The sequence below is a fragment of the Jaculus jaculus genome, chromosome 13, assembly GCF_020740685.1.
Source record: "Jaculus jaculus isolate mJacJac1 chromosome 13, mJacJac1.mat.Y.cur, whole genome shotgun sequence".
NCBI classification, from domain to species: Eukaryota; Metazoa; Chordata; class Mammalia; order Rodentia; family Dipodidae; genus Jaculus; species Jaculus jaculus.
The window spans coordinates 63,924,567-63,996,655 of record NC_059114.1 but is presented as its reverse complement, the minus strand read 5'-3'; the positions used below and the strand labels follow the sequence as shown (position 1 = coordinate 63,996,655).

General features: G+C 37.7%; 1 long non-coding RNA gene and 1 other non-coding gene across 2 annotated transcripts; both read right to left on the bottom strand.

Moving 5' to 3' along the window:
- Nucleotides 1-14,292: 14,292 nt before the first annotated feature.
- Nucleotides 14,293-14,504, bottom strand: LOC123454434. The gene has a single exon (XR_006633389.1). It is a non-coding gene; the product is annotated as a small nucleolar RNA U3 (small nucleolar RNA).
- Nucleotides 14,505-30,831: 16,327 nt separating this feature from the next.
- LOC123454223 lies at nt 30,832-50,957 on the bottom strand. Its single transcript, XR_006633220.1, has 3 exons — nt 50,892-50,957; nt 35,961-36,007; nt 30,832-30,966 (listed from the first exon to the last, which is right to left on the bottom strand). It is a non-coding gene; the product is annotated as an uncharacterized LOC123454223 (long non-coding RNA).
- Nucleotides 50,958-72,089: the final 21,132 nt, after the last annotated feature.

Genomic DNA, 72,089 nt, shown 5'->3' with positions numbered 1-72,089 from the left:
AAATTCCATTCTCCACTATATCCCCTCCCCATCTCAATAAGTCTCTCTTTTGTTTTGATGTCATGATCTTTCTCTCCTCTTATGATGGTCTTGTGTAGGTAGTGTCAGGCACTATGAGGTCATGGATATCAAGGCCATTTTATGTCTGGAGGGAGCACATTGTAAGGAGTCCAACCCTTCCTTTGGCTCTTACATTCTTTCCACCACCTCTTCCGCATTAGACCTTGAGCCTTGGAAGATGTGATCGAGCTGTTACTCGGTACTCTAATCACTTCTTTCCAGCACCATGATACTTTATGAGTCGTCCCAAGGTCACTGCCATGTGAAAAGAGAAGATTCTCTACCCAAAGAGAAAAGAGAGAGTAGTATTAATATAAGGGTATGAATATTAAGAGAAGTGCTTACTGGGCAGTTTGATAATCATAGTATATACACTTATCCAGACATCAGCAGATGTTATACCCCTAGGGATCATGACTACCCCTGTTTTAAGTTTTCAGTATCAGGGATGTATTCCTCCCTTGGAACAGGCCTCCAGTCCATTTGGGGGAAGTTGGTTTCCACCATGACAGATGTGCCACTCTTGTACCTGTTGGATCATCTGGCATGGCTGGCGAATTATAAGGGTTGCAGTGGCCACTGTTGAGTATCTTCACTGGTGGTATCTCTTTCTCCTATTGAAGGGCATGTAGAATGGATTCTTCCAGCTTTCTGTCGCCAGCTGGCTTTTTTAAGTCCTCTTTTTTTAAGCTTTACTTTACATTCTTTAACTGTGTTTGGACCCCTTATATTTTCTTATCTATTACATATAGTCTAGTGAGGGCAGCATCCACATGATTATCAGTCCATTGTTGCTTTTGGGCAAGTTCTACCAATAGGTTGGTCAGGGTTGCATTGCTCATAACTTCATTTTGGGTTTCTGATCCTATTGTCTCTTCTATGTTTTTTTTTTTTTTAAATTTAATTTATTCGTTTTCTTTTCAGCAAATGCAGGCAGTTTGGTACCATTGTTTAGGTTCATCCATGATCTACCCGCTCCCAATGGACCCTCCTTATTGACGTAAATTGGTTGTGCATTGTGGAGTTAGTCCACAGTTTTTGGTATGATAAATGCCTCTGCATATCATGACCCAACATGTGACTCTGACATTCCTTCGGCCCCCTCTTCCCCAAAATTTCCCTGAGCCATGTTGGGTTCATTTTTGGTCTGCTTCAGTGCTGAGGTATTGGGGGCCTCTGAGGCCCTGGCTCTCTGATTTGGTAGGAGTTGATTTTTCTCTGTGTTAGTCTCCTTCCCCTTTGTGCTGGTATCCGGTTCACAGGAAAACAGTACCCTTACTTGTTTCGCCAATTTTCTTTAGTTTCAGTGGGCCCCTTTTGAGGTATGTTGGGGCAGTTCTCTCCTTAGGATCTGCATCTATCTGAAAAAGAGAAGCAGATTCCCCAACAGTGAGTAAGTTAGCACCCGTAAAATTGGGATAACACTTTTTTGATAGAGAGTTTAACAGGTGTAGGCCCTCTTGTACCCCAAGATTAATGGTAGCTTGATACTGGAGAGTGGGCTTATGTTTCCATATGGTCTGACTTGTTTCCTAGCTCCAGCTATGGGTCTTGTACCTCTGAAGGGATCAGTTAGCCAAATCAAGAGCAGTTGGTTCCCCACCATGGCTGTGTGCCACTATTGCACTTGTGTGGGCATCACACCAGGTTATTTGTTGCTAATTAGGTTAGACCATGAGTCGCTTGGACAGATATTGGTCATTTCCCCCAGTCTTCTATATTTTGATTAGAGACTTCCATGGTAGGACTGGGAGATCTTATTGGATTTCTTGCATTTGACTTTTTACCTTATTTCTTTTGCGCTGTGGTCTGCCATCACAGTGTGGGAGCAGGGAGAATGGGACTGTGGTCCAGATGGGGGGTGCAGATTTGTGGGGGGCAAAAATGTACACAAAGGTGGGGGTGGAGCTGCAAGGTGGGTCACATGGGGTCTAGTAAGATCGACAAGGGTCAAGATTCATTTGGGGGCAGGTCAGAGTAGAGCAGAGGACGTCTGAATCCGCAGTGTCCAGGGGCAGGGCCAAGCAGAGCAGAATGGGTCAGGTCTTAAGTCCAGCAAGCTAGGCTGGAGCAGAGTGGAGTGGGGTCAGAATTAGCATGGGGAAGCAGCCGCCCAGTTGGAACTGACTTCAAGCAGGGGGCAGGGCTCTGGAAGTATAGGAGTTGGCTGGGAAGAGTGGAGCAAGCTGTGGAGGGGGCCAGAGGTGGATTGCAGGGGTGTGTAGCATCAGGACAGGGTGAGGAAATGGGAGACTCGTCTGGGGCAGGGTGGGGTGGAGCAGAGCAGGTCTGAATTCACAGAGGGCAGGAGCAGGGTGGGGGGCCAAGCAAAACTGAGCAGAGCAGGTCTGAAATCGTACACTCAGGGGCAGAGCAGAGCAGAGGGGATTCAGGATCCATGTCGGAGTGGAGCCAAGCGGGTCAGATCTGATGTCCTGAGTTGGGGCCAAGCTGAGTGGGTAGGAAGTCCAGGGGTGGATGGGGCAGAGAGGAGCGTTACAAAATCAGGAGGGGCAGGGGCAGGGTGGGGAGGGACCCGGTTGGGAGTGTTGAGAGGGGTCTGAAAACATGGGGGGTTGGGGGGGGAAAATCTGTGAGTTCATGGGGTTGGGGTGGATCCCAGTAATTGCCTGTGTCTGGGAGTGCAAGTGGAATTACTGGCAGCATCAGGATACTGCGAGAGTAGCCTGAGGCTGGGACTCTGGTTAGGATGGCCACGTGGGGTAATTGGCCGACTGGTGGATTATCCGAGAGCGCGTTGGAATCAGCCAATTCCCGTTTCTGACCCTCTGCACCCTCACGTTAGTGATGTATTTGAGATTGCTCTCCCCTAAAAGTCCCAGTGACGCCCTGATTGCTTGCCTCTCCTTCCCAGGAATTGTGGTGTGCTTAGACTGGAAGCCCTTAATAGTGTAAGGTTATCACCATGTCTTGATCTTAGATATAATAGCTATTTTTTGAAGTTCCACCCACCAGTTAATTTTGACTTTCTGACTACATCATAGATTTATAGAAGTTGAGAGCTCACAGGCAGCTTCAGGATTCTTTTGGATGCTACTCTTTTTCCTATATGAGAACACTGAGGCAAGAGATTAATCTGTGCAGATCTGTGCAGAAGAAGTGGCAAAACTGGAGTCAGTCTCAAACTGAAGTTTCAGTCTCTACTCTCTGAATCACACTCAATTGTCTCATTATTGGAATATAATTGTATGGTAAAACACCACTAGAAGAACCTCGTTTTATCTGTTTTAATGCAAAACACATTTCTTTTTAGGTTTTTCGAAGAATTCACTATGTAGTCTCAGGATGGCCTCGGACTCATGGTGATCCTCTTACCTCTGCCTCCCGCGTGCTGGGATAAAAAGCATGCACCACCACACCCAGCTAAAACACTTTTTTTTTTTTTTTTTTGCCTTTAAATGAGAAAAATCTGAATATGCGCCCAAGACATACAAAGAACAATCTGAATGTTAACAAAGAAGATTATTGATTGAAAGATCCCAGCAACCTTTGGCGTGATTGACAATAAACAAAGGAAAAGTGAGATTTTTCCTAAATTGATCCATGCAAGGATTTGTAAGGGTTTTAAAATTGTTTTACAGAATTTGACTAGACTGTGGCAATAGAAGAGGTAAGAAAAATAATGTGTTATCTTTACCTAGTGTTTCAGAAAATTTGAGATACTCACTGTTGCTAGGCTTTGCATGGGACAGAGATAATGAAATTAAGGAGTTACAAAGGACTATCATCTGGTAAAGTGAAATCAAGTGGCTTAATTCTTATGAAGCACATGAAGACACTCATCATATCCTTAAATGGCAGTGAGTTTTGCACTGCCACAACTGAAATGCATAATAAGAAATGAATGTGAAATATGTCAGTATGTACTGGGAATAGAGTTAAGTGTTATAGGATTTAAGTGGTTGACATTTGTGAGGCCCTGAGTTCAAACCAATCCATATGAAGTGTTTAGTTTTTCCCAATTCAGGAAAAAAAAATTAACCAAGAAAAAGTATTGTCAATTATGATTTATAACCATTAAAATAATGAAGGAGTGTTTCCCAAGCCCATTAAACAAGGTATTGCTGACAAAGCATTCTTCTGATAGCAATTTGGTAGCTAATCAACTGGATCAAGGTTTAGGGATCACTGGGGCTTAGGAGTAAAGTTTTCAGTGAGATTCAGCTACTTGGGGCTGTTGTAGTCAGCTTCAGACTTCTAGGAAGAACATATAAACCAGACACAATTTTATGGGAAAAGTTTATGGGAGGATCCTGCTCACAGATCCAGGGGAAGTTCCATCAGTGGCAGAGAAAACTACTTCCATACATACAGACAGAGAGAAACCATCACCAGCCAGAAAACACAAAATCATTGAGCAAAAGCCAGCAGAAACAGAACCCCAGAGCTAACACTTCTGGTTTAGAACTTTAGGCTGGAAATCAGATCCATCTCCAAACACACCTGAGGGCTGGACTGCAGGATCCACCCTGTAGAAGACAGCTTCAGGTTCACTGAGATGAACGTCCAGACCAGGCACAGTTATGGAGGAAGGTATATTTATTGAAGCCTACAAATCCAGGGGAAGTTCCATAAATGGCAGAAGAAGCTGGCCTGCCTTCACAGGCCCAAGCAGAGAAAGAGATAGAAGCACAAGCCTAAAACCAAAAGACAAAGCACACTTCAGGAAGTCCAGCTAGGCACACTTTAAATATCTTTCGATTGAAACCTGAAACCCACCACCACACTTTAAGATCCACTCAGTGACACTGCCTCCAGCCAGGTGGCTGCAGATGCAAAGTACAAACAATAAAGAACTGAATATATTGGGGGCCATCCTTTGGTTCCACACTCTATCCCACAAAGGCCTAATCAGTCTCTCTATAGGGACACCATGCCCTGCCTCATTAGCTGTATCATCTCAATGGAACCTCATGTACTTCATGACCTTTACCATCCATTTTATGTGCTTCTGAAATCAGTATAAAGTGTGTAACAACACAGACAATAGTAATCCGGGGTAAAAATAAATCACAACCTTCAAGAGAAGGTTCTTTTTTATCAAGTCACCTCCTTTCAAAACAGTTTGTATTTCTACTGCGCAGTTTTTCCTGGATGGAATCACATCGGGCATCTTTCCACTGTTTCTATGTAAGTAGTTGTCAATCCTGAACAATTGCAACTTCAGTAACCTAAAACCTGTCTCGGTGCCAGTAATTTTAGACTTATTTGAATTTTTTCAACCTTAAAGCTCACATCTCTGTTATGCATCTTCTATTAAACACATTAAATTCAAGTTCAACCTTGATCAGACTCTCTGGACATGGGCAGTGGAATGCAGCCAAGCTTTATGTCAGTAACCCAGTTCCAACAAAGTTCTCTGTTGTTCCTTCTTTGAAAGTTTATAAGAAAAACCTCTCAATGCAATTTTCTCTTCATTTAACAATTTCAAATTCTCACCAGAATAACCTATGGAATTTGGCTTACCACATTGAGAGGTATCTTCATTCATAATTTCCAAGTTCACACATATTTCTCCTCAATCATGGAAGTTCCAAAAGACCAAAATCTACATGTTCACATTTATTGAGCATCAACCCCACTTCAGGCACCAAATTTCTGTTGTTTCATGTTTCTGGGATGTACATTCAAACAAGAAACAGCTTATGGGAGGGACAAATTCATTTCAAGATTACAGATCTAGGGGGAATTTTCCCAGTGTCAGACAAAACTGTTTCCATACATACATGCAGAGAGAAACCATCATCAGCCAGGCCAGGAAACACCAAAAGCAAAAAGCACAAACTATTTCATTACCCTCATTTGTATAACTCTTATTGGAAAAAAAAAAAAAAAAACAGCAACAGCTATAAAAAAGAAAAGAAAAAGAGAGGGAGACAGAGAATTAATCTTTATTAAAAGGGCTTCAATTGTTCTTAGTGGATTAATATATTTATTTCTTAAAATAACCCCTGTGAGATAGATGTTACTGTTATTTGGCCCTCCCATTTGAATAGCCATTTCTAAAGCACTATCTTAATAATATCTGCCAAGGCACGAAATGCTTTCATCCTTGATTTCCAAGTTGTGCTTGCTTATCTTTTTTTCTAGTTAAAAACACCTGGAGAACAGGAACCATTTATCAAAATAACTCTGCTTCTCTACTTAAGTTAGAAGTAAACATTTGCTAGGTTGAGCTCAATTAATTTTAGCTGAAATGTACATTGTAAATATGTAAAGAAACTCCTGGTTAACTGTGAGTTAATTAGCCAGTTATTAGTTAAATTCTTCCTCAATATGCTACTAAATTTAAGGCATTTCATTTCTTCTACATTATGTTATGCCATAGTTTGAATGTTTGAAATATTTTTACCTATTTCTATCCTAATTAATGGAAGATGTCTTAAAATAGGAGATTATGACTAAGAGATGGTACACAAACACCCAAACACATAACTTCTAAGTATATACATACTGATATGCAAGTTTTCAAACACAGCATGTTGGTTGTTATCTTGAGGAAATCATGAAACTATTACAAAATCACCTTTTCTTTCATGCTAAGTTAATAGTGTCATTCCATAGCTAATTTTCTGCATTGAGCTTTCATTGGTTTTATGCCTTATAGCATTGTATTATTTTTTGGAGTGGAAAGCTGGACAGATTATTTGACAAAGAAATATAATGTCCAGAGGTATCTTCCAGGGGCTGGATTTAATAATGTTGTTTAGCAATGCTAGTAGGTATGTCATAGTGTCCATAATCCTAGTCATTTTCTGTTATATCCTGCAACAACATTTGGAAAACATATGTTCCATTTTTTCTTGTATTTTTCTAAAGTTACCTACACAGTAAGGTTTTATATTGCTATTCCAAAGTCAATAATTGAACCTTTTTGAAACTGGTGCTAAAACATTATTTTTATTGTTTTTATAAGTACAGGTTACACAACAATTTAGAGTAATGTAAACTCGCCTCTTGCTGTTTCCATTTGCCATTACATACATTTTGTAATTTGGAAGAAAAAATAAATTCACCAGTAAATTATCCTGAAACTTAAAAAAAAAATTAACTTTGGTATTCATATCTCTGGCTCTCAATAGGTTTTTACATGGATCATGTGACCCATCATAAAAGGTAACCTTACGCTGCAGCCCAAGCATACACAATCAAACATGTCACTGTAATAACAATGTTCTAAAACAGTGTTCACCTTTACTAGGCACAATGATTCTTTATCTTGTCAATTAAATACTATTCTATTTCTTGTTTCAACCATGCTTGTCACTGGCTACAGAGATGGCTTAGAGGATTAAGTGCTTGTCTGTGAAGCCTAAGGACACAGGTTTGATTCCCCCGTACCCACAGAAGCCAGATACACAAGGTGGCAAATGCATCTGGAGTTCATTTGCAGTGGCTAGAGGCTTTGATGCACCCATTCTCTCCCCCCAACACTCTTTGTATTAAATCAATAAATAAATAAACAATCACTAAAATAAAGAAAAAATCCTGTCATAACACTGAATTTCTTTACTAACCATTTATAAGTCATTATCTTTAGGATTTTTTTCTTCATAAGTTAACATACACACTCAGTGGTAAACATCCATGTTAATGCCATCATTAGCCTCCTCTCTGTCCTTCCCCCTTTCTGAAGGGACCCTCCTCATTAGGGATTGTGGATCATGCATTGTAGAGGTAGCCATCAGTTTTGGGGAAGAGACAATGTCTCTGTGAATAATGTCCCAACTTGTGGCTCTAACAGTCTTTCTGCCCCCTCTTCTGTGAATTTCCATGAGCCATGTTGGGTTCATTTTAGGTCTACTTAGTGATGAGGTCTTGGAAGCCTCTGTGTCTCTGGATATCTGATTTTGTAGGAGTTGAGTGTTCTATGTGTCTATCTCCTTCACCCTTGTGCTGATATAAGGTTCAGTAAGAAAGTAGTATTTTTGCTCATTTTTACTACGGTTTCAGCTGGGGCCCTGATGAAGTGCAATGAGATGAATCTCTCCTCACATTCTGCTTCCATCTAAAAAAGAGAAATAGATTCTCCAATGAATATTGAAGTCAGCACCTGGGATAACCTTTATCATTTTAGAGGGAATTTAGGCGGTATAGAGCCTCTTATAGCTCAAGATTGGTGGGAGCTTGATATTGGAGAACAAACTCAATTTTTGGATGTGGTTCTGACAAGTTTTCTAGTTCTAGCTATGGGATCCATTCCACTGAGAGGACCATTAACCAATTCAAAAGCAGTTGGTTACCCACCATGGCTGTGTGCCACTATTGCCCTTGGGTGGGTGAGCATCATGTCAGGTTATTTGCTGCTGAGTAGCTTAGAGCATGAGTTGCTTGGACAGAATTTCAGGCAAGTACCAAGGGAAAAGGAAGAAAAAGAAAGGTAATATAAAAGAGAAAGAGAGAAGAGAGAGAGAGAGACATAGAAACAGGAAAAGATTAAAGTTAGTATTCATCATACCCTCTCCAGGGCCCTTTGATTCAGGTGTTCTTTCTTAGGACCCAGGAAGATTAAACCTTTTGGTCTGTCTTTCAGGATATAGGATTTTACGGTACTATTTTTATTTGGGCCCATTTTGTGCCCCCCCCCCCCACTTATGCTTCCTTTGTGCCCCACACTCCATATTGTCCAGTCCTTGAGATGCCTGTTAGGTATGTCAGCATCTCAGGCAGATTCAGGTTAGGAGCCACAGATGAGTGAGACCATGAAATGAATTTTTCTGTGATTGGGTGAGTTATCTGAGAAATATCTGTTCAACGTTCAACCATTTTTCTTCAAATTTCATTGTCATTTTTCCTTATTGCTGTGTAGAATTCCATCAAGTATATTTACCACATCTTGGTTATCCATTCATCTAATTATGGACATCAGGGTTGATTCTAGCTCTTAGCTATTATGAATTGATGAACTGTAAACAGGGTTGAGCACATCTCTCTGAACTGAGGCATGGAGCTTTTAGGGTAAATGCCCAGTAGGGGAATAACTGGGTTAGTTAGTAACTCTATAATCAGTTTTTTAGGAGTCTCCATATTGTTTTCCAAAGTGGTTGTACCATATTACATTCTCACCAAAAGTGAATGAGGGTTACTATTTCTCCACATCCTCACCATCATTTGTTTTTATTTGATTTTTAATGTTTGCTGTCCTTACTGGGGTGAGGTGGAATTTCATAGCTGTTTTAATTTGCATTCCCCTGATGATTAGGGATGTTGAACATTTTCTTAAGTGTGTATTTGCCATTTGTATTTCTTTCTCTGAGAACTACCTGTTCAGTTCTCTGCCTCATTTGGTGAATGGATTGTTTGACTTTTTATTGTTTAGGTTTTTGAGTTCTTTGTAGATTCTACAAATTAGGCCTCTGTCAGCTGTATAGCCAGGAAAGTTTTTCTCCCATCCTGTGGGAAATCTATTGGCTCTGCTTATTGTATGTTTGTCTGTGAAAAAACTTTTCAGCTTCATGAGATTCCAATGGTTGATTGATTGTTTAATTTCCTGAGCTACTGGGGTTTTGTTCAGTCTTTTCCCACTCCTATATTGTAGAAAATTCCTCCTATTTTCTCCTCCAATAGTAGAAGAATTTCCAGTCTTATATTGAGGTCTTTTCTCCATTTGGGCTTGATTTTTGTGTATGGCAAGATGCATGGATCTAGTTTCACTTTCCTACTAAAGGTTATCCAGTTTGTTCAACACTGGATGTTGAAGATACTGTCTTTTTTCCAGCTTACATTATGACAGCCTTTGTCAAATATCAAGTAGTTGTAGATACTTGATCCAAAGTCTAGATCCTCGATTCTGTTCCATTGTCTATAATCCTGTTTTTATGTCAGTACCATGTTGTTTTTGTTACTATGGTTTTGTAATATAGGTTTAGATCAGGTAAAGTGATACCTCCAGAGGATCTTCTTTGAATGAGGATGTGCTTGGATATCCATGGCTTTCTGCCATTCTACATAAACTTGAGATCATGTTTTTCTATCTCTGTGAAGAAAAATCTTGGGATTGTTTTTGGTATTATAGTCAATCTGCATATTGCTTTTAGTAAGATTGCCATTTTCACAGTGTTAATTTTACCTATCCAGGAGCATGGGAGGTCTTTCCATTTTCTCAAGTCCTCCTCATTCTCTTTCTTGAGTGTTTTTATGTTTTCATTGTAAAGATCTCTTACCTCTTTTGTTAATGTTATTCTGAGGTATTTTATTTATTTATTTTTGTTGCTATTGAAAATGGGATGTCACTAATTCCTTTCTCTGTATCTTTGTCTTTTGCATATAGAAAGGCTACTGGTTTTTGTGCATTGATTTTGTAGCCTACTACTTTGCTAAAGGAGTTAATCAACTTTAAGAGTTTTGAGAGGAGGTTCTCAGGTCCTTATGTATAGAAGCATGTCATCTGCGAATAGGGCTAACTTAACTTCTTCCTTTCCAATTTTTATCCCCTTTATTTCTTTCTCTTGTTTTATTGCTTGAGCTAAGAATTCCAGTACTGTGTTAAAGAGCAGAAGTGAGAGTGGACACCCCTGTCTCTTTCCTGAAGTCAATGGTAATTCCTTCAGTCTTTCTCTATTGAGTCTTATTTGGGCTTTAGGAGCTTTCAAAGCTAAAGGTATTAAAATAAACATTAATTAGAACTAAGTTATCTTTACATATATCATTTTCATCTGAAATTCCTTACACATTTCCAAAAATTTCCACTTTATCCTTCAGAGATACAATAATATTTTTAGTTATAATGATCCATTCTTTCACTGTCCAGGTCATATAAGCCATTCCCATTTTGGGTGTGTGGTATGTTAGATTTGATTCCAAGCTGTAAAAACAGGCAACTGTTATAGATAGAAATATTGAATTTTTCATACTGTGCTGAGAGGTCTTGGTATAAAGATTGAAGAAATAGAGGTAAGATAGAGATAAGGTAATATAACTGAGTAGAAACAAAAAACTAGTCTCCTGTCCTTGGTGCCACAAATAGGCTCATCTAATGAGGTATTGATTTAACTCAGTTCCTATTGTTATGAATAAAAGTGAAATTTCCCTTCAGACAATACCTTCTTTCAAAGTACATTAGTTTCAAAGTATATTAGTCAATTTAAAGATTACTGAAATAAATTTAAAAGGAGGAATGCTTTTTATATCTTCTTAAACCTATGCTGATGATTTTAAAGGGAAAACAAATCATTTAAACTATTTCATTTAATATCCACCATCACGTTGTTATGCTTGAACATTTTAAAATAATGCAATATTTTTTTAAATTCAGTCTATCAATTTACAAATGTCTAACTTATAGAATAAATATTTACTAAATTATTTATTTAGGAATGAAAATTCTTTTAAATCAATTATTTGTAAGTATGTTAAAAATATTTTTAGTCTTCCTACAAAGTAATGTTTAGAAATATGATACTTCTGGTTTTTATAAATGTATGTGTTAATTGATTTATTCAGATTTATTCTCTATAATTATTAAATTATTCAAGTAATCTCTATATCTTCTGTCCATATATATATATATATATATATATATATATATATATGTACAGTTATTTCTTATTTGTTACTATGTATATATGTATTCAGGTTTATTCTGCCTGATATTTTTCTTGCCTTCTGGGGCACTTGCAATGTCATGAAATTGGTCAAAAATTTCTTGCTAGCCTGAATGTAGCAAGTCTACCCCACCTAATTCTTCAGCTATCCACTGCTAACAACATGGTGACAAATCTTTCCATCTGAACACCAATGTGTCCATCTCTCTACATTAATGTTAATCCCTGTTTCAAATAACAGAGGGGAGGCTAGCCTTGTCTCAGTTCCTATTCAAATGTTGTGTGGCATTTAAGGAGCAATATAAGTCTTACCCAAATTCTCTTTCAGGTCTTTCATGCCTATGAATAAAAATGAAGTTCATATTTTCATTAGGATGGTTCTATAATATTTTCATTAGGATGGTCCTATAATTTAATGACTTAAAACAAGTAATAAATCACAGTCAGCATTTTTCTTTGTTTCTTCAAGTGAGAAAATTGAAAGAGAATTTTCTAAGAAAATCTGGGTCATCTCTCATGAGGATGTGTGCCTGATCTTAGTCATCTGAAGATGATAACTGAGGCTGGAACTGCTACTGCCAGTGTCGTTCACACATGTGCCTGGCAAGTACTGGCTTTTGATAAGACGTGGAGGCTGACTCCTCTCAGAATGAGGAACCCTGATTTACTCAAGAACCCAAAATACCTGACTTTGCCCTGGTTTCAGAGGTCACTCAAAATCACATAGCTTAGTACTGATTACATATATGCACATATACGTAGAGAGAGAGAATAAATAGATAGATGATAGACAATAGATAGATAGATAATAGATGGTAGATAGGTAATAGATAGATGATAGATAGATGAGGGATAGATAGGTAGATGATAGATGATAGTTGATACATAGATGAAGCTGAGACCCACACCAGAAATTGCCAAGATTCATATATATTTCTTTGCCTCCTGATAGTCATGTACTTGTGTAAAATATTTTAACATCTTCATATACATATATATATGGGCATATATTATATTACATTTGAACACACACACACACAGAGACCCTCAAGTTTCCCAATTATGTCTGGAGATAGCTCACATAAAGTTAGTCACACAGAGTTCATTCAGATACCATCAGATACCATGCAATCATGTCTACTTACTTCTCCCCCACTTTTGTGGTAAAGTCTACTGCTCAGGCTTCAGGATCACAAAGTCTCATTAAGGTCCTTTTCTTCTGTATCCAGACACCTCCTGAAAATAATGACTGAATATAAAGTACACAGGTGCACATCTGGGTTCAACTGTCTCTGATGTAGCAATCATAATGTGGCATGCTGGTTGCTGACAGTATGGGGGTGGCGGGTAGCCTGTGTACTAGACAACATCAGGTAGTATCATCAGGTAGCCATGCTGGTATGTAAACATTTACTCTGCACAGTGTGGGGGCCATCGTGTGTGGCACAGCACCATGCAAGTGTAAGGAGCTTCATGTGGTTCCAGACCTTTTGATCCATGAATTCTTTTATGTGTTACCTCATTTTACTAGCATTCAACCTGATTCCTTTGTACTAAAGGATGAGTTAAGTGATAGGCATCACTCTACATTAAATGCACCTCTTCCTCTTCAGTACCTAGGATATTTCTGAGCACTGCTGTGCTTCTGACTCCCTTTCCCTTGCAGTCTTTATTTCCTGAGAGGTGTTCATTCTCACAACAAACCTGCCTTTAGTAAAGCCACAATAAGAGCTCTAAAGAAAATTCAACTTGGGCTACCTTGGGACATTTGCTACACTGCTCATAGTAATGTCTTCTAAAGACTCCTGGCCCCAGAAGTGGACAGTAAGTAATTGGAATAAAATTAACCTTCTGCTATGCTTTAAACAGTGCTGAGACCCACATAGGAAATAGCCAGGATTCATGAATATAAAGTCTTTCTCAATGTTCTGATCATAGATGCAGTTCAAGCAACCTTGATTTACTATCTCCTGGGAAAAGTTAATTCTTTTTGGGGAGACTTCCTCATTCTATTATGCTATCATTTAGGGAGACTGATAGGAAATCATACAGAGATGAAAAACTAGGTTGTCTACATGGTAGCTAGATAAACTTGGTTAAGTTCCTAAGTCTAACATTCCTCATTGAATATATCATGTCATTAACACAAGACTGATAAGGACTACCTAGCAAACAATAAGTGCCAAGCAGCATTAGATGTCAAAATCATCATCATAATCATCATTGACTCTTAACAAGTCTTCTTGCCATTTTGGAAAACTCCCTTTTGTAGTGTGGAGAGGAAATTCTAGTCTGGAGCTGGTTTTCTAGAATGTGCCATCAGCTATAACCGCTTTGTAGCCAGAATGAAATTTCATTTTTATGTCATCTTGGTGCAAAAACTTACCCCCAGTCAATATTCTTTTCTCTACATATTGCTCTTCTAGTGATTACCTTAATACTACTACTTTTCCTCAGCATTCATCAGTTCGAAAGACCCTGGCATTAAGCTGAACATAACTTGAATAAGGGACACATGATAATTAAATTTAAATCGCTCAACCCCGCCATGGTTGCATTTATTCATCATATTCTTTTGGATTGTGATGCTGAGAACAAACATGCAAACTTTGAATGGCACCACTCCACTCCCCCAAATGCCCATTTCTTTTCTTTTTTTCTTTTTTTTTCCGCTCAGACTGTGTTCTCTTCCTCCAACTCTCCCAAGGGGAGAGAAGAATGATCATTAATGGCAATGGGCAGTTGTTCCAAACAACACCCAGGGCCAGCTTTACTTGCAGGAAAGAACACAGTTACTCGTTGTAGCTTCTGCTACACTACACTAGCAGAGAAACTTCTCTAGTAAACAACTATAGAAATGATCCCTTAAATTATAGTTTAGTGCCGAGGGGCGTGGTGGTGCACACCTTTAATCCCAGCACTCGGGAGGCAGAGGTAGGAGGATTGCCATGAGTTCAAGGCCACCCTGAGATGACAGAGTTAATTCCAGGTCAGCCTGGACCAGAGTGAGACCCTACCTTGAAACCCCCCACCAAAAAAAATATATATATATATATATATATGTGTCCAGTGCCTTAAATGCAAGATGAGGACTTGAAGAGATTGCTCAGTGGTTACGGTGCTCAGCTGCAAAGCCTAAGTTTCTGGGCTCCATTCCCCAGTACTCACCACAAAACCAGATTCACAATGTGGCACATGCATCTAGAGTTTGTTTGAAGCATCTAGATGCTCTGGAGTGTTGTCTTTTCTCTCTGCTTTCTATTTCTCTCTGCTTGCAGATAAATAAAAATATTTTTAAAATGCAAGATAACCTGGTAAATGTATCAATGACTTATGCTCCTTCCTAAAGGCTAACAGCACCTCTATTCTTCCTCTTCACCTCTATTAATTTGTACGGATATGAGGCCATTACAGTATTCACCACTGCAATCATGCTTAGTGTGAGCTTTGTCTTACAGCCATTTTTACTACTGTCCATAAAGGATTTTAACATTAAGATGAACTTTCAAGCGTCCTGAAATAGCTTAAGAAATTTAACCCTTGCAGTAGGATAGCTTTCATGTGTTAAGATGCATATTTCTCTATGACATAACATTATGCTGCAGCTGGAAGGCAGTCTTTGTGATTTCTGTCAGGTACAAGTTATTCTCTATGGTCCTGCAGTCTTCAGTTATTACATTTGTCTACCTTCCTTTCATATCTCTTTTATATAGTATTATTGGAAAGTTCCAGCCAAAGTCACAGACTCTCTACAAATGCGGCAAGGACCCCTCTGATCTCTGGGAAAGACCATCATTTTCCTTCAGAGACTAAACAACCTTACCTACTACTTCCAATATTTTAGCCAATTTTTATAGTGCCATTACCAGATGTGGGTTACATAAACAATTGTATATAGTGCTCTCTCCATGGTCTTGCCACTTTCCTCGAGACAGTTAATTCTAATCTTTGGGTAGTAACTAGTCAATGATAGAAATCCTATATGAGAATATTAATTTGTTGAAGCTTATAGAACATAGTTCTAATTTTGTAGGTCACACCAACCCAAGGATTAAGAAATACAGCCATAGTGACAGTTTGTTACTTCTCCCCCTTAGCTTTATATCATTATTATGGAATTTGCATCCTCCCTTTTCTTCACTGCCCTTAAACAGAGATGTCCAATGTTTTGTGTTGCTTCTGCCAGTCCTTTTGTTCCTCCTTTGGCTCTGACACAATAAAATGGCCCCATGACATATGCCTTTGAAATCCCATTTGAACCTTCACTATTAGGCATGCTTGCTACAGTTCATGGTACTCCAGATGTCCCATTCACCTGAGGAAATTCCTCTCCCTTGCATGAGAGAGTCACACCCTGAAAGTACAAGGTGGTGCTGGCTTGTGCTTAACAGGTCATCTTGCAGAAATTTTAGCAAAAATTTCTAGAACTTTTTTTTAATTTACCTTAAAGTAGACTCTCCACATTACCAGGCCAAGATTTTAATGTGAAGAAGCACTACACTGCAGTCCCTTCCTTTCTGTTACTAGGGCTTGGATGATAGGTCACATAGTCCCTTAGGAAGAGTTTATTCCTATCCCTAGAAGCTCTGAAGTGTCCCATGTAAATACACTCTCAGGATGTCCAACTTACTGATGCCACAGGCTTCCAGGATGGGAAGAACAGCTTCATGTTGTGCTGAAAGGTCCCATTCCCCTGCCTCTGGCTTTACTAACCTCCATGAAACTGTCAAAATCAAAGTCTAGGTTGAAAGCACAGCCTTGGGTTGTTTAATAATTTTATGAGAACATAACCTGCTTAAGGCTTATGCATTGTTTCACTATTTCTGATTAATAAATTACTGCCAAAACTATTACAATGGAGAGCAAGTATTTGTTACCTCACTGGAGTAAGTCAGAAATATGGGAGTAGCTTAGCTAAATGTGTCTTGGACCATCTCAGGAGAGTGCAGTCAAGCTGTTAGCCAGGAGAGCGCTTATCTCCAATGCCACTTGGGGGAGGATTCAGCTCAAGGACCAATCAAATGACTGATGATAGGCTTTCGGTCCTTGGTGACTTCTGGCTGAAGACATCAGCCCTCATCAACTGAATCTGTAGAGTCACAGTCTTTGACTGCCGGCCTCCATCAGAATGAGGACTTGGAGAAACAGATTAGAGACAGATACAAAGATGGGTAAGCTGATGCTCGCCATGCCTATGCCTGGCTGCTACACTGATCTTGTGTATTTCTGCTCTGTTGTAATTTGGCAATATTTCTGAAAGCATAGACCTTTTTAGAAATGGCACATGACAACCTTGAAAATATTAAATTAACGTATTCCCATAACATTGAGCAGCAAAATATCAAACATATTGAAAGTAATTGGCTATTTAAAATCATGTTTATAAAAACAGCCTATGATTAAACTGAAAACTGCTTGCTAGCTTGGCAGTAACAAAATAACACTGTTTTATACTGAAATCAATTCATAAAAGATCTCACCAAAAATAAGGACTTCTCTGTAGGTACTTGCCTGCAAAGCCAAAGAAGGGAGACTTGATTCCCCAGGACCCATGTAAGCCAGAAGTACAAGGTGGTGCATGTGTCTGCAGTTTGTTTGCAGCAGCTGGAGCTCTGGGCACACATTATTTCTCCCCCCCCCCCTCCCTCCCTCCCTCCCTCCCTCTGTCCCTCTCTCTCTCTCTCTCTCTCTCTCTCTCTCTCTCTCTCTCTCTCTCTTCATTTTTAAAGTCAGAAAAGATAACTGCAAAATGAACTAATATCTTTATAAAGTAGTTGTGGGCCTCTTAGCATTTTAGGAAGTGATTTGTAATGAATTGCAGCTTTTATGACAAACATGGAGCCAGCCCAGCCCTATCACATCCAAGAAGAAGCACTACGTGTACATAATAAAAGGACTGGCTAAGAGGAGAACATAAGAAGACCTGTTCCTCCTCTAGGTATGGGCCAGGCAAAAGGACAGCCTGAACATCAGCTGTGGCACAGACCATCTGCCAAAGGACAGAGAAGGTGGCCCCTGCAGTGAACATTCCCAGGATCTTCAGTGGACAGAGCCTCAGAGCCAAAGCACCACTGTGTCACAGCAGTCTGTGGATTTTTGGCAAATTACACAGTGGCTTTACTGCAGACAGCTAGAGCTATTCACTCATTGTAAACAGATAAAAATTAAGTAGTATAAAATATATACATGTCTATCATGACTCAACTTACACACTCTAGTCTTTCCCTGAGCTTTTCATTACCTGCTAAATTGACTGTGAAATAACAATTTTAAATAAAGTTCTTAGAATTCAAGGAAAAGAGAGTTACTTGGAATGCAAAAGTTACTGTTTCCCAAAATATGTTCACTTCCCACAAAAGACTCTATGCAACCCCCCCTTACAATCAGAACTTTAAAAAAAAAATTTTTTTTGCTCATTATTCATTTATTTATTTATTTATTTGAGAGTGACAGACAGAGCAAGAAAGGCAGAGAGATAGAGATAGAGAGAGAGAGAGAGAGAGAGAGAGAGAGAATGGGTGCGCCAGGGCCTCCAGCCACTGCAAACAAATTCCAGATGCATGCACCCCCTTCTGCATCTGGCTAACGTGGGTCCTGGGGAATAGAGCCTTGAACCAGGGTCCTTAGGCTTCACAGGCAGGTGCTTAACCACTCAGCCATCTCTCCAGCCCACAATCAGAACTTTTATGAAAGCCCTAGTAGTCTTGAATATTTTCTTTACATAGGGGCATTTTACTATACCATTTTGATCCACTAAATCATTACAATACCATTTATATCCAAGTGGATATACATCCACTTGTGCATGAAAATGAAAGATGAGCAGTCTGCGTTCCTTACAGAAAAGCATAGTCCTTGGAAGGAACCTTGTTAAACTCCTGGAATTGAAAGCACATGTCAGTACAATGGGTGGCAGAGCTAACCGTGGAAGCACGAGGTGGTAGGCAGAGGGAGTTTTCAGCTCATGATTGGGTTTCAGTAGCCCCAACTAAAAAAGGACTCACAGACCAATAGATAAAAACAAATCTAGAAGCTAAATGTGAGGAGATGCATGGGCTGCTGTAGCTCCCTTTCTTTCCCCTAACTGACTCATAGCAGAAGAGCTCATCAGTGTGCATTATAACTGTGGCTGTTCAGAGGCAGGGCAGGCAATGGATGTCCAGAATGGGCATAGTTGTTTAATGGAGGAGATCACAGTGATTTAATGCTTCACAATAATCTGGCAAGGCCTTGTCTAAACCCCACATCCCTTTATCCCTCCAGGAACTCCATAGAATTTCTCCTATGTTAAACCATGGTAGTTATAAGCTGCTGCTGCTAAAGCCTGCCTTCAGAAGAACCTGACCTAACAAGTGCCACATGAAGCTGGTTTCTGACAATGATTCCTGCCTTGGTCTTTCACAATATTCCTAGGCATTAGCATTTCTTTATTGGAGGTCTATTGTATCGTCACCAGAAGAGCTCATAGACTGCTCTTATTCTACATTGTCACCAACACTGTCTGCCAGTCTCAAGGAATCCACCTGTAGTTCTTCTCATCTATGATCAGTCTATATCCTGACAGAAATACTATCAGGAGGTGGCCAGAAAACTAACACTCACCCCTCACATAGAGATTCCAGGATAAACACAATGCTTGCTTCATCTTCTTCTTTCTTTTCTTCCTTCTTTTTCTTGTGTCCAGGCATCTAGAATTGCCTAATGTACACAGCATTATATTTTAAAGACACAAATGGAAAGGGGCCTCTAGAACCTATCTCTGCAGTTCTTTGATGACCAGAGAGCTTTGTGTAAGAAAGCCATAGCACAGTGTGATGACCATGTGAGAAAGCGACTATCCCCACTTGTTCTTAGTGGGATTCCCACGAAATTGCTTATGTTGATTAGAACAGGCAAGAATTATTAAACTTATAATCAAGAGGAATGTCCTTTTAATGTGATGGTTAACCTTATTGACTTTATGGATTTAAAATCAACATGGAAATCTGAGTGTGTGCATGAGGGTGTTTCCAGAAAGTTTAAATGAAGAGCAAAATGAACCACTCTAAATGTGGGTAATTCCACTCCATGGACTGGAGTCCCAGACTGAATAAAAAGAAGAATGCAAACTCAGCACCAACATTCACCTCTCAGTTTCCTGGCTACAGATGCAATGTGATTGGCTATGTCACACACCTGTTATCATGTCATTCCTACCATGGCAGGTTTTATCCTCACACTGTGAGCCAAAATGATTTCCTTAGGTTGTTTTTGTAGGTATTTTGTCATAGCAACAAGAAAAGTCTGGTGACTTTTTCTCAGAAAAATGTCACCTTGGAGTGGGGCAGTTGGTGTGATAAATCAATTAATATGGTCATTAGGCCTTTAGAAGTGCTTTGTTTTGAGCGGGGGTGGGTGTAAGTTTGGAGATAGGAGCCAAGGAGGCACTAGAATACTCTAAAAAAAAAAGCTTAACTGTCATTCTGCAGGGACTATGGAAGACCAGGATGCAAGGAGGCATGTAGACAGTGGAGGCTCAGCTCATGAGGTGTCATAGAAAGAACAGGACTCTTTCAGGAACTTATAGAGAACAAGTGTCTCATGTTCCAGCAGCAGAAACTCACTGCATCCCACCCCTTCCCTAAGAGCTTGAGTGAATCTGTATTCAACAGTGATAAGCTCATGTATAGATTTTGGACTAGCTTTGCTCGGGTCGTTCCTTACTGTCCTATTCCTCCCTTTGGGAAGGGGAATATTTGCCATTGTGTACTGAAAGTATGTGTCCTATTATTTTAAATTCAATATGAGTTCACAGGTAAGAAACGTGAGTCTTAGTAAAGGCTTGAACTTCAGACTTTTAAACAGTATTGAAACTTTAAAGAACATGAGAACTTTGAGGTTGGAACACATGCATTTTGCATTATGAGACAGACATGAGCCTAGGAGTACCAGTGGTAAAATGCTACGATTTGAAAACAATGTGCTTGGGTTTCAAGATGACAAGGACTGGTTTTGTGATAACATTGATTGTCAACTTGGTTGGATTTATAAACACCATGGAAACACACCTCTGGTTATTTATGATGATTTTTCCAGAAAAGTGACACTCAAGAGAGAACATCTACTCTAAATGTGGGAGGCACCATTTATTGGCTGGATTCCTGGACCAAAGAAAAATAAAAAGAACCATCATTTATCTACTTCTGCTTTGTGATCATCAGGGAAATGCAAATTAAAGCTACTGTGAGGTAACAACTCACTCTACTGAGAATCGCTGTTAAAGAAAACTGACAACAAATGCTGGTGAGGGTGTGGGCGAAGAGGAGCCTTGATTCACTGCTGGTAGCATTGAGAGTAGTTCAGCACTACGAAAACCGGTGTGGAAGTATCTCAAAAAGTTATAAATAGAATTAGCATACCAACTGGCTATACCACTCCTGGTCATATACTCTAAGGACTCTGCACTTTACTAAAGAGATATTTGTACATCCGTAGTTATTATTGCTCTATTCACAAAAACTAGGAAATTAAACCTGTCTACATGCCCATCAACAGATGAATGTACAATAAAGTTGTGGTACATATACACAATGTAATTCTACTCATCAGTACAGAAAAAATGAAATTCGCATAAAAATGGATGGACTTGGAAAGAATTATAGCAAGTGAAGTGACTCAAGCTCAGAAAGATTAAAACTGCATGTTCTTGTATGTGGATCCTAGCTTACAAATATATACTTATGTTTATAAAATGTGGAAAATATGGTTAGACTCTATGAAGATAGAGAGGTAACCAAGAACAAAAATAAAGAGAAGAGTAGGAAGATGGGTAAGGAAAGGAAAAAAGGACATGTGTGGTATGAAAACAGAAGGTGGAATATTGGGGGAGGAGCACTGAAAAGAGGAAGGGGATAATCAGTTAAAACATCACATTTCAGAATGCCAAAGTAAATGACTCCTAAAACTTTGTATGCTAAAACTAAAAATTAAAAATTTAAAAAAGTGAGCCAAAATAATCCTGTCCCTACTGACCTGCTGGGTTTGATTTCCCAGTACCCACAAAAAGTCACATGTACAAAGTGGCACATGCATCTGGATTTCCTTTGCAGTTGTTAGAGGTCCTGTTGTGCCCATTCTCTCTTTCTCTCTGCCTGTCTCTCTTCTCTCTTTCTCTGCTTACAAATAAAATAAATAATTTTTTTAAATCCTCCCTTAAGTTGTCTTTTTCAGTTATTTTGTCACAGAAACAAAAAAAAGAGCTAATACATGTACATAGCATATATTTTTCCCATACAGATTGAAAAGATTTTCATACTATCACATGCACACTAGAAGTTTAATTGAATGGCATCCTATTTGGCTTCCTGGTTCATGGCATCTAAAACTTAAATGATATTTTTACATTATGGATTGGTCCTACTTCCCTCAAGTCCCTGGTCTAGGGAGCTCTCTTAAGTCAGATGTTGGGACATGTGTGTTCAAGAATAAGAAAATGCAAATTCCTGCTTGGTAGGATTAGCTTTGTGATCCATACCAGCAGTTCTAGATCAAACAACCCCAAGCAATAAAGAATATGCAGAGATTCATAGATTTGCCTTAAGTTGGCACTTTAAATATTCAAATATTCATGTCACTTAAATTCTGTTTCAAGGATAAAGATTTTTTAATATTTGCTCAAGATAAACAAAGAAAAAGAACACCCAAATGACATATCTATCTATTTTAGTGTGATATTATCCAGGTGGGATCTAACACAGATACCAAATATAAAACTGATTGTCTAATCAGAGTGGAGGCCATCTTACATCCATACTTATTCAGGATGTACTCAGACTACATCTTCAAGGACTTGGTCCCAGTAACAAACACTGAATGGCCTTGTTAAGAAAGATTCTAGTCATTCAAGATGCCTTTAAAACATGCAAGTCAGCTGCTATTTCATGATGACATATGCAACCTTGAGTAGCAAGAAAGACACAAAATATTTGTCCCTGCTGGGTAGGATTGGTACATATTAATAAATAGTCCAGGTCTCAAAATATTTATAGATCAGACTATATAAGCCAACATGCAAGGATTCAGTTTGGGAAGAGAAGAACCACTGAGTAGAAGGGCTTACTTGCTCTCCCTATCCTCTCAATATAGTTTCATTAGACTTCTGTGGCTTCTTGCCATCTTACTGATATAAAATGATACCTGCTTGCTCCCAGGACATCATAGTTGATATAATTCAGGATTTGACTCTCCTTCAATGTATTCTGCCATTTGGATGGTGTTGGGTAACTCACATCATATTGACCTTCATCCTCCTCATGTCTGATCTATTCTAGCTATCACCACATTGTACACCAAGCATATCTCATACTTTCTTGTGCCACTTAGATCCTTCAGTTATGATTAACCACTTAAAACCTGTTGAGGTTATAGATTGATGGAGTAGGTTAACCCAATCACATGACAGAAAATGCCCACTTGGCTTGATTGTACCATCAGGGAACAGAGTGATTCATGTGGCCTGGAAATAGATGACCAGCAGGACCGGTTGCACCACTTTCAGGGCCCAGTGCAATCAAACTTTAAGGAGCCCTGTGGTAGTTTGAATATATGTTCCCCAGTAGACTCGGGTGTTTTATTAACGCTTATAGCTTGGAGTTCCCACCACATGGCTGAAGAGGTGTCACTGGAGGGTAGATCCTGAGTCCAGCCTTGAGATATCTTGTGTTTGAGGGCAGATCTGATTCATAGCACGCAGGTGTGCAGAGCAGCCTGATCTCTGCCTGGGCCCCTGTTGTTCTCTGCTGGTTTTGTTCTTGTTGCTTATGATGGTCTTTCTTTGCTTGGATGTACAGAAGCAGCTTCTTCTGCCAATGATGAAACTTCCCCCTGGATCTGTACTCTTAAAATCAATTCCTTCCTCCCATAAAGTGTGCTTGGTTTAGATGTTCATCCCAGCAATGTGAAGATGACTACAACAGGCCCCTTGTTCAGGAATTGCTAGATGCTGACAACAGAGCATTGAGCCAAGTTGGGACCATGTTAAGTCCAGGGCCTGGTCATGTGTACAGACAGCTCATGTACAAACATGGCTCTGATTGCTAGGAATCATTTTCCCTTTCCAAAATTGTCCAATTTTTCACCAGTCCCTTATAATTTAGAATTAGAATTTAGAATCCTCAGGTTTTTGTAGTCAACCGTCTACAAGAAGATTTTGCCCACTGCTGCTGGAGCAGAGAACCTTCAACCCTGGAACTCGACTCTGTTCTTTATCAGAGCCACACCTAGGCTGTGCTGTTGCATCTTTTAAAAGATCCTGACCTGGGAAGAAGTCCCAGACACACTCAGCTATTCCTAACTTGTTTCTGCCTGCTTGGTCTTTGTGATTTCTGTCTTCCTGGCTCTGTAGCAACTTTGATATCTGATTCTGGCACCTGGTCTTTGGGAACCAAATGCCCTTTCTTGACTGCGCAAACTTGTTTCAACTCTGCTTTCAGCTCTACTGCTCCTCAGGTTTTGATATTCCACATTTCAAACTAAATACTTTCTTTTTGTTTCCTTAGTGTCACTTAATCTTACCATAAAATCCAAGTTCTATACAATTTTCAGAATTCCCCCTCCTTATTTTATCCCCTTTCTCTCAGCTTGTTCAGCATGGTACTTCTCTCTCTTCTCAGTCATATCACAGACTGACTCTGCTTTTGTCTCAAGACTGAACTATTTCCCTCAATTCTCTGCACAGCTAGCAGAAAACTTCTCCTTATCATCTTGGAATGTATCTGCTGACCATGCTGTCAAATGCTTATCCTACAATCTGATTTCTCTGTTCCTTTTTCTATACACAGCATACATTGTTTCTTCTTTCCTCCTTCTTTTCTCTTTTCTTTTACTATCCTCTTTCCTTTCTTCTTGTCTCTCCTCTACTCCCTCTATTTTCTTCCTTTCTTTCAGTGAATATATTCCTTGTATGGCAGTCTACTAATGCTGAAGTTTTTGTTGCCTTATTGGTAAAGCTATCCTGAGCCCTAGAAGATTGGGCACACAGTGTGTACTCAATAAATTTTTACTGAACATGCATATTCACAATGAAATAAAACACAATGTGATACAATAATATGTGGATCCATAATTCATAACCCATAGGAAAAATCTGGCCACCATCTGTTTTAGAAGATAAAATTATATTAGAATATAACCATGCATGTTCATTTCCAGATTGTCGTGGTAGCTTCCACATTCAAGGAAGAAAAAAAAAACTGAGTAGGTGTAACCAGGACCATAAAACTCACAAAGCTGTTTACTATCTTCCACTTTCCAGAAAGTGTTTGCTGATCCCCCAATAATACATGCCAGGCCAAATTGATGTGCTGTGAAAAGAATAGACTGACACAATCAGGAACTGTTTCTTAAAGGCCTGACACTCTCTAGCCTACATGACTAGGTTCTGAATCTCATAGAGATTGTCATATATCTTACCAATTCTATAGGGTCCTTGCCACATCTGCTTGTCCAGTGCAAAGAGTATGATGTCAGCAATATAACAGATCAATATGGCACCCAGTAGAATGTCAGAGCATTCCGTTCACTTTCAAACATTGTGTCAGAGAGCATAGCATGGGGATGATCTTGGAGCAAATCTGTAAGTAGATATTGCTATCCACCCCTCATTAACTTAACTATCTCTAAGCCTATTTAAAATCAAAATAGAAAAATTATATAATACCCAAAGTCAACAGTTGAATTCCATATACCTAAGGAATTATAAATCTGTTTTATAATAATATCCCATTCAGTAAATGTTACTTTGTTGAATCTGTGGTACTCTACAATAAACTAGACTAAGGAATGAATACCATTCAATTGACTGTCAGACCTTTATAGAAATGGGAGAGATTTTGAAAAATAAATGAAAATATAGGAACCTTCAACCCTATAATATGTAGGTTTATAATTTAAGCACTATTGTTTACCGTTTTATGCAAGATGTGATAATTAAAATAAAAACATTCTAGTCAGAGGCCAGGAAAAAGCATTATCTGTGATTTGGACTCAGTTTGGCCTTCCTCACTCTACTTTATTACATATCTTATTGTACAAGTCAAAAACACATGTAACCATTATTCCACAATGGCATTTCCTATTTTACAATCAGAGAATGGAGAAATAGTAACAAGATGATTCCATCTATGAATCCAATAAACATTGTGACCTTGACTTAAGCCAGAGGTCCATTCGTTGTATGGCCTCTGTTACTTCCTACACTCACAGGGGAACCATAGTGAGAGTAGAGTCTCCTACAGTGGATATTAACTCAAATTTGGCATGAAATAATTCTCAAAATGTGAATATACCCTTTACCCTAGTGTAACACTACTGAATAAGAACAACCATGGGATCTTTTGGAGAAAACATACAGTATATACTTGTAGGTTTCTCCTCTTAGGAAACTTGGCTCTTCTCTATCAAAAAGTGCTGTGTTTGAAAATAAACCCAGGCGTGGAAGCTGAGCAAGGGTTATGATTTTACTGACGTGACTGTCCTCTTGCCTTTCCAGTCTTTTTAGTTGTTTTGGTTTCACTTTGGTGGAGCTGGGGGATTGAATGCAGTGCCTTCCACATGCTAGTTAACAGAGCCACAACCTCAGCCTTTTTTATTTTTCTACATTCTTTTAAATTGTTCATTTAATTATTTATTTTAGAAATTTAGAGAGAGAGAAAGAGATTTAGAGAGAAAGAAAGAGGATATGCCAGCACCTTCAGCCTGCTGAACAAACTCCAGGCGTGTGCACCCCCTTGTGGTGGATGTGCAACATTGCATGCTTGCACCACTGTGCATCTGGCTATGTGGGACCTGGAGATTTGTACGTGAGTTCTTAGGCTCACAGCTATCTCTCCAGCCCCCTTCATTCATGTGTGTGTGTGTGTGTGTGTGTGTGTGTGTGCATGTGCACATGTGTATGTGTATGTGTATGCACCAGGTCTCTTACTGCTGTAAATAAATACCCATCTGGCTTTACATGGGTGGCTAGGGAACTGAACCCAGTCCAGCAGGTTTTGTAAGAAAGTGTCCTTAACTGCTGATCTATCTCCCTCTTCTGCTCTTCTTAACAAGTCTGGTTATGGATAATAAACCACACCTTTTTTGTTTGCCTACCTTGTTTGCAGACATAATCCCTTCATTTTTAATCTGTGTATGTATATGATTGTGTGGTTTCATGAGAGTAAGTGCGTGCACATGCATGTCAGGTCTTGAGTGTAGAAGTGAGAGGACAATCTTGGGTGTGAGTCTTCATCTTCCACCTCGCTTAAAAAAGGGTCTTTTCTTGTTCATTATTGTGTGCCAGGTTAGCTGGACTACAAGTTTCTAAATAGTCTCCTCTGCCCACTGCCCATCTCACTGTGCGAAATCTGGGGTTACAGATATAGATCACTGTGTCTGCCTTTCTGAGTATCTGAACTCAATTCTGCAGGTTTACACAGCAAGTGCTATACAGTTTACCCATCGAAATTTTCTCTCCAAATCCCCTTGACTGCTCCTTTCAACATTCTAGTTTTTATGATAATTTGACATCCTGTTTTCTTGCTTTAAGCAGTGCCCCATGATTTATATTATGCCTCATGATCCATATAAATATTAAAGAATCCTAGTCTATGAGTTACTCAACTCCCACCAGCTCATGCCTAGAAAAAGCCTACTCCAGACTTCCAGAGATGATGGTAATGGTAGAGCCACTAATGAGGACACTTGACATGGTCTTGGTGATGGAATGTATCATCTCATCTGTTGAGTCTTCTGGTATGATACAGATTACCCATTCCAGGATGTTCGCCTCCTCGAGGCTTTTATTCCTTTCTGTACTATAAAGTAGGAAATTCTGAGAACTTTGGCCACACTCAGCATGGACTTTTTGTTTCCACACAGCTAAAGATCTTCCTGGCAATGAGTTTGCCCCAGTCCCTGTGGACATTGCATATGTCAAATTACATGACTTAAGAATGTACCGATATGTAAATGAATTTCATTGCCCTGTCTTATTTTCTTCCCTTTTTCAAGGGTCACCAAACTCATATAAAATCTACTCTGTGAATATATTTAGAAGAAAAGCCTCCTGAGAACACAATGAGGAAGCAATCCCCAGGCACCCCAACAGGGATCACTGACCAAACAGCAATCCTATCATGTGCCTTCATCCTGATTTTCCAGTCTTCAGAGATTAAAGATAAATGTCTGCTGTTTAAGCCCTATAGACTGCGGTGTTTAGCTATAATAGACTGTGTTGACCAGGAAATCTTTTCTGTACCTTTTTTTTTTCCTCTGAGATTTTGTTTTTATTAATCTCCCAAAGTATTATCTTCTAGCTATCCTGAGTTTCCAATTATCTCTTCATAAGACATCAATACAGCCTAGTAGAAACCAAACAACTCCATCATCCTTGAAGTAACTGCTCTCCATGTATCTTTCCAATGCCTGAGTCATTAAAGCAACACAGTAGTCCTTCTATAGCAGAACATATTCTATGGACACCAAGGCACTGCTGAAATCTTCAGGGATTAGACTACCATCTTATCCAATTTATATTAATGATTATCCATGCTGCACATCCACTAAGCATCTTCTTTGGCTACTCCTTGAGCCATTCTCAAATTCTGATTTCTGCCTGACTTCCTGAAACAAGCAGTCAGGTACCAAATGTGTCAGGGTAGGTCTTTTAATAAGCAAACACAAAGATAGGAATGAATAGTTAACAGGTTTATTCTGGTGGTTCTGTGGACAAGAAGAGCAATTAGCGCACAATTAAGCTGGCATTTGTGAGACAAGGGAGGAGGAAAAAAAAGAGTTGGCTAGGACCAGCTTCTAAATACAGTACAATTATGAGTAAGTTTTGGCCAGGCCAATCAAAAGCCCCATTTGTTCAAGAGGTTCTCTTTTCTTCAGTGGTGAATATTTTTGGCATTTTGCCAAAAACTACATGTCTGTAGCTTCTGGAGTTTATATCTGAGTCCTCTACCCTCTACTTCTCTACTTCTGTCTTTTTTTGTGCCATTACCATGCTGTTCTTGTTACTAAAGCTTTGTAATATAGTTAAAATCAGGTATGGTGATACCTTCAGCCTTATTTTGTTGTTTAGAATTGTTTTTGCTCTTCAAGGTTTTCTATTTGTTTATATATTTATTTATTTATGACAGACAGAGAGAAAAAGAGAAACAATGGGTGCACCAGGGCCACTAGCCACTGAGAACAAACGCCAGACACATGTGCCACCTTGTGCATCTGGCTTATGTGGGACCTGGAGAATTTAACCTCAGTCCTTAGGCTTCAGTTAGGCAAAGGCCTTAACTGCTAAGCCATCTCTCCAGTCCTCTTCAAGATATTTGTGTGTGTGTGTTTCCAAAGGGATTTTAAGTTTATTTTTTTCTCTTTATGTGAAGATTATCATTGAAGTATCTTTATTTATTTTTATTTATTTATTTGCTAGCAGAGAGAGATAGAAGAAAGATAAAGAAATAGAGAGAATAGGTATGTCAGGGCCTCCAGCTGCTATAAACAAACTCCAGATGCATGCACCACTTTGTGCACCTGGCTTTCTGTGGGTATTGGGGAATCAAACTCATATCATTAGACTTTGTAAGCAAGTGCCTTAGCTCCTGAGCCATTTCTCCAGCCCATTTTTTTTCCCATTGGAGTTTTGATGAGGATTGTATTCAGTCAGAATTTTTTTGATAAAATAGACATTTTCACAATATAGATTCTTTCACTACTGGAACATGGGATGTCTTTCCATTTCCTGGTGTCTTCACTTTCTCTCTTGTGTATTTTAAAGTTTTCATTGTAGATCTCCTTCACTTCCTTGGTTAGGTTTATACCAAGGTACTTTGTTTTGATGAGGGCCCCATTTTAAGGCTGCTCCCTTAAGTCATCCTTATCATCTAATTTCTGAGGCAAACTTCAAGTGCACGCATTAATAAAGTACCAAGAGAAGGAAGAACACATGTGCCTGCTTTGAGGAGCTATGCCAGACTGTCATGGACTATGTGACATGTGCAAGCAAGCAGTAAGTCTTCAAGGAATTAAGATGCTGACATTTGATAGGTGCTTATTTCAGTAATTGGCCTATATATTTCTGGCAGGTAGCCAACTCTTCTGATAGAAATATTTTAAAATAAGCCATTTCAAAAAGATCATTTTTATAAGCTAGAAATACAAGTCAGAAGTGCAATTAATTATAAAGCGCAGCCTGCACTTCCAAACAATTGAGTAAAGTATTAAATAATTAGTGAGTTAGGACTTTTTTTCATATTTTTCTAAAAACTATTTGACATCGACATGCAAAAATATTCTCTATAATTTTTTTCCCCAGATCATGAATGACTACAAGTTCTAGCTAATATTGCAAGTTCTAGCTAACATACAGATCATGCCAAGTCAGAATGAAAATAGTGTTTTTAAACACCTTCCACATTTTCTTCACTGTTATATCAGTGAAAACACTTGTGCTGGTATTGCTCCACAATGACAGGTGAACAGTATGTGTCATGTTGAAGGATTGTGAATGGTTTAGAAAAACATGCTAAACTCAGTGAAACAGATTCATTCAACTTTATCTCCAAGGTTTCTTGCTTTTAATGCCTAATGGTTTAATCATTTTTACATGATTTGTGAATATAAAATAAGTACCAAGTTGCATGTGAAGACAGGTGAAAAGATTTGTAATCATCCACAATCTGCTGTATCCCACCTGCCCATGAAACCTGGATCTTAGCACCTTGCAAGTTGCCAGAAAGACATGTGTTCATCATATCATAAAAAATGCAAAAACTGTTATTTCGCATCATTTCCTTCATTTAACAATCTTAGGTCCTTCTCTCGTATGGATTTAAAAACACAGCTGTATGTTAACTCTAGCAATGTTTCACGGATGGCACTTTAACCACTTTCCTCTAACAATTACACTTACATAAAATAACCAATTACTCTGTTGTAGCATGTTTACATTTCTTTAATTTATTGTTTATGTATATTGAGTGCCCAGTACATTCTAGACCATGTTGTCAACACTGAGGAACCCTAAAGTAAAACAGACAGGCAGAAACTATGCTTTCAATAACTAAAGAGAATAACCATAACAAACAAACAAACATAAATAAATAAACTGGAAAAAAGAAGAAACAAACAAATATATTAGATAATAACTGATATTAGTCTGTTGGGGAATAGGCAACAAAATGCATTGTGAGGCTGTTTTACATATACAGGCCAGGAGCAGAGCCAAACAGGACCTGAAATACTATAATGAGGCAGGCAGATGACCAGGGAGAGTGAGGACCACGCAGAGGGGCGGTTGGCAGTGTAGAGAAGAACAGGCACAGACCTGTAGATTTAACGAAGAACAGAAAGAGTAGGTAGTTAGAAGATATTGTTCAGAGGAAGTAGAGGCAGATGGTTGCATGCTTTTTTACGTTAAGTTTGATTTTTATTCTAAGGAAACTAAAGAGCTGCTGGAAGGTTTAAAGCAAAAGAGTGGTACAAAGTGATTTGTTTCCTATTTGAAGGAATATCTTTTGGAAATTTGTTAGGAGCCGTGCAGACGCTATTACAAGCTGGCGCCGGTTTCTGGCCTCTTATTGGTCACAGCTGGTGTAAATCAAGCACAGTGCGCATGCTCCAACCCATTGTGGGCCGATGCTAATGAGGCATCCAGAAAGTAACCAATCACTGGTGGCCACATATCCGCAGTTGACCAATCATTTGTGGGTAAGCAGCCTAAAACCCTATATAAACAGTTGCCTTTCGTGGTTCTGGGTCTTCGCGTCATCGCATCTAGCAGTTTGGCAGTCCCCAATAAAGTGTGTTCAGAAGAATCCTGATTGTGGCGTCCTCCTTGCTGGTGAGGCGGGCGTGGCAAGTGGTGCCGAAACCCCGGGAATTGAAGAACATCTTGCACCAGCGAAGACCCCTGTTTTAAGGAGGATTCAGAACTGACACACGGGACGGACGGATCCGGACTTTTTTCTGAGAGGTATGCTGCCCTGGGAGGTTGATGCTATTGTTATGATTTTCTTCTTGCCCTGTGTGCTCATTAAAGTGAAAGAGGGCCAGAGGACTTTAGCGGAACATCAGGACAGTATGTCAGAAACAGAAAAAAGGGAACAAAAAGGAAAACAGAATAAAAGGAAGGAACAAAATGTAATGAAGGTTAATGATAAAAAGGAAACTAAGGTTAAAGATTTAGAAGGTAATAAAAGGAAGGAACAAAATGTAATGAAGGTTAATGATAAAAAGGAAACTAAGGTTAAAGATTTAGAAGGTAATAAAAGGAAGGAACAAAATGTAATGAAGGTTAATGGTAAAAAGAAAACTAAGGTTAATGGTAAAAAGAAAACTAAGGTTAAAGATTTAGAAGGTAATAAAAGGAAGGAACAAAATGTAATGAAGGGTAATGGTAAAAAGAAAACTAAGGTTAATGGTAAAAAGGAAACTAAGGTTAAAGATTTAGAAGGTAATAAAAGGAAGGAACAAAATGTAATGAAGGGTAATGATAAAAAGGAAACTAAGGTTAAAGATTTAGAAGGTAATAAAAGGAAGGAACAAAATGTAATGAAGGTTAATGATAAAAAGGAAACTAAGGTTAAAGATTTGGAAGGTAATGATTTGTATCCTTTATTAAGTGAATTCAAACATTTACATGTGGCAAGCTCATCAAGTTCTGAGACTGCTTCTGTAAGATCTTTTGAATCTTCAGATAGCGAAGGGGAGTTGGACTTGTATGATGAGGCTCTGTTAGAGGAGGAAGCTGACAGGCATCAGACTGAGAGATATCGCCCTGACCCACCTGTTGTGCCTTCCGCCCCACCTTTAACAAATAGGGAAGTACTGAGATACATGGAGGGAACTTCTTTCTGCAAGCCAAAAGAAATAATAAAAATTCAACAAATTCGAGGAAAAATTTTCTCTGGTATTTTAGATACGGGAGCAGATACTAGTATTATCTCCACCAAATGGTGGCCTTCTAATTGGCCTGTCAATCAGTCTTCACAAACCTTACAAGGGTTGGGATATGAGTCTTCTCCTAGTATAAGTGCTCAGGCTTTAAGATGGAGGGATCATGAAGGACGTGCGGGAGAATTCATACCATATGTACTCCCTTTACCAGTAAATTTGTGGGGACGAGATATTTTACATCAGATGAAGTTTAAATTGACTAATGATTACTCTAGTCAGAGTCAACAAATTATGAGAGATATGGGGTGTGTTCCAGAAAAAGGATTAGGAAAAATGTCACAAGGAAGTCCAGAGCCTGTGACTGGTACTCAAAAATTAGATCGAAAAGGACTGGGTTTTTCCTAGGGGCCATTGAGGATGCTTTGCCCATACCCTGGGTGACGGAGGCACCTGTGTGGGTACCCCAATGGCCTCTCACCTCCGAGAAATTAAGAGCAGCAAAAGAACTTGTGCAGGAACAATTAGAGCAGGGACATTTAGAATCCTCACAATCACCCTGGAATACTCCTATTTTTGTGATCAAGAAAAAGTCAGGAAAATGGAGACTTTTACATGACCTGAGAGCTATTAATACTCAAATGCAAATTATGGGACCTATACAAAAAGGTCTGCCTTTATTGTCAGTGCTGCCAAAACATTGGGAACTTATTAAATTTGGACGTGATGGGTAGGTCAGCAGCAGACAGGCATTGTCTGCCACCATCACCAGTTTCAGAAAAAATAAAATGGAAAGATGTTATATCTAATCAATGGAAGGGCCCGGATCTTGTTTTAATAAGATCCAGGGGAGCTGTTTGTGTTTTTCCACAGGATCAAGACAATCCCATTTGGGTTCCTGCCAGACTGACGCGAGTGGTCAAAGAGAGTCCAGAAAAGGATGAAGATCGTGATTGCTGTGCTGATGAGATTACCCCTGTTCAACCTGCTGGGGATATGGACAGAACCCCGTTGGGGAATACTCTCAGTATTCCCAAAACCTCTACCTGTAATACATGATGCTGTTCTCCTAGTTCTATGACTTTGTTTAGAACCAAAAAGAGATTTTGGGATTACTACAGCCATTGTGGCTGCTATTACTATATGCTGTTCTCCTAGTTCTATGACTTTGTTTAGAACCAAAAAGAGATTTTGGGATTACTACAGCCATTGTGGCTGCTATTACTATATACTGTTCTCCTAGTTCTATGACTTTGTTTAGAACCAAAAAGAGATTTTGGGATTACTACAGCCATTGTGGCTGCTATTACTATATACTGTTCTCCTAGTTCTATGACTTTGTTAAGAACCAAAAGAAATTTTGGGATTACTACAGCCATTGTGGCTGCTATTACTATACAAACTGCTGCGACTTTGAATAATTTATCAGCTAATGTAGCTAATACTTTGGATGTTCAAACTTCTATTAATGCACAATTAAGAGGAGGGTTAATGATTGTTAATCAAAGAATTAATTTAGTGTAAGAACAAGTTGATACTTTATGGTAATTGGCACAATTGGAATGTGAATGGAAAATGGATTGTGTATAATCTGTCACGCCAGTTATCACATTATTTGCTTACTAACTGGACTGCTGACCCATGTGAATTCAACATGAGTGGACTTGTTTTTGGTTACGGGATTATTGGACTGGATATAGAAAGCTACCCTTTATTTGAAGGAATGGGCTGGAATGGGTTCCATGATGCTGTTTATGATTGCTGCTGCAATCGGGTGTTTTTGGTGTTTCTGTAAAATGCGAAGTCAAAGACTCAGAGACATTGCTATGCTAGTGCAAGCATTTGCTGCACTGGAAATAGGACACTCACCTAACGCTTGATTGATAACTCTGAAACAATAGGGAGCTGAAACCAGTGATTGGTGCTTACTCTGGGCCTCGTTGGTACTTGCATGATGTGCCTGTGTGTAATTTTGCTATTGCTTGACCTGGACGTTTTCTCCCTTCGTTTGAGCTGTCTTGTGGCCTTTGCACCCTGAGAGCTTATTCTCATTGCACCAGGTTAGGCATAAGACTTTTAGTTTTATTTCACACTCAGCCTTTGCACATCCCTGAGGAATAACTCATTGCACAGGATAAGGTGAGTTGTGAGTTTTCCAAGGCCTTATAACCTTGATCGCCTGTTGCCAGAAGTGGGAAAGGCTAGATTGGTGATTTGGTCCCTTGGTGTCTAAATAATAAAAAAGGGGGAGATGTTAGGAGCCGTGCAGACGCTATTACAAGCTGGCGCCGGTTTCTGGCCTCTTATTGGTCACAGCTGGTGTAAATCAAGCACAGTGCGCATGCTCCAACCCGTTGTGGGCCGATGCTAATGAGGCATCCAGAAAGTAACCAATCACTGGTGGCCACATATCCGCAGTTGACCAATCATTTGTGGGTAAGCAGCCTAAAACCCTATATAAACAGTTGCCTTTCGTGGTTCTGGGTCTTCGCGTCATCGCATCTAGCAGTTTGGCAGTCCCCAATAAAGTGTGTTCAGAAGAATCCTGATTGTGGCGTCCTCCTTGCTGGTGAGGCGGGCGTGACAGAAATTCTCAAATATGAGCTGGATTTTAGAAACCTGCTAACATTGCTTAGAACTATATGTTGATCTGGGGCGACAGCTCAATGTGTGAAATACTTGCCTTGCAAGTATGGGGACCTGAGTTCAATCCTTAGTACCTGTGTAAAAATTCTGAAAAGGGGAGCACCTGACGGTAATCCAAGGGCTGGGGAGCCAGAGAAAGGTGGATCCTTGGCACTCATTGGCCACCCAGTCTAGCCTAACTGGACTAGTGCAGGACAATGAGAGATTTTGTCCCAGAAAGAAGTGGAAGGTATTCCTAAGGACTACACTGATGTTCTCCACATGTGTACATACACACACACACACACACACGTACACACACAAACACATATGCATGTGTACCTTCACACACATGTTACACACATATAAACAAACATACACATCACATAAAAATTAAAAGAAAATGTATGTATTATCAAAATATTTAAGGATACAAAACCTTTCTACCTAACGCAATATTCATTCCTTCAGATATTTGATTACTCTCTGAAATGCCATTTAGAATATAGTATTAGCACCTACACTCCACATAAAGGGATTGGAATGCTTTGGATAAATGAATTTCTTCAAGATCTCACTAAAAGTGCCAAAAAATAAAACCCATGTGTTTTTTACTCCCTTCGCAAGTCTACTCACAACAATAACCTCACTGTGCTTCCTAAGCATTAACCAAAATGATAAGAGAAGATCTGGAGAAAGGAAGGGAAGGTAGAAGTTATTAGTACATTAATCTTTTTGCAATTCAAATTTTTCAGTAAGTGAAAAGATTTGTCTACTTTTATTTACTTATTCTCTGCTTACCTCTTCTTCCAAAGTTGATTCTGTATTTTTTTTAACCGTGTATAATTCTGCAAGAGAAAATAAATAGAAAAAGAAATAAGGAAAATATTTTTTTAAAAAATGGGATAAAGCCGGGCGTGGTGGTGCACGCCTTTAATCCCAGCACTCGGGAGGCAGAGGTAGGAGGATTGCCATGAGTTCAAGGCCACCCTGAGATGACAGAGTTAATTCCAGGTCAGCCTGGACCAGAGTGAGACCCTACCTCGAATAAATAGTAAATAAATAAATAAATAAATAAATAATAAAATAAAAATGGGATAAAAGTAGAAATCACCTCCCCCCCAGAAAAGAACAGCATTTGGCACCAACGTGTTTCCAGACTATTTCTTACAGGGAATCATACAGGCTTTTGCAAACAAGGGACTTGGAGGTGAATGGAAAAAGTTCTTCTGTCCATCCTAGAAACAGGACAGAGGTAAATATAATCACTCCAGTCTAAAACAACACTGCCAATGAGACAGCTATATGTCCACCTTAATGTGGCAGATTGAAGGACATTTATCTTTTCCCTCCAAATGACTTGAAAATGACAGTAAATAAAATCTGAAAGAACGTGGACAAAGAATAGAAAATAGACAAGAAATTTCAGCAAGATTTTGGAGAGCAAAGACTGGGAGTGTGACAGTTAATTCAGGAGGCTTCAGAGCACTACCCCAGGGAGTAAGCTGGGGTGACCCTCTGATGAAGCACATCGTGAAAAGTATTTTAATAGGTAAATGGCACAAAGCAACCAGAGAGCGGTGTGGATTCAGAAAAAAGAGGATCTAACCGAGAGCTCAAAGAAGCGAGGCCCCAGGAACAGAATTACAACGAAATTAATGACTTCAGATTTCCACAGGACGATCCTGCCACACAAAAGTACTTTGATCTGGAGGACATTAACTTCAGAACAAAAAGTTATTTTTCATAAAGGAAAATATGAGGAGAGAGTACTTTAAGGATGACATAAGATTAACTAACATAACTGAAATATGGGCCATACTGACCTTAGAGAAATGAAAGTATTCACACCAAAACCAGTATAGAAATGCTCATAGTTGCTTGGCTTGTAAGAACTCCAAACCACAAATAATTCAAATATTCATTACTGGATAAATAGTGATGCATACATATGATGGAAAATTTCTTGGCACAAATCAAGATAAAGTTTGGGTGGGAAAATAAACAAATTGTATTTATTGCAAGAACATTATACTAAACAAACAAACAAAATCTGATTTCAAAAGTTACAGACCAGGGCTGGAGAGATGGCTTAGAGGTTAAGTGCTTGCCTGTGAAGCCTAAGGATCCTGGTTCAAGGCTCTATTCCCCAGGACCCACGTTAGCCAGATGCACAAGGGGGCGCACGCGTCTGGAGTTCAATTGCAGTGGCTGCAGGTCCTGGCGCGCCCATTCTCTCTCTCTCTCTGTCTCTCTCTCCCTGCTTCTTTCTCTTTCTGTCTGTCTGTTGCTCTCAAACAAATAAATAAAAGTAAACAATTTTTTTTAAGTTACAGACCATATAGTACCAATAATATAAGCTGTTTGAAATAACGAATCTATAGAAATAGAAGCTCTATTCATGGTCACCACAGACTAAAGTGGAGTGTGCTTACAAGGGTCAACACCGTGGACTTTGGGAAAGTTGTGGAAACAACTCTGAATTGATCATGATAGCTGTTAAAAATCGACAAATGTAATAAACTTCTGTAAAATAGTACACGAAACACAAACAAGTAAAGAGTGCTAAAATTATTGCCTGTTAGGCTTAACAAAGTCTGTAGGTAACAGCATCCTACCTTTCACTATCAACTTCCTGGATTAAATCATTGCATTAATGGTATTAGGCTGCTATGCCACAAGTAAAGCTGGGAAACTAAAATAAACTGAACTATTTTTAAAACTATGTGAGTATAAATTTATTTCACTATAAAGAGATTTTGGGGAAAAATGTTCATGTTCAGTGAGGTGCAATGTTTCCTTTAGCAGCTGCCCTTGGGGTTCTCGTGAGGAGTCACATTTTAAATCCCCTCATTTAATGTTGCATGTCCTCAAGAAGACCCATTGGCAATGAAGATGGCAACAGATTTCACACAATTTCCTATAGCACATCTTATTACAAACTCAGGCATCAGGCCAAAGCACAAGATAGCTAGCATACCAAAGGCTAATAAAGCGTCCACTGTAGCCCAGCATTGTGGCTATAGTCCCAGACGGCATCTTGGGTAAGATTAGAGGACTTCCACACTCCATATGAATTATGTCTTCCCCTTCAATTTTTCATACACTATTTCATGCTGCCAATTAAAGGCAGATGAATATAATTCGAGATTATCCCAAGTAGAGAGTAAAAGTAACTTCTTCTTACAAATACTCTAGACTATTCCTCCCTGAAGAGTACTAGGCATTTTTTTATCAATTGATGTCAATGAACAAGCTAGCTATTTATGTTAAAGCAGAAGTTGTATATTATATGTTTTTTCTATGAGAAGATAAACAAGCTAGTAATGATAACATAGTCACAAACTATAGTATGGGTAGTTCTTGATGTGGAACTTAAAAGCAGAGTAGAATTTGGTTATATGAAGAAAAGTTGCATATGCATTGCTAAGGAGAGAAAAATATCATGTGGATGGATGGAAGACCTCATTATAATAATGTGTTAGTGACTGGATCTCAAGAAAATGATGCAGCTGGTACTGAGTTATCAAACGGCAGAGGAACTGCCTCCAGTCAGGTCACAGTGAAGATCTGCATGGCAGTATTTTAGCACACAAAGCCAGCTCAAAATGTTCAAGTATTTTAGGGAAGAAAAATCAGTGTAGTATAACTGGACTGAAGGCACAGAAACAAAATAATTGAACTACAAGAATGATGTGGAGTTCTGGAAAATTGTCTATTATGATTCCCTTCAGCACTATTACTTTTACTGTCTTCCAACAATTGAAAGCTATATATTCATGAAAGTAGCTGAAATTATTAGTAAAAAAAAAATACCACAACAAGGAGGGTCCATGTGGAGGGGAGAGGACAGGGAGGAAACTAACAATGGTAACAACTTGGCTGTATTCACTGAGTACAAAACTAATTAAAAAAAAAAAAAGTCAAGTCAGTCACATTACTTTTATAGGCAAACTATCTGTAAAAAAAAAAAAAAGAGAGAGAGAGAGAGAGAAAGAAAATAAAAAGAATACATTAGTAGCCAAGTCTCTGCTAAAAGAAAAACAGTATCCATTGGATTGAAAATACCATCTGGATCATTTCAAGCTTGAAGCACCAAACATAAGACTGAAAATCCTAAAGTCTAAAATATATAAACAAAAGAAAACTCTTATAAGAGATTTCAAATCTTAAAAAAAAATCCCCTTAGTAAGGCAAGTTGGCACTTTTCTGCACTACACCTGGATTTTCTTACATTAAAATGTCATGTTGCTTCCTAGAAGGGATACTGTGAAGATTAACACGATCACATTTTAAAGCTTTTCGAGTCCGTTCAAGAGCAAAGCTCTGTAAGCACAAAGTATAGTGTTGCTTTTCACTGCATTCATTTGAATCCTAGCTACAAGAGATATCAGAGAGAAACAGATTCAACCTCCTTTTCAAGGTCTCATCACCTGCATGAAGGAGATAAATGAAATTTATTACAGAATTGTAATAAGTAATGTTGGAATTACGGAGTAATAAGTATGTTAGGTAATTCTGTGTCAGTTCTAGATTTCTACTATTGTACCTCAGAGAAAAGTGTTTTTACTCCAGCTAAGATCAGGAAGGTATTTGATCATTAAATTTGAAATTTGAGGGAGAAAAAGAATATTACAATGCCAGGCATGTAATGGTGATGCATGCCTTTAATTGCAGAACTCAGGAGGCAGAAGTAGGAGAATTGCCCCAAGTTCAAGGCAACCCAGAGACTACATAGTGAATTCTAGGTCAGCCTGGGCTCAAGCAAGACCCTATGTCAAAAAGCCAAAACTCATGTATATATATATTTTTTTAAAAAAAAATTAAGTATGGGCCAATTAGATCTATCTTATTTTAAGCAATTCTAATCAGTCTGTTACATACATTCAACAGTCTTTGATGCTAAACCTTTTAAAAAATTACTTTAAAAAGATTTAGAGAAACTCTTAGGAACTCTAAGCGTTTTACAGTGTTGATCATGTTAATCTTCACAATATCTCATCTAGAAAGTAAACACAGTAATCAATGGTATCTGTTTCTTTTAAGACATTTCTATTTCAAACCAAGAGTTAAGATATGATAAAGACAGATATATATATAACAATGACACTGTCACCCGGAATTTACTAAAAAATGTTGCTTATGAGATCTATGTCAGATATTGTTAAAAACAATGATTTTATATTTTTCTTATTTCCAGTTATTCATTCTTTGAGACAATATGTATTGATTATCACCTGATAGAAATCCACTTGAAGGTGGACTGAGATGGGTTACAGTATTTTATTCATTATAATATTTACTAGGAATCAGACAGTGGAATAAATATATACTAAGCTCTCATTCATGCCCTTATGCTCATTTATCTAGTGGGATATTCAGGTATGTAAAGATAACATAAGGCCAATCCTACTTTTGAGATGCAATAGCAATTATAATATGTAGCTAATCCATTAACATTAGCAAGCTAAGAGTTCTCAAACACAAGAGTATTTTTGCCACTTGAAATGTATATAAATGCACAGGCCCCACTGCACAACACAATTCTGACTTAACTGGATTAGAACAGGAAACTTGGGGTTTTACTTCTCTTATAGATTCTTATAGATACTTATTCAGTAGTGAAACTTCCCCACAGCCATGATAATTGTTTGCTTAAGAGAGGAGGAAGAGGAGCCAGGGAGAGGGTTCAGTGGATAACTGCTTGCCACTTGAGGACCTGCGTTCAGATGTCTAGGACCCAGATGAAAATGAAACACTTCTATAATGCCAGAGCTGGGGAAGCAGGAGGATCCCGAGGGTTGGCTAGCTAGGTAGTATACCCAAAGCTGTGAGCTCCAGGTTCAGTGAAAGACCTTATCTCCAAACAGCAAGGTAGAAAGTGATTAAGTAAGATATCCAAAGCCGGGCTGCAGAGATGGCTTAGTGGTTAAGCACTTGCCTGTGAAGTCTAAGGACCCCAGTTGGAGGCTCGATTCCCCAGGACCCACATTAGCCAGATTCACAAGGGGGTGCACGTGTCTGGAGTTTGTTTGCAGTGGCTGGAGGCCCTGGTGTGCCCATTCTCTCTCTCTGTCTCTCTCTTTCTGCCTCTCTCTCTCTCTCTCTCTGTCTGTCGCTCTCAAATAAATAAATAAATAAAAAATTTTTAAAAAAGACATCCAAAGCCAACCTCTGGCCTCCACATGCACACACACACACACACACACACACACACACACACCATATACATATACACATACCAAAACAAAACAGATGAGAACATGAAACTAAGATAGCTCCTGAGAAAAGTCTGTATGTAATAGGGAAACAGAATAGCTATCATTGAAACTGACTGTAATGTGGTAAATATATCATAATTCAGAATAACTATATGTAATACCAGCATAATCCATGAGCCCAAGCCTAACACTACATACAACTATAAAGTATGTGAGAACTTATCCTTGAACTTTCAATAATCAAATTATTCCAGTTTCCAAATTTCAAGCTACTTATAGCCACTGGATTAAAAAAAAGGTCCTGCCATGTTACATTTGGAATAAAAGAGTGGGAATATAGGGGCTGGGGAGATGGCTCAGCAATTAAATGCATTTGCCAGTTCAGCATGGAGGCCACTTAAGCCAGAGACCTGTCAAGTTTGACTCTCTAGAACCCATGTAAAAAGCTGGACTTGGCCATGAACATCAGAAACCCAAGTTCAAGATAGGAGGCAGAAGACAGAACCTAAGAATTGCTACTGCTTACTGATGAACAGTAGTTCTGCTTTGAGGGAGAAACCCCATCTCAAGGACATATGTGAATGAGTGATAAGAGAAAGACATTTCATATACTCCTTTGGCCACACAGGCACATGCATGGGACATATGCATACTACATATACCACAGATCACATAATTCATACATATGTACATACATACATACACACATACACAGACATACAGTGTGAATGTACAACATTATTGTTAAGAGAATTGAATGAAAAAAAAACACTATTCAAAATAGGCAAGATTCTTACCAATGAATGAACAAATAAAGAAAATGTGGTATGAATACATGATAGAGTACTATTCAGGCATAAAAAATAACAAAAAATAACATATTTTCAAGAAAATGAGTTGAGGGAAATAAACCAGACTCAGAATAGCATTATTTTCTCATAGATGAAAACTAGAAAATAATGAATGTAGAAGGGAAAAGGAAAAGTATTGGAATAAATAACATAATGGAGTGAATATTATCAAGCTATATTCTAAACAAGTATTAGGACAAAATAACTGACCCCATTATTCTGTGTAAACAATATGCAAACATAAAAATGTAGGGACTGGAGAGATAGCTTAGTGGTTAAGGCACTTGTCTGTGAAGCCTAAAGACCCAGGTTCTATTCTCCATTACCTATGTAAGCCAGAAGCATAGGTGGCACATGTGTCTGAAATTTGTGTGCAGTGGGTAAAGGTCCTGGTATTCCCATTCTCTCTTTGTCTCTCTTTATCTGCTTTCTCTCTCTCTCTCTCTCTCTCTCTCTCCCTCTCAAATAAATAAAAATAATAAAAAAGTAAAGAAAAATATCCTGGAATTCTAGGCCTAATTTAGTAGAGTAGTAATCACCATGTCCCAGTCAGATTTCCCTTGACATTGTAATAGCAGAAAGCCACAGTTTGTATGGGCAGAGTATTCCATGAGGAACACAAGGTCTGGTGTTCAGGGTTTGTACTCAGATTTCCTTAGTATTAAACTATAAAATAAACAAAGCAACAAATGAAATAACAGCAGGAGAGATTATTTATGCAAAAGTTATCCAAAGCAAAGAAGCCATGGCACAAGCCACTAATTGCAGCTCTCAGAAGGCTGAAGTAGGAGGGTCATGAGCTTAAACCAGCCTGGACTACATAGTGAGACCCTGTGTTTAAAAAAACAAAGTGAAAAACTTTATAAGAAGATAAACTTCTGTCAATTTGTGTACATAAGATTTACGATGTCACATAGTTAGGATGAGAAAACAAATCAGATTAAATGTGATCCTTTATAGAACAAAAGGCTTAATATTAATAGAACATTAGCACCCAATATAATATATTGAAATTCTCAACGGCAAACTCTTCAAAAAATCCTAACACCAAATTTTATAGTCTTGTAAAAATATTTTTCGGTAACATCACACCTCCCTATAACGTTTTAAGACATGCCTAGCAAGTGCCTTTGGCATAGCTAGAAGAAAATAATCATATAAACAAACCTGCAAGTTTCTGCATCAGGGGATTGAGAAAGTAGGCCACATTCACCACTTGTTTCAAAATGTTTTTGTCTTCCATTAAAGTCAAGGTTCTGTTTAAATCTATTTGACTGATAGATACAAAGAGATGTCTGGAATATGTCAATAAATCATAGATCTAGAATTGGCATTAAACACAAGCCTGCAGAATAACACAGCACTCTTCCAGCATAAACAGTGTTCTGTGTTTATTGTTGTTTTGTTTTGTTATTGAGCCATAAGAACATACAGAACAAAAACTGCATAAGCAAGTACAGGTAAAATTTAAGGTGATATTGTTAAGAAACTTACAGCAGAGTCCTGACAAAACACCTCATTTCTCTTAGAATGGCTATCATCAAAATATAAAACATAAATGTTGGTGAAGATGTGGAGAAATAGGACCCCTTGTACATTGATGGTGAGAATGTAAACTGGCACATCTATTATGGATAATAATATACAGGTACCTCAAAAAGTTTAAAACTATAGCCCCCACACAATTTATCAATCTGGCCACTGGTTATATACCCAAAGGAAGTTAAAGCAGTCTGTCAAAGTAATAACTTCACTCCTGGTTCATTACAGTACTATTTATGATAGCTAAGATGTAGTGTGTAAAAACAGATAAATGAGAAAAGTTTACTATGTCAACACTATGTAATTCTACTCTATGATAAAAAATGAAGTGTTATCATTTGAGATAACATGGATGAACATAAAAGACATTATGTTAAGGCAAATAAGATAGCCAAGCCAAAAAAAGAAAAAAGACCACATCTCTCACTCATATATGGAAAACAAATAATTAATAAAAATAAAGTAAGATGGTCACTAGAGACTGGTGGATTTGAGGTGAGAATTGGGATGTGTTGGTCAAAGATGTTGACACATAATTACAAATAGAAGGAATACATTCAAGAGCTCTGCTATGTGGTAGGATGACAGCAGTAATGATGATATAAGTTCTTCTTGAAGAATAATTACAAAGTATTCCCTCCACTAAAGTGATACCTATGGGAGGTGTTATCATACCAATTAGCTTGATTTTCATATTGCACATGATACATTTATACCATTTTTTCCTTTTAAAAGAAATAATTCTTACATAAAAACTTTTAGATAGCATTCTTTAGAGCTAACAAAAATGAAGTCAAAACAGGTCTTTTAACTATATGTTTTAGTCCTAGAAGAGATAAAATATAAATGCTGTTTCATTTTCCTGTTTTGGTTTTGAAAAGTAGCAAGCTAGGTAATTCTATAAGTACCATTGCTATTAGATTGAGTATTGGTTCACATAAGGTATTTCCATTCTTCTTACACAATTCCTATAAATATCCTTTATAGGTCATTCATGAAACTCATACTTAATACTAAGGATAAGATAAGACCACTGTCTAAACAGTAGTTAGCTCAGTAGTTATAAGTAGAGAAATATCCAGATAGCAGAAAAAATGCTAATCCCTTTAAAACATTTTTTCAGTAATAACAGTAATGAGTAGGGTACTGATCAGAACACAAACAAAAAACAAAAACAAAACAGAGAGCTTTATTTATTTGTTAGGTTCTGTGTAAATCAGACTATATCTGAAAGTTGCGAAATAAGACAAGCCATTTATCTCCCTAAAAATCATGTAAGGACATTTGGCGTCACTTTAGACTTCTTAATTTCAGTCTTATATAAAGACAGAGAGCCCCGTCAATGGTGGCATCTTCTGAAACAAAGGGAAGAAATTGATATTCCTAAGCAGAAAGCAACGTCAATATAACAACCCCTACTAAAGATGGCAAACGTGTTTTCTCAAGCTGCTACTGAAATCCATTTTGTCCAATTTCTACAAAGAACATGATGGTTTTGTTTCCCTGACAACCCTCTTTTCTCTCTGGTCTATGTCCAAGCAATAATTCAACCCCACAAATTAATCTTTGCATCCAATCGTCAGTCACAAAAAGGCTAGACAGATGTTCCTCTGATCAGCAGACAGATGTTCTATTAAAAATTAGAAAGATAAGAAAAACTATGACTTCTTAATATCTAGGTTTTCCATGTCTTTAGTAATAGAAAACATCATGCCTACCCTTCTATAAAATAGCAAGATGAAAGATATTTTGTACACAAAGGGTATTTTGGTTGATGCCATTGTTGTTTGTTTTTTGATATTGATCAGGAACACTGACGTGAATATACATGCACTATATAGGTACATAAGGGTAAGAAATGGACTAAAAGTCAAGCACGTGAACCGCATAACGGAAGTTGTCTTTGGAAAGAGAAAGGGAGAAGCAGAATGATTGGAGTGGGTCTGAAGGAGTTTGGTTAAATTTGTAATACATTGTTTCTTTAAATATGGTGAAGTAATGATGGTGGCCTGTTTTTAATACTGCACGTCATGGGGGATGTTTTGTGTTATTTGTTCATCTTTTCTGTTTTTCAAGAGCTCAAAAATTAATAAAACAATACTACCAGCTAATCACAGGTCCATTGTGCTTTCCTCTTATGAAGGAAATGATTGCAATTAGAACACCCACTCTTGTTGTTTTATCAGCAGTTTTCATCAGGGAAACTTTCACTGGGCATTAATCAGTTCAAGATCACAATTTGATGGCACTAGTAAGTCTGCTTTTAAATAAATACATTAATATTCAAATTCATGTGTAAGTGTCCCATATATCTGATTAATCGAAAGTGTGAAAAGCCTTAATATATGCAGAACACCATTCATGAGCTCTAAAAGGCAAATGAAGAAGCTGGAATAAATATATTATGAGAACCATGTGTCTGTCTTTTATGGAAATGAAGAAAAGTCCCTCAGGAATAATCCAGAGATTGGACTATTTTGATCTTTAACAAGATGTAGAGCAAAACACAGTAACAGACAAGCCTCAGTAAGGATAAAAATGAGGATTTTTGCTTACAAAATTATAAAAAGCATTTATAGCATATACATACATTACACAGAAATTTTATGATTATTCTACTGCTTGTAAGAACTTTCAAAAATAGTTCATAAAATTATTGATGACTGTTTACTTTTAGCCCATGAATCATATCCTGAATATGCTTTACAATTGTGGTTTAGCTGGGATTTTAACTGGTGTTTTTAATGTTTTGTTTCCAAATTTAAAATATTGTCATTTCTTTTTTTCAGACTAGCCCCAGTTTTGGCCTATCTCTTGAGGTAACACTAGACACATCTGTTGACCTCCCCAAACATGACGACAGCAACAATAGTAGGCTTACAAAATAAAAGCTGGAGAGGGAAATTTTTTTCCAAACATAGCAGAGAAAATAACCTACAATGAGATAACCAGCAGATGCTCCAGAGTAGGGAAGTCATCTGCAAGCATTTAGTGGAATGGAGAATGCTGAAACAGTTCTCCATCTGCCAGATGCCTGAAATAGAGACAGATGAGCAATTCCTCTGAACTTCAGCAACAGCGCCAGCTGAAAAAGCAGACTCCTTCTGCCAAGGGTCACTTGTTGAAACTGTTGACTGTAAATCAAGTTCTCCTGCTGGCCTCATGGTAGCAGAAAATTCATTCAAAATGCTCATATGTGCACCTTACCTTGGGCACAAAGACCAGCATATTCAGTTGCTAAAGTCCATGAGGCCCAGCACCAATTGTTTAGGTGCTTTGAACAAAGCTACCTTTTAATAATAATAAAAAAGACATAGATGCAGTGTTTCTTGCCTTTCCTTCATAAGGAAGACATGTTCCCAAGTAAAATAACACAGATTTCAATTGTATTGGTAAATAGCAGTAAGGATAGTTAGATATTAAAATGTTCATGAAAAGGCTACTTATATATTTTTTTGCCTCTCTAAAATAATTGCTGTTACATTACACCGTGTCTTCATAGCTGCTTCTATAGAAAGATAACCTTCTGTCTGAAGTGTACTATCTGGGATCCTTTCCTCATATCATTTATTTAGATCATGAGTTGTATTTCTTCAATACTCACTTGCAGGATGCTCGAAACACTTAAGAATGAACTGGGTAGCAAGTACGGCTGATGCTGGCTGTGGCTGCTTTTCAGTTTGCCATCACATCAGTGTCAATTTTGCTTTCTTTTATGGTGTTAAGCAGAGACAGATCCCTGAAGCATAGAAAGGTCTCTAGATTTTTTAGTGTGTTCCATTTCTGGATGTAGCCTACCAATCAACACAGAGCACCTCTGTTCTCCACTTTAGTTCTATCACTCATCTCTTGCAGCTTTTCTAGGCCTCCCAAGAAGCTATGAGAGGTCACTAGTATTAGAGTATAGTCCGTGGCTGCAAAGTACAGCTCCAGACCGATGGCATAAGCATCACCCCAGCAGTCCAGACCTACAGCATCTGCATCACCCCAACACTCCAGATCTGCAGCATCAGTGTCACCCCAATTCTCTAGACCTATGGTGTCAATATCACCCCAACACTGTTAGAAATACATTACCACTCACTTTCTGGGTTGAACATTTGGGGTTTGAAGTCAATCCAAGTTTTAATAATATCTTCAGATCATTCTTTTGCACACTCAAGTCTGAGAAACACTAGTCTAGAACAAGGTCTCAAATTTCTCCCTTCTGCACTCTATACACCATCACCCTCAGAACCTTCTAGTAAGTATTCATTCACAGGTTACTTCCCAATTATAAGAGACTGAAAAGTTTTTGCATGTAATTTCCACATCTATCTGGTAACCCAAAATATAAAAAGAATCTATCTAAATCAAACTTTGGGTTGGCTCTTGTAATATGTACTGGTGAGTTAATCACCAAAAAAAAAAAAGAAATTGTCTTGGAGCAGAAACAGATCTTCTAGGCTGCAGATCCACTGCTTTCTAAAAATGCTAACCCTTTGATTTTCCTACAGACAATAGACATAACCTTCAGGATAACACTGCCAGCTAGTAGAGCAAAGCACTCTAGTTGGTTGATGAATGAACTCCACTTTTCAGTGGAGGTGTCCTTTTTGGTGGCTAAAAAACAGCTAAAGCATTTTCTTCCCATATTAGGTTCAAATGCAGTATTTATTAGATTCTATGAAACACTGTATGATTTTTTACATCTCAAAAGAAAGGACTATCTGAGTATGCAACTGAGAATTGCAACTGAAGCATTTAAAGACAGTCTAAAGGCTAGTAATATTAAAAATATAAATAATCATCAGGCATTTTGTGAATTGTTAAAGTGTATGAATCACCTTGAAGTAAATATACTGAACTTCTAGTAGGGAAATAGCCATGGGTGCTCTCTTGTTGCTTACAAAGCTATTAATGTTAACATTCATTTAGAAAATGTTCTCAATGTCATACACAATCTTTACCAGGGAAGATTTCTTCAGAAATGGAGCTAGGACAAGAATTATGCAAACAAAAAATGCCTAGAGAGAAACAGTCAATTATCAAAACAACTAGGCATCAGTTTGCTCTTAAAATAAGAACAAGATTTAGTCTGTTTCCAAGACTTCGCCAAGAAGTATAATTAGGAAATTTTATTAGTTACCTGCTTGTCTCTATTACCAATTTCCCAACAAGAAGTAACTTAAATAATGTGGTGTTTATTTCAGTTTATAATTCTGGGTTACAGTCCAGCACAGCAGGGGAAGGCCTGGCAGTAGGAACTCGAGATAGCAGGTCACGTTCAATCCACAGGAAGCAAGCAGAGGGAGATGAATGCTAGTGCTCAGCTGTCAACTTGTGTCCAGTCCATATATTAGTGTCTCCCCTACGCCCACCACACTTAAGATGGGAAGGTGAGTCTTCCCACCACAATTACCTGATCAAGATAATCCCTCACAGGCATATCCAAAGACTAACCTAACTTAAGTAATTCCTCACAGGCATGCACAGAAAGTCAGTGCTTAGGTGGTGTTAGGCCCTAGAAAGTTGACAATATAAATCATCACAGAAATGTACTTTAAAATGAGTTCCACTTTTGAATTTTATGTTATTTTTGACAATTTTAGACATGCATATGATATAGTTTGAGCACCTATTTACCTCTCATTGCACTCTTTTATGCTCCTCACATCCACACTAATCCACTTTGTGTGTGTGTGTGTTTGCGTGTGTGATATGTTTTGTAAGGGTTGAGAAAACAAAACTGAGATTGCCCATTGCCCAGAGTGCTGGCTGAGTCCTGAACATCCAAAAGTGAATCTGTCCAATATAACAGTTCAGAACCAAAGGGTTAAGCTGTTTCTCCTAGGATCAAAGATAGGTTCTGAAGTTTACTTACAAGCCAAGTGCCTAATAAATTTCCAACCTTCCATGATGATTGGAATATAACACATGCTGTTCCAACAATGAAGTGATGCTTTTAATTATTAGGCATATGATTCATGCCTGCTATGTGCAGATACCCCGAAATTTACATAAATGGTATAAAAGGCAAGACGTTATCCATTACAAGAATGCTTTCCAATTCACTGTGAGGAGAAAGCCTATTGGCATGAAATGGGGTAAGAATGCTACAAAGGAGTCTGTTCACATCAAGTCAGGGCATTATGTCCCATTGTGTTGCATCTGGCTACATAGCTCCCCATTCTTGCTCTGAAAATGCAAAAGGACAGATTACCTCCCTGCTAACCATGTTAAGCATGCTGCTCAAAACCTGATATCTGTGTCAGGTAGACATTAATAAAACATGGACAAATGCATCAGGCATTAAAAACATAAACAGCCTTGTAGTTCAACTATTTTTGACAAAATAGTTTATGGCATCATCTGAAATCAGATATACAGACCTTGTTGCAAATATAGGGGTGCTGTTCCAGTAGAAAATATAAATAATAATAATACACGGATAAATTCACCAAGAAAAATCTTTACAGTTCTTTCCTCTTCTATATATAAATTAGGCTTTCAGAAAAAAATTGCCACTAAATAATAAGTGAAGGAATTTAACATTCTTGTTTTGTAACTATAAAGACTTATCTTTTCTATTTCTCTAAATAGATCGAAAATCTGGGTCATTTACATGTATGTAATTTATGGAGATGTGTACACACATACATAAACACATACATATAAAATACTTGCTTGCATTTTAGCAATGAAATTCCTTCTGTGATTTGAATGGTCCTAGTGGGACATTACATCCCTCAACAATGCACCATAGAATTTCCTGTGCAAAACATTATTTTCTGAACTTAGAGCTATGTGAACAAATTCACACCCAAAGCAAAAACCACCAAAGTGCCTGGCTAGCTTCCAGTTTCACTTTCCATGTTGTTTTGCAGGAACGAAGAGCAATTTGTGGTTGAAAATGAAAATGCCTCTTCCCAACTGTGATCAACTCTCTGACCTGATAGAAAATAGCTTAAAGGCTGTGCCTTCCAATACTTTAAGGTTTCTTCCATGCAATGCCTGCTATAGGAGATGTTCTCTTAAGTTGTAATGCATCTCAAGATTTTGTATATATATATATATATATATATATATATATATATATATATATATATATATATGTATATATATTTTTTTCATCTTACCTGTATTCCTTGCACATATAACTTCTTGCTGGAGTACCATCAATTCTCATTTCTCCCAGAGGATCCTTGAGGGGTTACTAGGAGCATTTCTGGATTTCTCTATGTCCATGTGCCTATAAGACCCGAAACAAAACACAAAGTGATTCCCACTCATCAGTAAATGAAGAAATTTAAGCTCAAGTCAAGGCCCTGAGTAGTACCAAGATAATTCATTTCCTTCTTTTACACATTTAATTTTATTGACACAAAACACAGACAGAATGAAGGAAAAGGCACTCTTGTGTTGAAGTAAAATTAATGAGGACTAGAGAACTGGTTCAGTGCTTAGAGGCACTTATTTGCAAAGCCTCTTGGCCTAGGTTAGATTCCCCAATGCCCATGTAAAGACAGATGCACAAAGCAGTGCATGCATTTGGAGTTCGCTTGCAATGGCAAGAGGCCCTGATGTGCCCATTCTCCTCTCTCTCTCTCCTTAAAATAAATAAACAAATAAAAATATTTTTTAAAAAATTAATGAACAATTTATATGATTGGACTCATTTACAGATCAAAGTAAAGGTTGTGTTAAAAATATTAAACTAAACTTTGAAAAAATGTATAGTCAATTTTTGCTGGTGATTAGCTGAACAGTGTTAAGTTGGTATTATATGAACAACCACATATTGAGAAAAACTGATGATAGATAAAATTTACTAGATGAGACCTTTATAGTTTTTAAAATATTTATTTATTTATTTATTTTGAAAGAGATAGAGAGTCAAACAGACAGAGAGAGAGAATGGATGCTACAGGGCCTCCAGCTACTGCAAACAAACTCCAGATGCATGCACCACCTTGGGATTTGGCTTATGTGGGTCTTGGGGAATTGAAGGAGGTCCTTTAGCTTTGCAAGCAAATGCCTTAACCACTAAGCCATCTCTCTAGCCCAAGATTTTTATCTCTCAACATGAACATAAAGATAAGAATTATTTGAAAACTAATGTATATATGAATTTATATCACTTAAGTGAAAATTAATTTATTAATCTATGCTATTATAGAAAATGGAAACATTAATTCAGTCTCCAAGTTTACAGATGCAGCTAGATATATATATTTTGCATTCATTTCTGTATGACGAGAGGCAAATTTGAAATTTTATGAAATATGTAAATGCAAAATTCATTGAAATTATGTTATATTTTTAATTTTGCATTCAAATTGTGTCATTCCAAATTTTTAGGAAGACACAAATAATGAAAAACTAACCAGAGGGGGATGACAGGGAGAAGGCTAATGATGGTACCATCATGGCTATATACACACTGTATACATAACTAATAAAATAAAAAGATCTGAATGCTAATAAAAGAAGGAATTAAGTTCAGTTATTTAAATCTGCTAATCATTGCAATTGAATTCACCTTTTGTAAGAAGAAAGAGCTTATGTGATCTCTTTATTCTTACCTGTGTTTTCAGACACACCATTTCCAGGCACTATAGACGAGGCACTGAACTTAGAAAAACCTCATTCAGTAGAACAAAGCAGAAGCCTAAAGAGAAATAAGAAGTGCGAGTTTATGTGCACTTTATAAGCCATACATAATAGGTCCCATTGCAATATCTAGCTCATCACAGTATGGAAAGAAAAATTGTATGGCAATTGTCTTTTGTTTTGTTTTCCTAAAATGTCACAGAATCATCAAAATCCAAAGTTGAAAAGGATATTAAAAATCACTTATGAGTCCACCAACAGGTTGTCATGGATGGTATAAGAGGGCAAACAAAAATGAAGACATCAACATAGAGGAGGGAAAGTTGAGATGGTGCAGTGGAAGGACAAGAGGATTGGTCAAAGGAGGATGGTGGAAAGGTATTATGATCAGGGTGCATCGTGTTTATGAATGAATGTGGTTAATAATTTTATTTAGAAAATCACGTAGAGCTGGGGAGTTGGTTGAAGAGTTAAATATACCTACATGCAAAGGCAGTCAGCCTGGGTTTCACTTTCTAGGACTCATGTAAAGCCAGACACACAGAGTGGCATGCATTTGCCTGGATTTCATATACAGTGACAGGAAGCCCTAGCACATCCATGCCCACGCTCATATCCCTCACTTGCATTAAATAGAAAATAGTTTTAAAAAGAAAAGAAAACAAAAAAAATCATTAACTGAAATGTCTTGCTTAAAACATGGAAGTAAGATCTGCAACAAATGGTGCTGGAAAACAAACTGGATAACCTTATGCAGGAAATTGAAACTTGATCCACACTTCTCACCATGTACAACAATCAAGTCCAAATGGATCAAAGATCTGAACAATAAATTGATGTATACATAGCTCTGCTTCCTGATTACTATTATAGATAAAGTATAGGATGCTAGCCAGTAAATGGGCAGAGGCTTAGTCTAGAGGCACCACTTCAAAGAGAAACTCATTCTTTCAGATTACTTCAAGTCTTTTTCATCAGTACCCATGGCCACCTCAGCACCCTCCAGTTGAGAGAAATTGCAAAGAACTATGAGCATGAATATTCTGTGGTCAAAGTATGCACCTTCTCATTCAAAACATGATTTTCTATCTTAAAATTTAAATGTAAAAGTAATAGCTATTGGGACTGGAGGGATGGCTTAGCAGTTAAGGCATTTTCCTGCAAAGCCAAAGGACCCAGGTTTGATTCCCCAGGACCCATGTAAGCCAAATGCACAAATAGTTCATGCATTAGGAGTTCTTTTGCAGTGGCTGGAGTACCTGGCATACCATTCTCTCTGCCTGTCTCTCTGTCTCTCTCTTTCTCTCTCTCTCACACACTGACTCTCTCATTAAAATAAATTTTAAAAATTAAGTACCTTTTATGTATCTTTTCATATAAGCTCTATACACAAACCCAGTGATAAATTATCATCAGTGGACAGATATTTTGGGCCACAAAGCCAATTTACTACAGAAAAAATGTCTTTGGTATACAGCATCTGGAGAGGTGAGCTCTCTTCATTGATTGCAGCTACACATCACTGGTGAGACTGTGTATCATAAAATCAGAGTGAGATGATAATGATGACAACAGTGATGGTGATAGTGATATGTGCTATAGCATGTGCAATTTCTTTGTTGGACAAAAGTTCTAGGAACAGTAAGCACAGATCTTCCCTTTGAAATTTACAGTTGAGCTGATATGATATGATGACATGCACAAAGTACAATTCACAATAAGTTAATTCCATAAAAGTGGGGACTCTAAAAAGATTCAAAGGATATGACTTTCTAGGGAACAAGGAAGGTATTATGAGATAAATAGAAGTTGAGATGAGGGGCTGGATAAATTGCTCAGTGGTTAAGGCACATTCCTGCAAAGCCTATGGGCCTGGGTTTGATTCCTCAGTACCCACAGAAAGCCAGATGCACAAAGTAATGCAGGTAACTGAAGTTTGCTTCCAGTGGCAAGAGGCCCTGCGATGCTCTCTCCCTCCCTCTCTCTGTGTGTGCAAATAAATAAATAAATGGAATACTGAAAACATTCTTTACAAAAAGAAGGTAAGATGAAACTTGGCAACTTGCATGGGCATGCATTGGCAGGGAAAACTGAAAACATCTAGGGCTGGTGAATTAAGTCAGACCCTCTTGTCTGTTCCCATTTCACTGCTTTGTTTGTAATGTTTGCTCTTTTGAGATTCCTACCCCATCTCTTCACACCATACCTCTCACATTATTTGTGAAGCAGGTGGATTTCATGGGCTGGACAGCTCCAGAAATGCAAATAATTATTCTGAAAGGCTACACCATGTTTCTGCCTTCAGTAGACACCCTCTGTAGAACCTGACAAAGTGCCACAAGTATCATAGCAGATAAATGCCACCAATTCGATAAATGCTCACTATGCAATTTGTGTGAGGATATATGTTGTGTATATTCAATATGATATGCAGATATATTATAGCCAACATATATTAATATATTTATATGAAAGACAATGGATCTAGAATAAGTTATTGTGTTTCTTCTAGGGCCTTAACATACTTAAATAGGCAACTACAACAACACTGCAATTGCTTTATGACCTTTGGAGGTATGGGGTGCCATAGCAGTACAAGGTAGGAACAACGTCTGGATTAAGAAGGTCAAGGAAGCTTCCCAAGAAAGATAGGCTATTTCTCCAAAGATGAGTAGGAGTTAGCAGGTACTAAACTGTGCTGGAAAAAGAAATAAACATCAGAGTGGAAAGCTTGTTGTTTTACACATCTGGAGACTTCCCCACTAAAAGAGCCTGCAAAGGGAGTGGTGTCTCACTTGGAAGCTTGGGAGTTGTAGCAGGATGAAGAGCCTATTGACTAAAGGGCTGAGGAAGGGGAAAAGGAGCTGAGGCTGGCCTAAGGTGAGTGAATAAGAAGGCTTGAACTGAGACTGAAGGCTGGGGATTTACTGGATAAAGGGAAAGAAGCCTGAGATAAAGGCTGGAGGATTTCAGCCTTTAGAAAGAAGGCTTGCATCACTAATTATGGCTGGAGGTCAATCCACCAGAAAACAAAACAGATAGAGCCTCCAGTAAAGAGGATTTGCTTTCATGAAAATTTTTTTGAAATGCAAACTAAAGAGGAAAAAAAAATAAACTAAGAAAACGCAGCAGGAAAGAGAGGTAAGTGTTCTATTCGAGTAATACCCTTAAACTTAAAAAAGAGTCAATCAAAGCTGCAAAGAAATAGGAGAAAAAACATGACCCTTTACAGCAGGTGATTAAGTGTGATCCTGGCTGAAGGTGCTCCTCTGTGACTCTTTTACTCCACATTTTGTCTTTTAAAATATCACTCTCAGGAAGGATAGGCCCTAATACCAGCTTTACTCCAAAATGCCAGCAACCAAGGACAAAGTACCCAGCCATGCAAGGGAATAACTAGTCTTTACAACAGTCTGGCTGTGCAATGTTGTGCATAACGTGGTCCACAGCTTTCCTAGGGGCTTAAGAGAAAAAGAGACTAGATGTAAATATCAACTCCAAACCTGGTGCAAGACTGACTGTCACTTCACCATGATGGAGGAAATGTGCTCTGTCTGTTCTGTTTAACTCAAGGGTTGAAAGCAATAGTCAGATCATGGCAGTGAAGAGCTCTCTGTACTGTTATATTACAGCTCACTTATTTTCCTCCAAATATTAGACAATGCCAAAAAAACTTTTAGCTATTTGGGATGAGATCCATTTTCATGTTACTCTTGTCCTTTTTAGGTTGTGAGATGACAGTTCAATATTCCAGGCTCCAAAGCAGAGCTTGGCAAATGTATTTGAAAAAAAAAAAAAAAGGTTCTATGCTGTAGGGAAGGGAGGAAAAGATGTGCAATTAATTTTCCATAAGAAACTGTATAAACCTGTGTTATACAATGATGGTTATGTTTACCATTCATTTACTTCATATACTCTTTGGAATTTCCCAGGACTCCATAGCATGTGCATAATTTTATTAATGTTAGTTAGCCCTTGGTTATAGTGTATAAAAATTTATGACTATATTCTATCCCAGCAAGTTAATGTATAATCATAGATAAATACAGGAGAAGGTAATCATTAAAACCTCACATTGAATAATCAAATTAGAATTTTAATCTCAGTCATCAATTGTATATCATGTTACTTTAAAAAGGTTATTTGACTTCTTAACCTCATTTTTTTCATCTTTATGTGTGACAATATCAATAATTTCAAATTCTCAGTACTTTTTGGAGAAATACGAAACATAAAACACAGGCACTTTCAGCAAATAGGAGCTATTGTTAATATTACTCTTAAATAAATATTCTGTTCTGAAGATTTATAAAGCTTTCCTTGGCCGGTGTAACTGTTTTTCACACACAATAATATTTTTCTAGGTATTTCTGTATTTCAATTCCATTGCAAAAAAACAAAAAGTCCCTCCATGTATGTGTGTAACATCATAACCAGTTCAAAGACTGACATAAAATAGTTTATTTAAATGATGAGATTTCTGTCAGTACACCTAACCTGATTAAAAGCTGGAAGTTAGTCAATGAGACCACCTCAGTAATTCACTCACCATAAATCCTCACCCATACCTCAAGAAATCAAATGGAAAACACTCCAAGGAATCAAAATAAGGTTAGTTGATTAGCGTAACACCAAACATGGTAGGAAAATTGCCTAATAGAGGCACATGAGCTTCAAGACTTTCTTTCAGATTCTAGTTTAAAAAAATAGAATAGCTGAAAGAAATTCCAGCTCTGAAAGTGCTGAGTGTCATGGATATATTTGTCTTCCCCTTTATTGGCCTTTGAAGAAGCTGTCTTCTTGTGATTATTCCCTTCAATAACACTGTGTAAGTTTGTAATGTATGAACCAGGCTCTTGAGTATTTATAGGGCTGCTAAAGGGATAAAAATGTTGTTTTAATTTTACAGAATTCACTATTGATACTGGTTAGGAGCAAGACAGCTTTGTCTTAGCCCACAGAAATCTGAATGCTATCTTGCATGGATAAACTAGAACTCTAGTCTGATCCAGTATTATTCAAGGTAGCTGGAAGAAGTATCAGCTTCCCACTTCTTAACCTTTTCAAGGATTAGCACCTGCGACTGGCTTTTCCTGGGTCAGCCTCCTGGGCCCACCACCCATTTGGTTCATTCCTACACACCTGAACCTGGTGATGAGGCTCATTCTAATATGATGCATGATACATGTACATGAGCCATGTATGTTAGACCCTTCCCCAAAACCTTCCACCTGAAAAGAGAGTTTTCCCTATGTGAAGGAAATTTTCCCAGTTTCTCTACCCACTTCTGAGCCTAGCTGAGAGAACTTTTTTTGTCTTGGATCATTTTCCTACTTTACTTTCCTTCTTATCTTAACTCCCTAAAATAAGTTTTATAGTTTACCTTCTTGGAGTCCATCTTTTCAATTCTTTGCTAACATGGATCTAGGACTTGAGATTCAAGAACCACTAGTAAGGGAGTTCTAATCCTTCTTTCCCATCGCTAACAACGATGAGATGCAGGGAACTGAGCAAGAAGAATTACTTACATACACTGCTGGTGGTTGGTTGAAATGTAAATTAGTATGGACGCTATGGAAAACAGTATGGCAAATCCCCTCCCCAAAAGAAAGTAAAGTATCATGTGATACAACTCTCTGACTCCTGGATACATAGCTGAAGAAGTCAAAGTCACCAAACAATAGAGATATCTAGTACCTGTTTTTAATCCCAGCACTACAAAGAGCCAAGCTATGAAATCAATGTAGGTGTAGAAACACACACACACACACATTATCCAGCCATTAAAATGAATGACATCATGTCACTCATAGCAAAATGGATAGAATGAAAATTATCATGTTAATTTTCCATGAGATGGAGAAATATAAGTAGGATATGCTTTCTTTAAGATGTGGAATCTACATGAAGGAAACATGACACAAAGTAGAAGGGCCACTTATGAGAAAGATGAAAGGCATTATGAGAAAGGATAGGGTAGGTTACAGTTAGTTGCTTGCAGAAAGCACTTGACCAAAAGCAGCTTGTAGGAATAAAGGGTATATTTTGCCTTACAGACTTGAGGGGAAACCCCATGATGGAAGGGGAAAACAGGCATGAGCAGAGGGTGGATATCACCTCCTGGCCAACATCAGGTGGACAACAGCAGTAGGAGTATGCACAAACACTGGCAAGGGGAAGCTGGCTATGATACTCATAAGCCTGCCACCAGCAACAAACCTCCAACAAGGTTCCAATTTCCAAATTGCCATCAGCTTAGGACCTACCATTAAGAATACACAAGCTTATGGAGGACACCTAAAGAAGAAAAGGAGAAAAAAATACAATGATAGCACAACTCTTCAGTTAGAGTCAATGAATATCTTATACTGGCATGATCTCAAACAAATATTTAAGTGTACACTTGTGAATGAATGAACAAGTGAATGAATATGCCTAAGTGAGTAACAGTGAAAATTGATTTAAGTGTTTTTACTTCAATAAAAATCATGTTATTTTGGGAAGAATGTGGTGCAAAAATGAGATTAAACAGTACAAGGATAAAGTCAAGGCTTCTAACATTTCAGGATAAATTGAGTTGTTGACTGCATTGTCATTAATGGAAATGTGGAACAAAGATACAATAAATGTGGAGGGTGGTGAGAAAGTGAAGATTGAGGACATTTGAGAACTTTGGCAATTTGAGCTGTTACTTTTATACAGGTGCACCACACACAAGAGAAGATCAGTATCTAAGAGTTACCAAGGAGAGATGAAAAAGAGTTGGGAGCATTAGCTGATATACAGAGAGTGTTTGAGATTCCAACAGGAAGGAGAATATCAAGAGAAAAAATGATGGTTGCCACACATTGGGCTCTTTAAGAAACAGACCCTGAAACAGATTTGTGGGCATGATGATTACCATGGAGTTGTGCATGACCATACTAGCAAAAGGAGAACAAACTCAGTCTCCATAGCTGTTAATGGTACGACCCTTGAGAGTTTTCCTGAGTTGGAACAGAAGCTGGCCCGATGCTCTATACCAATCAGCCCTTGGAAATTTCTACGTGGAGAAAGAGACATGATCTTTGCCTTAAGTGTTTATCTTCACTTAGCTGACTCCCAAGACATGCTTATAGTTGGGGACAGTCCTCTGTGGAGACACCCAGCAGTAAGGGCAATAATGACTTCTTTCTGAAAAGTGCTTATGATGACACATCACACATCCACCAGGGCGGGGAAATGTACAATACTGTAGGAGAACTTTTATTAGATGAGTAAATAGTGAGGTATCAACAGAGAACAGAGCTAGGGTCCCTGGAGATATAAGTAACAGTTGCTCTTTGGAAGGCAAGATTCAAAAAAAGAAGACAAATGCAATAGAGGGAAGCTATATAGACAGTTAAGTGTACTGTACAGAATTAGAAAACAGTATTGGGTTTGCCATCTAAATAATGAGATTTTTAAGTGTTGGTATGTATCAGTGAGGGAAACAGAGAGTAAGGAGGAGCTGTTTGTCCAAAGATGTAATTGTCAAGATACAAAAATAACGATACACAGTCAATGTACTAAGAATGAACACAATAGGCAGTCATAGAATGTTCTACTCTTATTAAGGCAAATCACTGATCTGGCTTCAGCCAGTAAAAAGTGAAAAGCTATAATCCAGAAAAATCAATGATTGTCCAAGTAATATGCTCATTGCATATATAAAAACCTATCTAATCAAACAGATTTACTCATTTGAATTTTTTCTGATGAGTGAACCTTGAAAGCTTCAAATGATAGTTGATTAAAGAGTTCTGAAAGTTCTGGAGAGATGGCTCCGCAGTTGAGTGCTTCCTGCTTAAGCATAAAGACAGGGGGATCTTAAAACCACTGAGTTCCATCCCCCAGAATCCACATAAATAGCTAGGTATGGCCATGCTCATCTGTTAACCCCAGTCCTTCGGAGAATGGAGAAGGCAGAATCTCTGCAGTTTCTGACAATGGAAAGCTCTAGAAACAAAGGAAAAAGTGAATGAGTAATGAAAAAGACATCATCTGGCCTACATTTGCATGCACAGTATAACAAATCTGCATACACATATACACATACTCCTCTTATATACCACACACAGCTAGTACATGCATGCAAATGCAAAAAAAAGAAAGAAAGAAAGAGAGAGAGAGAGAGAGAGAGAGAGAGAGGAGGGAGGGAGGGAGGGAGGGAGGGAAGGAAGGAAGGAAGGAAGGAAGGAAGGAAGGAAGGAAGGAAGGAAGGAAGGAAGGAAGGAAGAAGAGAGGGAGAGAGAAGGAGGGGGAAGGGAAGGAATGAAAGAAAGAAATGAAAGAAATTTAGGAAATATCCTTCTAAACATTCTCCAAAACTTTAGGGTTCTAAGTCTGATAAACTCACAGTTATTTTACAGATTGTTTTGAACAGCATGAGTACCTCTATTTGGAAGTGAAGATTTTTGGTGATTTAAGGATAAGTACTCTTATTTAAAATCATAAGTGGATTTACACAATATTGATGAAGAGTTCAAATGTCTTCAAGTAAGAGAAAAGACAGAAAGAAATGCTTGTTACCCAATTATTGTGCTCAAGGTACCTTTTTCAGCTATTTGTAAACAATATGCCATTTGTCTTCATTTCAATCCTAACACCTATTTCCTGTTTATAAATTACTTTTCTGTGCTTCAGTTTTCCGACTTATTTGCCAAATATCTCCTAACCTATAAGGAATTTAATTATAATTTCTTCAATGGATGAATAGCTAATTAATTTTCTCATTGACTTAGCAAAAATACAAATATGATTAAAAATCTGTTTTATGTACTATTTTGGAATCTATGTCTACTTAGTCACAAAGGCCACATCCTTGTCTTTTTTTAAATTTTCTTCAATGTTTTATTTTTTGTGCATCATAAATGTCCTAAACAAAATTACAGAATTCAACATGACTGTGAGGGTCAAGTTCAAACTCGACCTGAGCAGTGCTACTCATGTGGGGTCCTGGAGCTGCTCAAAAAGCAGTCACTCTGTCACATCAACAGCAGTACTAGGAATTTGTCATACAAATTTATGTCTATTTTCCAACTTTGAAAAATGTTGAAATTGTTTTAATGAAGATACAAGGCTTTGATGGTGAGACTATTAAGACTATCTCAAGAAACTTCAAGGGGAAAACTAAGATCTATTTAAATAACTTCATATCATTGTCCAAATGTTTTAGAAAAATTTTACTGAAATTTTCTTTGACCTAGTAATGTAATATAGAAGAACTATACTAACAATGAAGGAAGAGAGTTTTAAAATAATCAAATTAATACATTTCCCCAAACTGCATAGAAATATGTTGAGGACTCTGTGGAGACTCCCCTGGTACAAAAGGAAGGAAAATGAAGGACAAAGGAAGATGGAATACTGCTGTGCCTTTCTGACTTTACAAAAATAATAATCTTCATCAAAATGAAGGTTATGTCCAAAGAAATAATATTTACCAAGTACTACCTGTGTATTAAGTACTTTATATCAATACCCCAACCCAATTAAGACATTGTCCTAATTAGAAAGGCAGTATTAGTACCTTCCATTTACAAATAAGAAAAATGAGTCCTATATGATTAAATAGCTACACAAAATTCAAATATTAATACATGCATCTTAAAAACCTTAAATTTTGAATCAAGGGCATATAGTTTCACTAAATAAAGTATAACTTATAACTTTAATTATTTAAAAAGATTGAGAAAGAAAAGACTTGTTTTCTAGGAGTGAAAACAGGACCAAAAACAGGGATTACTTGCTTAAAGAATGTAGAATACTTGAAGCTCAGACTTATAATGTAGGTCATCCTTTGCCATTTCACCATTCAGTCCATTTTGCTGTTTTCAAACTTCTATAATATAAAGTTAATGACATGCTTATATTTTGGTAACTCCAAGTTTTACAGAAGACACACATTTTATATTCCAAAGATATTCTTCTGGGTCGGAAGAGGTGACTACTGGTTAAAGATGCTTGCTTGCAAAGCCTGATGGCCAAGGGTTTGATCAGCCAGTTCCCACATAAAACCAGATCCTCAAAGTAACACGTGTGTCTAGAGTTAGTTTTCGGTGTGGAAGGAGTCCCAGATGTGCCCATTCTACTTTTTCTCTCTATCTTTCTCTCTCCCAAATAAATAAATATTTTTTAAAAGTTGTTGAGTGATGATATAGTTAAATCTCTCCAAATACACCTATAAAAATGGTACTCTAAAATTTATATTAATATGAATTCATGAGGTATTTTGTGTTTAGTATGTAAATATACAATATATGTATATACATATGTATTATGTAGTTTTGAACATGTCACGTGTGTGTGCGTGTCCAATAAAAATCTGAGTTCTGAAAACATTCTGTCCAATGCAAATATTTAGAAATAATTACCAGAATTACCAGTTTCAATGCACAAACTAAACACTATATACTCACCCCCACGATGGAAAAATGGAAAACTGTCTATAATATTGCTCAAGGCACCAAACCTGAAGCAGATTTCAGGTAAAGGTAATGAGCTAGACTTTGAGATGGCACACAAGTGGGACAGCATAACTGCCTAAAATGACACAAATGCTTTGTAAATAATAATGGATATCTGAGGGGTTTCCTGTGTTAAAAACAAATGTCTGTTATCAAAAATCAAAACAGGGATAAATGACAATGAAGACACATTACATATTTTAAGGAGTGAGAAATTGGGATAGAGAATAAAATGATGGGACTTAAGCTTGTGAATTATCAGTTTCCAAAGACTAAATGTACACAATACAATCAGTGGGTTCATGGCTCTTTAATAGGATGACGTTAATAAAGTATCATGAAACTGCAAAAAAATATTAAAATTTCATTTACGCTTCAAATTTAAACAATAGCAAAACAAAAGTTGGTGCAAGTACACATTATGCAGTTATTAACTTCATTTTCTGTGAAAGAAAACAAGAGACTTTGGAAATCTTAACTAATTGGTTGAAGATGAGAATTAAATTGTTTTTTGTTTCTTTCTTTTTTCATTGAAAATATCAGAGCCTACTCTTTTGGACCAATGTATTTCTATGCTTTCATACTTTAAGATGTCAAAGGAGGACTGGGGAGATGGCTTAGTCATTAAGGTGCTTACATGCAAAGCCAAAGAACCCAGGTTCATTTCTCCAGGACCCACATAAGCCAGATGCACAAGGTGGCATATGTGTCTGGAGTCTGCTTGCAGTAGCTGAAGGCTCTGGTATGCCCATTCTCCCTCTCTCTCTCTCTCTCTCTCTCCCTCCCTCCCTCCCTCCCTCCCTCCCTCCCTCTCTCTCTCTCTCTCTCTCTCTCACACACACACACAATAAATACATAAATATGTGAAAGGACTCTTATTTTCTTACAGTGTACATTTAAGAAGAAATCACAAATTCTTAGCTTGAGTCTGTATCTTGAGGAAACACCAAGGAAATAGAAAAGCAACTTGGGCAATAGAGGGTGCCCTTCACTTTGAGCATAAAACACATTGACTAATCCATTTCCTGAGTCATTACTAAGTGATGTTTCATAAAATTCTTGGCAACTGAGTCTTTTAAACTGCAACAGATGTGAATTGGTGAGTAATATACTTCCATACTTTTCTCCCTAAAGGCAATTGAAATTGAAATAATCAAAGTCACTGTAAAGGCAAAATGACAATGCTTAATTAAATCTTCGTGCCAGTGGAAAGGCTTGTACAGTATCTGTAGATGTTAACAAAGAAATTTTTGCAAGATCAAATCAGCAGTTTCATGGTGTGAACTGATGTTTTCTTTTTTTCTTTTCTTTTCTTTTTTTTTGATCAAGTGTAAGAGGGACAAGTACTGGGAAAACATTCATAGTGATAGTAACAACTGGACTTCCAAGGCCTTTGCTGTCTATTCTAGATTTTTCCACCGAGCTGTTAAATATCCCCCTTACCACATACCAGGAAAATATTTTTTTAATTGCCTTAACTTTTCACTGAAATAACAATAAAAGGCCTCCTTTCCTGATACTTCTTTTGAGCAGAATGCTTTCAGAAAAGCCATTTTACACATATATAAACTAATCTCTTACAAAGGATCAAAGTCCTGATATAGGGAAAGAGTAAAAGCTCATTGTCATTATGGCTTGCAATGGATGCTTCCACAGGCAAAATGATGCATAGACTCTACAACTTTCAAGGGAAGAACTTGTCTGAAAATAAAGTGAGCAGATGGCAACCTTACTGGCTTCCTCAGGAGGTTAGGCAGAGAAGTCCATTGCAAAAGTAGCACATCCCTTTAATCCTCTCACCCTCTCCTCATACAAACACACAAATCATTGTAATCTTTCAAAATTACAAGAACCCATCACCAATCTGATGTTCCAGGAGCTGCCTTGCAACTCCAGAGAATGATTTTTCTGTCTGGGTATGTAAAGGTTTACATCATGGAATACATCAAAGGAAGACCATCTCCACCCCTGTCACTTTTGCTTTACATCCAAAGCTAAACAATGAGTTTCTGTTTGATTAATTTCAGATTTACCAAGGAAATTATTCCATAAAGCAGTGACACAGTACCTCTCCAGAAAGTAGAGCAGTCTCCCAACTGTTCCAAATGAAGGATTTAAGTTTTTAAATATAAAACCTTGTAGAGTTTGCTCTTAGTAACACTTGCATTTTCATTATCAATTTATTAATGACTTGCAATTATAGCAAGAAGTTAATGTCTCAATATCATTTAATGGCTTGCTCTTTATGCATAGTTCAACATCTATCTGTCTGTGTACTTCAAACTAATATAATGGTTATTGCACAATAATGAGATAGTCACTCCTAAAAAAATGATAACCTCATTAAATAACTAACTTTTTTTTTAAATTTAATTTATTAGTTTCCATTTCAGTGAATACAGGCAGTTTGGTACCATTATTTTTTTCCGGGTGCTAACTTACTCTCCGTTGGAGAATCTGCTTCTCTTTTCCAGATAGATGCAGATCCTAAGACGAGAGCTGCCCCAACATACCTCAAAAGGGGCCCAACTGAAACTAAGAATAACTAACTTTTTGCTCATACTTTTACTTGCCTTTCCCTATTCTTAAGAATTCTAGCCTTTTTTTTTTTTTTTAGTGGTTTCCATTTTCCAATGTCAGGGAAGGATTCAACACAAACGTGGATATTATAAGTAGAAATAATGCTATTTTCTTTTTTTTTCAGGCTCATTGGCTCACCAGGGATCCTGAAGACTTAGGCTAAGCTTCTTGGCTGATCTTCTGTGATTATGCAAGCATGTGATTTCCCCATCTCTCCAACTTTAATTCAATATGCACCTTTCATTGAATTGTCCTGCCAGTCACTTTGACCTATCTAAGATCATTTGACCCACTTAATCCATCTCTAAATTATACCTATGACTATTGTTCCAGCCAAACTGTTCACAGTTTCACAGTTGAACATTGAGGCTTGCATGTGCCTCATTTTGATCCTTTGTACTACCTCCTCCTTTGCACACCCTACCAAGTGTCACAACTTCCATGTAAACTCAGAATGCTCACAGAAAATATATTTTCCACTGTCATATTATCTCCACTTGTCAAAATGTATTTTCTTTCTTGGGAATTTGTCAGAAATTCTCCAAAAATGGGCTGGAGAAATGGCTTAGCGGTTAAGCGCTTGCCTGTGAAGCCTAAGGACCCCGGTTCAAGGCTCGGTTCCCCAGGTCCCACGTTAGCCAGATGCAGAAGGGGCACACGCGTCTGGAGTTTGTCTGCAGAGGCTGGAAGCCCTGGCACGCCCATTCTCTCTCTCTCCCTATATCTGTCTTTCTCTCTGTGTCTGTCGCTCTCAAATAAATAAATAAAAATTTAAAAAAAAAAAGAAATTCTCCAAAAATGATTATTTCCAAATAATAAACTGTGTTTAACTTGTAGCCAACATGTACTTATTTACAGTAATTATTATGGTCTATTCAGCATACATCTTCTCAGATCATACCAACTCCTTTTCAGAAATTACTTTAATTTGTCAAAACCCACATAATCCCTAATGTGTTTTTGCTTATATCTCCATACCATCAGCCTTACACCAGCCTATCATTTTACTAGTAATAACCCCACATTTCAGCCACATAGCCTTATTTTCTGCATCTCAATTTTCTTACTTTATTTTAATTTACAGATTATTGTCATTATTTCATTGGCACATTGTCCTGTGTTGCCCTTCCTGACCCTATTCTACTCCAGCCCATAATTTTTCTAACCACTTAAGATTTTCTTACCTTTTATACACACAAAATGTGACATGTTCAGTGGAAATATCTTCAACTATCCCATAATACTTGGGTTTTTTATTTTCTTTTGTGTCAAAATATTTCATATATAATTTGAAACAAAATATAGTCAATACTTTGAGGTAAGGAAAAATAACACCAAAATCTCTACAGTTCAACCAAAAGAAGCTCACCTAATCACAAAAAGAAAAAAATCAAACCTTTGATATGGGTCTGGTAATTTCCAGCACACTTGCTCTACATGAGATGACTCCATTCATGAACTGGCAGCTTGCAATTGTTTCTGTTATGACAACATGAAGTTTCCTCAGTCACATGAAGGGAAAAGAAAATGAGGTACTACACATAACCACTTACAGTTTCAGCATAGAAATGACATGTTCTCAAGACAAAAAAGGTTACTTGGCCTAACGTAATGCAAGCAGGCCTAGAAGAGATGAGGACTGACTGTCTTGAATGCTAGAACAAACTGATGGAGAGATTTGCTTCTTTGGCTCATGGTTTTGTTGTCCTATGAGTTCCTTGAAGGTAATGCCATATCTTTTCATTTCTGTGCCCAGAACTAAAAAACTGGTACCACAGATTAGGACATCAGTAGGTGATTGTTAAAATAAATTTAAGTAACTCACAGGGAATACAAGATTGTACTTACCTTTGAGAAGAAAAGACTTGTTTCTTCTCTATACTTGGTACATTTAGCACAATCATAAAAAGAAACTATCAACTGGATAGTCACCCAAAATGATGACATTAGACTTTTCAGTTTCATATTCTGGCTCTCTCACTTATTAGCTCTATAGCTTTAGACTTAAAAAATGCCATCAGATAATTACAAAATAAATTAATCCATTAAATATTAGGAAAGTGTTCATATAGCAAATATTCCACAATATTTGCATACCATTTTAATATATGAGATATACATGTTTTCTAATTATCATTAGAGAAAATCCAAAGTCCTGTCCACGTTCTACCAGGATCAATATGACCTTCCTTATGAATCTCACAGCTTATTATCTACTACTTATCTTTATGTTAATGATGTTTCAGACCTTTTAACCATCTTTTCAATTTGTATAGGTTGGCTGGTTGGTTGGATCATGCTATGTTATCTCTCACTTTCAGGATTTTGAACATAGTTTCCATAGGTTAGTAAGGTCCCTTAGACATCCACAGATTGACTCCTTCTTATCATTGAGGACACAGATCAAATACATCATCAGAGAATCTGCCCTGATTTTCTCATATGCCTCCTATACCAACAATCATCCCTTACACATCTCTTTGTTCTGTGATGTTCATAGTGTTACTGCTGGTTTTTGTCTGAGTATTTCCAGGTTCTTGGTGAAATGAATGGAGGCACACACAAATAGGAAGGCAGTAAAAAATACCATTGAGAACAAAGCAATAGTAAAGGTTTGAAGACATTGTCAGGAGCAGCAGCGGCCACTTGAGTGGGAAAGTACTCAAGAGCCCTAGTTATTGCCAAGGACTTCTTTGTAAAGACTCCACAAGAAGGAGGGGTCAGTTTCCAGAGTTGTAGTTTTGGTGATTCTTTACTTTGATTGACAGAATTGAGTTATCCAACTTCATCTCTACTGCCCATGTCTCTTAACATAATGCATCAGATTTTAATAATAGGCATCCAAAGTTATACTAGTCATAATACGGTATGTAGGGGATTACACTAAATGTTTACTTAGAGGACAGTTTGCCTTATTGTGAATGCACCCAAAACAAGTCCAAGCTGGATAGCCCCATGTTGTTCTAATCCTGTATATATGTAAGAATATATCTGAATAGAAACTGATCACAAATAATGTTTACTAGGGGAAAAGAGCCCTATTTCCTTGTTTGTAGTAGGGTGTATGTACAGATCAGTACAAGTGGGTGTCTCAAGTTGCCAACTCAAGTGCATTATGGGGAAAGGCTGTGTTTACTGCCCAAGCCAAGCAGTGTCCCAGGATTCTTAACTATTTCCCTATGCTTGCTTGCCTTGGTAGCATTTATTATGTCTTGTAATTATTGCCTTGTAATGTTAAGAACTTTGACTGTCTACTTACACTTGAAACTACTTGATAAATGCAGATAAAAAATGATGAACATAAGCATTTACTCACTTATCCTTCATGGGATTTTATTAAACACTATGCTAAAAATAAGACACTGTTTTAACTTTAAACAATTTCTGCTATAACAAAATCAAGTCATCTCAGGAAAATTATGGATAACCTGGCTCTATCAAACAGTAAGCAACACATTCTTCCTCTCTTAGAGAGAAAACACTGGATATTATTTATTCATCTTGACCTTTACATACCTCTTCAGAATGTCAGAAATTGTCATGTGTGATGTGATAATGGTTCTGCTACATTTTAAAACTATGGATTGTGAAGATACTGTGTGGGAGGTTTAGGAAATAATAAGAGGAAACACTTCACAGATAGTACCCGAAAGCCCAATGTGCTTATAAACATACTGGGAATATACTGTATGTAATGAGAGTTAAAATCACCAACTAGATGCAAAGTTCTTTGAAATGTTTACCCATTGGATCTCTGTGTCTCAAAGTATAACACAATAAGGATTAAAAGCTAATAAATACTATTTCAAGATTACTTAAAAGTTAAAAACAAGAGAAAGGTTTTTTTTTTTTGTTTTTGGTTTGTTTGTTTTTTTTTCTTTTTTTAAATTCAAAGCTAGCTGACCTAGTTACATCTTGGAATGACCATACCAACTAAAAAGGACCTTCACTTTTATCCATGAATATGTTTTATTGGAAGAGGATCTTTCCCCAAGAAAACACTGGACAGTGATTTTCTGAGTCTATGACCCTGCTATGATGAAAGGGAGGCCAAGCAAATAAGGTTCTGACATTTTAAGGCTTTAGAGTAAAAATCAAGCAGCAAAAACATGCGCAACAATCCTATAAGCATACAGACACATGTGAGAAGGCAAGCAGAGAGAATATGAATGGTGGTAAGACAATAAATACTGTCAACCATGTTCCTATCCTTAACCTTACAAAAATGTGAAAATTTACAGTGATTTACTTGATTAATACAAGATAAAGATAGACTTGAATCAAAGTGTAATGTTAAAGGGAGAATTCTAACCATCCTACCATATAGAATCTACAGCCAATTTTAGCTGTAACATTTGCATTAATACACCAAACTCATCAGTGATGCTTGCTTTGATTTGAAACTTGGTGTCATGCCATTGTCAGCTTTCCCACATCACAAGCATTATCTTTCCTTTGGTTGTTACAATCAACTTAGGTTACATTTCATCCATACATTAATCAATGTTAAGGATATTAATATTTTTGAGTTCCTAATAGTGTATTCTGGAGCTATTTAGCAAAGAAAAGATGGGAAAGATGTAGAAAAGCTATTTATTGATGACTCAACTCAGCAAACCTATGTAGCTACAACTGGCACGTACTTTTTATTTTAATTTAATTTATTAGTTTTCTTCTCAGCAAATACAGGCAGTTTGGTACCATTGTTTAGGTTCATCCATGACCTACCCCCTCCCAATGGTCCCTCCTTGTTAATGTAAATGGGTCGTGCATTGTGGAGTTAGCCCACAGTTATTGGTACGATAAATGTCTCTGCATATCATGACCCAACATGTGACTCTGACATTCTTTCCACCCCCTCTTCTGCAAAATTGCCCTGAGCCATGTTGCGTTCAGTTTTGGTCAGCTTCAGTGGCATGTACTTTTAATTTTAAAAAGAATGTTGCATAACATGAAATAGCACAGCAATTTTTAACAATGTACTGTTTATTCTAAAATAAAATCATATCATAAACCTCTCATCCTAACTTAGCAGCTAAGTGTATCTCCTTCCAGACCCTGTAGTATAGTTAAAGTCATAATGCATGTTACCATTTGGCATCCTTATTTTTCCTATAACATTACAACAAAAATAATTCATGTTTGCCATATGAGCTTCAAAAATCATCATTCAAATATGCAATGTTTCATCCATTATATATATATATATCTTAATCACTCCCTAGTGTTGAACACTTGGCGTTTTTCATTGTTTGCTGTCATAAGCAATGTGTGACATGCATTTCAGTGCATATTTTTATTTATTTGCTTAGACTATATTCCCAGAAGTGGAATGACTATATCCAAGAATATGAAGGGAAGGTTTTTTGTTGTTGTTTCTTTTCGTGGATTATGCCAAATTGCTTTCTAACAGGCAAGGCCAAGTTGTAGTGTGATCAGTGATGTAAGAGAGAAATCACAACTCTGTGCTCATACCCTCATAGGAAAGCATATTTATAAATCGACAAACTAAGATGATCCTTCAATTTATAATAATTACCTGAGAAATACTGAAAAAAGAACTAGAAGTTTAAAGTACTCTGCCCAGGGCCCACATATTGTGGTTAGGTAGGAGAAATGTAAATGACCATCAATAAAACATGCCTGTGGATACAAAATGCAGAGAACCTACCCAGAGAGAAATGTGTCCTATTGACTATAGAAGTGTGAAAAGTAAAGCAACAATGGAAACATCTCTTTCAAGGATGAGACAGTAAAAGATGGTTACACAGGGCACAGAACTTACTGAGGAGAGCATGGAGTGAAATGAATTTCACTGGAGAGTGCAGAGAAATCAAGTAGAGTATAAAATAGAAGAGAGAATTATGGTATGTGAGAAAATTTGTGATTTTGGAAGGTGTTACATGACACAGTAGGAAGCTAAGGTTTAATCCTGTAGGCTTGGGGAGATGCTGCATGGTGTGAAAAAGGGAGCTGTGAGTGATTCAAGCTTTTTTGAACCTGTGTGTTCAGTCACGCACTCTGACAGGACTGTCAGCATCCCCAGGACCTGCATGAGACGCTCGAGGTCTGCACTTCAACAATGAGCCTAGCAACCTGAATTTTCACAAAGCCCTTAAGTGAGTTTGAGATCCAAGAAATTTGGGAACCACTGACTTAAAATGACATTTTGGCAATGTTGTAAAAGATGTCTTAGAAAGTAGTATCTGGAGATCCAGCAGGAGGTTTCTGAGGCCAAGTATACAAAATGATGGTATACTACTAAATTTGATAAGCAGGATTGAAACCACTCAAGATGAATGAGTTCACCTGGGAAAATCATACAGAGAGTGAACCTTTGGGTATGGACAGTACCATCAGTTATATAAATTCTTAAGGAACAGGCCAAATACAAGCTATCTTGTTACTGGTACCCCACAAGACCTACACTGTTCTGAGCCAAACAACATTTTGACACGGAGTATAGAAGAGGACAAAAGGAATGAGACAACAAAACGGAAGAAGGTTTGTCTAGACAGAAGAGGGTCTTCAGTGGGATGGGGGCAGAAAGGGGATACCAAAAAGGATCATGGGTCAGGAATACAATCAAGTTACAGTATGTTCATACATAAAAATTCTCAGCAAACAACCTAGGGGAGAGGAAGATAGCTTATACTC